This window comes from Quercus suber, unplaced genomic scaffold, assembly GCF_002906115.3.
Source record: "Quercus suber isolate HL8 unplaced genomic scaffold, Cork oak 2.0 scaffold_228, whole genome shotgun sequence".
Lineage (NCBI taxonomy): Eukaryota > Viridiplantae > Streptophyta > Magnoliopsida > Fagales > Fagaceae > Quercus > Quercus suber.
In genome coordinates, this window is record NW_027069686.1 from 363,155 (window position 1) to 435,243 (window position 72,089).

At 34.4% G+C, this 72,089-nt stretch overlaps 3 protein-coding genes and 1 pseudogene across 4 annotated transcripts in view; 1 reads left to right on the forward strand and 3 right to left on the reverse strand.

The window, feature by feature from the left end:
* Positions 1-4,171: 4,171 nt before the first annotated feature.
* Positions 4,172-9,171, reverse strand: LOC112036334 (cysteine-rich receptor-like protein kinase 44). Of its 2 annotated transcripts, none has more exons than XM_024069149.2 (7): positions 8,191-9,171; positions 7,858-8,028; positions 6,781-6,905; positions 5,246-5,456; positions 4,893-5,130; positions 4,655-4,805; positions 4,172-4,558 (listed from the first exon to the last, which is right to left on the reverse strand). In XM_024069149.2, exons 1-7 carry the CDS (start codon positions 8,978-8,980, stop codon positions 4,274-4,276), a joined length of 1,971 nt encoding a protein of 656 aa, XP_023924917.2. In that variant the 5' UTR covers positions 8,981-9,171; the 3' UTR covers positions 4,172-4,273. The 2 variants fall into 2 exon arrangements, with proteins under 2 accessions (XP_023924917.2, XP_023924916.2); XM_024069148.2 differs by having other exon boundaries at positions 6,781-6,902; positions 8,191-9,170.
* Positions 9,172-13,658: 4,487 nt separating this feature from the next.
* LOC112036315 (cysteine-rich receptor-like protein kinase 15) lies at positions 13,659-51,036 on the reverse strand. The gene is given in 9 exon segments (XM_065780235.1): positions 13,659-13,724; positions 15,624-15,896; positions 15,993-16,143; positions 16,226-16,336; positions 45,589-45,721; positions 45,839-46,049; positions 48,229-48,302; positions 49,749-49,919; positions 50,038-51,036. Coding segments are annotated over 9 exon segments (2,034 nt in total). The 5' UTR covers positions 50,882-51,036.
* LOC136070356 (cysteine-rich receptor-like protein kinase 10) lies at positions 33,227-34,825 on the reverse strand (annotated as a pseudogene).
* Positions 51,037-70,810: 19,774 nt separating the features above from the next.
* The window catches only part of LOC136070363 (uncharacterized), a 1,777-nt gene continuing 498 nt past the window's right edge, over positions 70,811-72,089 (forward strand). Inside the window, exons 1-2 of the mRNA XM_065780236.1 lie at positions 70,811-70,882; positions 72,051-72,089. The exon at positions 72,051-72,089 is cut by the window's right edge and continues 498 nt beyond it. Coding sequence (XP_065636308.1) covers positions 70,811-70,882; positions 72,051-72,089 — 111 coding nt within the window. The remainder of the gene's footprint in view (positions 70,883-72,050) is intronic.

Below are 72,089 nucleotides of genomic sequence, written 5' to 3' on the forward strand. Positions count from 1 at the left end.
AAAAGATGTTAAAAAAAAAAAAAAAATTTCCAAGACAAAGTACCTGGACAAGCTTGTGAACGTGACGAGCTGCAATCTCGTTAAAAGGGACGCTAGATAAAGCCTTCAGGTCCGCAGTTGTCACTACCTCATGAGCCTTGTCTACAACCATCTTCTCGTCATTCCAAAGGGTAGACGAGCGAGAAACAAGTTTTTCCTTCTCCTTCTCAGATAACCACGGCCTTTTGGAAACAGGGGTACCTCCTATTTCCTCCACGAACGTAGTTGGAGAGGCTGTCCTCGTCGTCTCACCCACGAAGACAATGGGATGGACGGAGGGGGCCCTTCCCGGTGACGCGCACGGTCTTCTTTCCCAAGTTTGACAAGGGCTCATCTTTCTTTGATCTCATCTTCGCAAAAAGATCTTTGTTGAATTTGGTCGTCATTTTTGCCAGAAAGGAATACTTGTTTAAAAAAAAAAAAAATCTCTCCAGCAGGTTTATCACTTACTCTTTTTTCCTTCGATGTTGATGTTCCGCAAGACGAAAGAAGACGGTTCCGGGCCAAGGTTGTAGAAAGCAAGAGTTCGTGGATCTACCAAATCCTCCCAGCTCTCAATCGATTTGGCGTACTCAATTGCCTGCTCTACCCGAGCCCTGTACTTGCTCTTAAGTTTAGGTCGTCTCTTCACTGCAAAAATTGAAAGAATCAAGAGGTTAATGACGATAACAACAAGTGCAGCAGAGCTAAAAACAAAAAATATATATATATACTAACGCACCTAATGTCGGGGTTCCCCACCGACGAAGCAACCTTGGAATGTCACCCCAGTCCTGGCTGGAGGGGGTCTCAAAATCATCCCCGGACACGAAGAAAAATCTCAACTTCCAGTACTTGAAGGACGAAGGCAACCCTCTAACAATCCTAGTCCTCCTCTCCTAGGGTACCAACTCGTAGTATCCATATTCTTTGGATTCTTTCAGACGATATAGGTGGACGAGCTCACCTACTTTGATCATATCCCCGTTAGCAGCCAACCATATTTCCATACAGCTGACCACTATCCTCCATGAATTGGGCATCAGTTGCCCCGAAGCAATCCCAAAACGATCTAGAAGCTCCATCAGGAGAGGGTGGACGGGGAACCTAAGGCCACAAGTAAAGGCGGCCTCATAGAAGCACACCTCATCCGGAAAAAAGTGACAAGCCCTATCTTCGTCCCTGGGCCGACGGACACGAACCCTATCTGGAAATTGAAATCTATCCCTGAATCTATTCACCGTCTCAGCATCTAACCCACAGACCTTCTCAAGGGCATGAAAAGCCCTAACCACCCGGGGACTAGAGACGACAGCATCCCTCTCCATGAGGTCACCATTAGAGGATAACCCCGTCTCGAGATCGCTAGATCTAACTTCGGACATCGTCCTTTTCTGACCTTCGAACCAATCAATTGATTGCCGTATCAAAGGCAACAATTCTGCCAACACTGGTCCTAAACCACTACCCTCGGAAACAAAATTTTCAAAACCAGAAAAATCACCTAAGGAGCCCCTTAAGCGTGCGAAGAGAAAAGAAACCGAGGGGCAAGCAGCTCTAACCTCGGAGTTACTAACCATGAAAAACCCAGAAGAAAAAAAGCGCAGAAAAGAATGGTACAACTAAAAATGAAACGCTGAAAACAAATAGAAGAAGAAAAGGAAGGAAAGGAAGAAAATCAGAAACATCACCACAGCAAAACAACAAAGAAAAAGAAGAAAAACGCAAGAAAAGAAGAATGACATACCTTGAGCAACGGCGGACCAAGCACTGCCAAACAGCACAGCAATTTGGAGAAAAATAGCGGAGGAAGGCCAACAGAGGGGAGATAATGATTGGAAAGTTTCGAAAAATGAAAAGAAAAAAGTAAGAAGAGAAGGAGTTTAAAAACAGCGGCTCGAAAAACGGAAAGACCGGCGAGAAACCCAATAGTCCCACTACTTGGAGCATTAACTCCACCAGTCAACGCGTGCCACGTATACCATGACCTATGGAGCGCCGCCACTTCACACTTAATACGGAACAAAATCCCAGAAGTCATTTACAACCTGTAAACCCTTCATATTCTATGATCGTCATGACATGACGACCAAAGAATCGGGGGGCATCTGACGGGAATGACAAATCCGTCTAACATGGACGATACTATAAAGACGGACGAGTATACCTTCAGGCCTGACGGAGTAATCGTTCACACTAATGACGAAGAGATCCAAGCCATTCAATGCAGTCAATCAAGCCTAGGACGGTTACAAGACCCATTCCGTGGACCGTTGGAGCGCATTGATGCCATATTAAAACAGCGCCAAAACGTTTCGAAGAGGAACATTAAGACCTCCATAACTACTCCAACGGTCACAAGCCATGAAGGCATATATAAAGCTCCTACATCGCCAAGAATGAGGTAGAGACACATCGAAAGACTTATTTTTGCTATATCAATTTATTCTGTTCATTATCGTTTAGCACCATATATTAACTTTGGCATCGGAGCTGTTGTGGCAGGCACCACACCGGTGACCACTTGTCAAGGCCGAGGAATTCGTCCATCTGAGATTCTTGACTGACGAATTTATACTTCATCACAACACATTTACTACCCCTTCCCTCCCCACCCCACCCCCTCTAAAAAAAAAAAAACTAATGATTGAATCCAATTATGGACTGTCCAAGTCATCCTGTAGGCCCACCCATGGGATATGACTGAAAGATATACTAGGCCTAAATGTCCAGCTCTCTTGTTTATTTTGTCCCAAGGACCTTTTTTTCATCAATGCCCTACATATCAAACTTGCTATGAGAAGCCGAGCCCACAAAGAGACGCACATGTACATTAATAAATTGAAGTATAGAACGTCTTAAGATTGTTCTTATTGTCGGGATGGGATTAGGATTACAAGGTTTGAGGGGAAAAAACAAAATGTTTTTTTCTATTTAGGTTGTGTTTGGCAATATGTAAAATGTTTTCTAAGTGTAAAATATTTTCAGTTAAAATATTTTATGAAAAGGAAAATACTTTCAATTGTTTGTTTGTGTTTTAGAAAATTTGCCAGAAAAGTATTTTCAGTATTTGGTATTGCATGTAAAAACCTATTTTCAAAAAACCTAACCACCATAGTCACTACCATAAACCCAACCATCACTAGCCATTACAAACCCAGCCACCATCAACCACCACCTAATCAATTAACCTAAAATATCATAATCCAAATCAAAACCCATTAATCTCAAAATCAATATTAAAACCCATCTACCAAAACCCATAACCCACCACTATTGAAACCATAAACCACCCAAGCCACCGATCCACCACCCCCAATTGGCCACCATTAATTCTTAAACTCACCCCCAACCCCACTACCATTAAAAGTCACGAATCACTCCAACCACTGATACTCTAAAACCCAAGAAAAATTTATTTTACAATATAAAAAATAAAAAAAAAAAAAAAAAAAATTTAGGGTAGTGACAGCATGGGTGGGGGATGGGTTGAGGTGGCGCAATCTAGGTAGTGTGATTATGCTCACCCTTATCTTCATGATTGTCAATTGAGCGTGAGACTAAGAGTGAGTGGATGAGCTCAGATTGGAGCTAAACAAAATCGGGGGAGGAAGAGGGATGGGTCGAGTAAGTGAAAGAGAGAGGACAAAAGTGGAGTAGATGAGAAACTACCTTCACCAACAAAGGGGCTTGCAGGCACAACAGCAAGGCCTTGGGTCGGGGATTGGATCTAAGCTTCACCAGTGGTAGCTCTCTGTGTCCTTCAGCTTGGGCTTGGCGTGAGTGATGAGATGAATTTTTGGAGGAGCGGAAATGGCTTGAAGGTAATATTATCATGTGAAATATTTTACAGGTGTGGGTGGGGTATTTTATGGTCAAATTAATGTAATTTCAATTTGACTTTAATTTCTTAAGCTGTCAAACACCATAATGGTGTAAAACATTTTCCAAATTATAATTACACCTAAAACAAACACAGCTTAACTACAAAAGAAAATTCCCCCCCCCCCTCCAAAAAAAATCTTCTTCTTTTTTTCAATTAAATTTTCATTTGTGCTAATTAAAACCCAGAAGTGAAATTCATTTTTTCACAACACGGTCTTATCTAAAAATTTGGCAAAGCCAATCATTTTCTCAGTTGAATGGACCTTCCTTCCCAATTCATATACTAGTCCTATTTTGTAGAAATTTAAGTTACAATATTAAGTTCACCATCATGCAAGACCCAATGGCAATCTTATATAATTGTACATGTTCATCGTGGTACAATGTTAGAAATGCTAAGCTCATTTACAGAGAATTCATCAATCTGAGTGAATTTATCCACAGAGAATGCAGGGTGTTTTGGTTCAGGAAGGGCTATTGATTCACTTCCCAGCAGAACTACAACAGTCGACATGGTGGGTCTGTCGTTTGGATTTTCCTGCACGCACAAAAGTCCGATATGTATGCACCTTACAATTTCTGATGTCCAACATGATTCCATCAAGAAGTTGTCCACGAACTCTAACACTTTATCTTCACACCACAATCTCCATGCCTATCAATTTAGATTGCAAATGGAGTTATATTTCATATATGCTATCCCATTTTCACTTTGTCTAATTCTAATTCAAGTTGACAAAAGTTAACATACATATGCAAGGAGTGTCTGGGCATGTTCTGTAAGGTAGAAGCCACTGTTCCTTTTCCCACTAATAATCTCAAGCAAGATTACACCAAAGCTAAAGACATCAGACTTCACAGAGAATACTCCTTCCAATGCATATTCTGGAGCCATGTACCCACTTTTTGGATACCAACATTATTATTATTAAAAATAAATAAAAAATAAAAACCCAAGAAGAAGAGAAATAAAAGAAGCAGCAACTTACTATGTTCCTACAACTCTTTTGGTGCTAGCTATATTCTGGTTTTCACAAAAGATCCTCGCCATTCCAAAATCCGATATTTTGGCAACCATGTCATGGTCCAACAACACATTGCTAGGCTTCAAGTCCCTATGAATAATTTTAAGTCGGGAGTCCTCATGAAGATATAGAAGTCCTCTGGCAATCCCACTAATAATATTATTGCAAGTCTTCCAATCAAGTTGTGAGCGTCTTTTTGAATCTAAAAGTCAATATTAACGTTAAGTTATGACATCATGTATAAATTTGAATTAGAAATCTTCAAGAAATCCAAAATACTATGAAGCTTATAAAATAGAATGTAGGAAGAAACAAACCAAAAATAAAAAAATCTAGGCTTTTGTTAGGCATGAACTCATATACAAGCAGCTTTTCCTCTCCCTCTATGCCACATCCCAATAGCCTCACAAGATTTTTGTGTTGAAGTTTTGCAATAAGTAGGACCTCATTTTTGAATTCCTCTAAGCCTTGCAATGACTTCATTGAGAACCTTTTAACGGCTACTTCTTTCCCTTCAAGTAGCACACCCTGAATGACATAATCTCCAAACAAGAAAATTTAGGACCTAGTTGTTAAATGGTATGGATTGCATTAAATTACCATTAGAAGACTTTTGTGTGCACGAACAATAATAATATTAGCTCACTTTGATTTATGGGTTTGGGAACAGCTTATTTGTGGTATGTTATTTGCATAGTTTTTATTGAAAGATATAATTTTTAGTAAATTTTATGTTAAATGTGTGACAAGAAGCTAAAAGTTAAATTATTTCCAAAAAAAAAACCTAAAGGTTAAATTATTTGCCTAAAAGTTGAGATAAAAAGGAAAAATTAATAAACAAATAAGTACAAGCCAAGCGCACTTGGAAGCTTTTTCACTACTCAGTTTGGGAATTCAACATAACAAAGGATCCTAGCCAACTTAAATTGTTTTTAATATGCATATTGTTCCGTCTGCTATATGTATATATTGTTAGGTTTGCTATTTTTGATAATAAAAAAACACAGCTCCTAGCCATTTTTATGAGAGAGAGAGAGAGAGCATTTAAGAGCAAACTGGAAAAAATCTCCTCACCATCGTTGTATTGAGTTCTTGATGTTGCTTTGCTTTTACAATACATTGATTAAGGCAATATCATATAAACAACTTTATCTACTCCGCTTCTATTTTAATAACATTGTAAGCAAGAGTGAGGTTGAAACCACATAGCCAAAATTCAATGAGGTTCACTGAGTAAAGTGTCAAGATCGAGGTTCTTGAAGTGGCAAAGGTTTTGGTTTAGAGGAGATCACTATATTAGAATTCCGAATGTTCTGGGATTACCATGATAAAAAGGCAAGCTGAGTGTTTGCAAAGGTTGCATAGGTCTAGACGAGGGCAAAGTTTTGTAAGTCTCTAACTATGTAATCCTTCTTTTTAGTTTTTACATTGTTTTCAACGGTTTTTCATGCAGTGGTTTTTCCTTTCGAAAGGTTTTCCTGTTATGACCCGAGATAAGCTAGATAAATTTTTATTTGCTTTAGAAGTATTAAAATTTTGGCTTGGTGATTGATATTTATTTGAATAAGGTAGTAGTAGATTAGTATTGATATTTGCTTGTATTTAAATTGATCCATATGTTTTAGGATAGGATTAGTTCCTATATTTTAGAATTTTTTTGAATGCATTAATGAGAATTAATAAGTATAAAATTAACCACAAATGTCTATTTTCTCTCTCAAGTTCAAGAAATTGGTCATCTCGAATTAATTACACTATCTTTTATTTCTCAGTTTATAACATTTCCTTTAATTTTCCATCTCAAATACATGCTCTAGTCACAAATAATAAAGATTATATGGATTCTACGTACCTTGTAAACTTTACCAAATCCACCTTCACCAATTATGTTGTCATCTGAGAATTTGTTTGTGGCAGCTTCAATTGTCTCAAAATCAAATTGCAAGGATTCTACATTCGTTATTTCACTTGCATCTGCTAATCATCAAAAAATAAATAAACATCAGAGATTACACTACGAAGAGCATTGTTTGCAGATATGATTTGGTGAGACTTCGTACATAATCAATATAATCTTCATCATTTCTGATAAACTACCAACCATACTAGAAGTTTTTTTTTTTTAATCAATAATCTTTATTGAAATAGTTGGAGAACCAGCAACAACACAGAACCACAAACGACCCAAACCAGCAACAAATCAGACAAGGTTCCCAAAAAGCAATGCCAATAACAACAAACCAACAAGAACCTCAACTAAGCTCCAGCCACTCAAAGCAACACCACCTACAAACCTGCTGAACCATAACAGAACTACAATACCAAAATGAATAAACCAACTAACAAATTAAAGCACAACCAAGACAAAATACAACCAATATTCAACAACAGATAGCCAGCAAACCAAACAACAAACAACTTCATAAAGCTAGAAGGGAGGCCTAGTCTGCATCCTTAAGCTAAGTAGATGCTCTCTGAAGAACAGAATCTATGAATCCCCATCTACAGCAGAGCATCTGATTAATATCCTTCCTTATTCAAATCTTGACTTACTTTCTGATAAGCTCCACAATCTAATCTTTCGTTTAAATCAATCCTTGAATTATAATTGGATTTCTACAGACTCCAAATGTGATAAACAGCAGCACTAAGCCCCAATTTACTAAGATTTCAAGGATTTTCCTTTCCATTGTTTTACTGCCCACGAACAAGGTCATCCCAATCATGCCTTATGCAATCTTGACAGAACCAACACTTGACCTTCCTCCAAATTCTACTAGAATTTTAACCTACAAATAATAAGGAATTTATTATTTCTAATTTATATAGTTTTTAACGCTCCCTCACGTGTGGCTTAAAACACATTCTTAATGAAAATGAGGAGAGTGTGACATGGATTTATGATGTGAACTTAAAACCACTTGCATACCATGATAACTTAGGAGGCCGTCAGATTTCCAAGAATTCTTTTTGTTTGTAGCATTGGACTTCTTTCTTGCTTTCCTCCTTTGGAAACAGTAAAGCAGAATGACTAGCACCACAGACGCAGCAATTGTAACACCAATAACGATAGCTATTACCATTGAGATTTTGCCTTTTCCTGCAAAAACAATATCATGTACAATGTTAATAGTCAGTTACAAGAAGTGCGGCCTAGATCCTAATAAAGTAAAGATGAGGGTTGAAACTTGAATCACTAATTTTTAGTTTGAATTATAAAATGGATCCTCTCAAATAAACATGATCTTGATAGGATATGTACCTTTTAGTTGTGGGGCATCAGCTTGAGCTTGTACATGGTAAAACGCGTAAACTTCATACCTAATGTTACAACTAGGAGACAGAACTCGCCCCCCTCTCTTTCCATCATAAGATTTACACAACTTAGCTATGGCTCCCTGAAGACACCTATTGCAACCAAAGCTGGATAGGTCAGGGGTACACTCCACAAGGCTGTATAGCGATTGCGATTCGGTAAATTTGGTTTCTTTGGTAGCGAACTTTTTAGCACCGGACAAAGCATTTGCGGCCGCTGGCACCAAGTCACTCAATGCTTTTTCCACTAGCTTAAGTAAGCGAGCTCTCTCTGTTATATCCAAGAAGTTCCACAGAACCTTTCTCGGCTCGTCTTCCATGACGGAGAAGAAGGATCGATTTGAGTAGCGTAACACACATTCATCATACCATATCACACCCACTTTTTCATCTGGGCAGTACAGCTGAACCATCTCTTTGGTTGCGGTTGACACGCAGTCTCGGCACTCATTGGTGGTGAGGTCACCACGGCAGAGGAAGAGGCCGTAAACTGTGTTCTCTGGAGTTTGAGTTTGACCCGCTGTGGTGTTGTAGAAACCGGTTTCAGTGGTGGAATTTCCGGAAAGGAAAGAGAGGAGGTGGCTGAGATTAGACCGGTAGGTGCTATTGGGGGAGAAAGTGGTTTGGTTTGAACAGAAATGGTAGCGGTATTGAGCTGCTTTACTCGTAAGGCATAGGGAGGTGAGTATGGAAAGGAGCACTAGATGCATCGAGACACTGGAAGAAGGGATGCCCATATTTATATGAGCAGTCTTGTCTCGTGCTCTTGCTGCTCAGACTCAGGAGTCTCTGGTGTCATTTCCATGGATAAGGTTTTGTTAATAAAACATTTTATTGCAAGTAAAAACTGGGTAGAAACCAGAAATTCCACAGAAAATTGTTAGTACTCCAAAAAAAGAAAAAAGAAAAAGTAAAAAAAGAGCGTTGTGAACATATGGTTAAAAAACAAAAGAGCAGTGTGTGGGTCAATACCTTTTTTTAATGATCTGGTTCCCAAGGAGAATATCCCTCCCTCCACCACACTCTCACGACCATGGTTTTAAAAACTGGACCGGTCATCAAACCGTTTTTTTTTTAATTTTCTGTTCAACTTCAATTTTTGGCTGGTTTTTTGGTTTTGACCGGTTATTGATCGGTTTTTGGGCTTTTAACCGGACCGGATTGGCTCCTAGTTCCCGATTGAATTGGCCGGTCCGGTCTGGTTTTTAAAATAGTGCTCATGACCTCCCACTGTTCATGTCCCTTTCAAGAGAGAACGTGACCGAAGTGGAATCAAGAAAGAAAGAATAAAAAGAAACGGAAAAGAAAGAAAAGAAGAAAGAGAATTGATGTCACAATGCTTTAAGTAGGTCTTGTTATCTTTGTGTATTTACCAAAATGTATAGTTTTAAAAATTGGATCGGATTGGCCGATCCGACTAATTGACTCTAGAATCAGCCACAATTTGGTTTGAAAAAACCCCAATCGGTCAAAAACTAATTAAAAAATCTGGTTAAATTGGGAATTAGAGGAAAATCCGATTTTGCCCCTAATTCAGTTTTTAAAATTATGCCAAAATGTCATTTAACTCATAACTTGGAATATGAAAACACAGAAAATTTGTTCTTAATTCTCAATTCTCATCACTCTAACTCATTTTTTTGAGTTACGAGTGATGAAAACTAAGAAAAGAAATCAGGCCAAACAAATAAAGTTGATGTGGGGCTCACGAAAAGTGAGTTATGAACGATAAGAATTGAATGATAATTGATGAAAATCACTTAAACCAAACAAGTTCTAACTACTGGCCAATCAATGCTTCTTCCTTTTCTTCCTTCCTTTCTTTCTTTCATTCTTTTTTTGTTTTTTGTTTTTTTTTTGAAGCTCTCATTCAACTTTCTAGTAATTTCCACTTACCATTACTCTACTTTCTAGCCATGAACTACTCAATTCTAAAAGTTTCTTATCTTGGTGCAATTTTTCTCTTAGGGTGTGTTTGGGCGACATCAATTTTAACTTTAAACTTTTAGCTTTTAACTTTTATGTACATTTTTTTTAAACCTCTTTTTTTCCCCCCCCGTATTTTCTCACTTTTTCAAAATGTTTCAAAGTATAAGTATATTTTAGCACACTTTCAGTAAAATGTTTTCAGCAAAAAGTTAGATAAGCTTTCCTAAAAGACATTTATCCTTTAAAAATAACTTATTTAGCTAAAACTGAAATTTTTTACTGAAAGTGTAAAAAAAAAATTAAAAACTGCTAAATAGTACAATGGGACCCATGAATAATACCAAAAAGTGCAATGAGACCTATAAATAGTACCAAAAGAAGTTAAAAACTCAAATAAACTGAAACTTGTATCACATCCCAAACAAGCTCTTAGTCTCACTCGTCATTGACTTCTATCCATTTAGTGATCTCATAGTCACATTCACATTCTCATTCAATTGCTTTCTTTTTTTCTTAATAAAGAGTTTTCTTACTTCAAGTTTAGGGATAATGGCTATAAAGAGTACAAAATTTTTCTTTATTTTATTTTATTTATAGTTCAGTTCAATTTCTATTTATTAATCTTGTGGCTTATGATTTTTTTTTTTTTTTTAAATTTAAGCCAATTGATTATCCATGGATGAATACACTTTTCTGTTATGTTCGTTTCAATTATTTAAAGAATAGATAAATTTGATGCCAAATGTTTTACTCTTATAATGCCACATTGCCACTTTAAGGCCAAGATGTGGAATCCTTTTTTTTTTTACATGTGTATTGCAAACTATAAAATTTTTGTATAATAAAAAGGATTTAGAAAGATAAAATGCTCTTATAGAGCTTTGAGTTTTTACATGAATGAAGATTCAAAATGATAGTTTAGTCTTGGCCTCCCCAAACACAAATTTCTAGTTCCGCCCCTAGTCAACATAAACTTCTTTTTCAACGGTTTAAGATTCATGAATGGTAAACTTACATGTTTTCTTTTTTCTTTTTGATAGATAATATTTGGGAGGGGAATGTGACATTTGAACAAGGGCTACTACAAAATATGGTATTAGCATTTTGCATTCAAAATCACTTGAATCCCAAATTTTCAAATATTATTTTCTAATTTGTGCAATGGACAAAAAAGTAAATGTGATTTTTTTTTTCTTTTGTAAATTTTCTAAATATAAATTTTAATAATTATAGTAGTTATTAATAGTTATTTATTATGATTGTGTTTACATATGGAACTATATATTTTAGCATAACACATTAATTATGATTTTGTTTATATATAGAATTATATATTCTAACATTTAAAGAGAATTAGAATTTTAGTGGAGAGTATAAATATAGAATAGAATTTAAATTTAATTAAAAAATAAATTTAACTAATGAAGTGTAAAAATTTTGAAACCTCAAAAGCTTATGTGACACAATATTATGTGATTAACCAAAACTCAAACGTATTTGATATATATTATGTGGCACATGCATAAAGGAATTCCAAGCATTTAAAGAGAAGTAGACAGATTACACGCCTATTTAGATGAAAAGTTTCATGCTCTAGAAGATAACTAATAGCCCAAAATTTTCTTCAATTGTTCATCTAAATCTTTAGTTTCATCTAGTATTGGAAAAACGATTAGAATGGGCCAAAATTTCACCTAAGGTGGAATAGGAGGGTCACCGTTCTAGTTTGCATAATAGAACAAGATTTTTTGTTTGTTCTAGCTAGAATGGAATGGTATTCAAAACCACGCTAACTCACTTAGTGGTTGGGCTAGCCCGATTTTGAGTTCCCTTGGCAGTGGGTATTCATGTAAGGACTTAAATTAAAATGCTACATGATGTCCTGGTCCAAAATCCAAAATTTTAAATTTTAAGGGTTATAATCAAAATAGCACAAAGTTAGAGGATATAATTTGTAATTTGGTTCTAAAAAGATACAAAATAATTGTTACTCAACATATTTCAAATCACCAAAAACGTGACTATTTTTTTTGCCACTCGTCATTGGCCAACCGACCATTCAATTATTTTAGCTTTTCTCTTTCGGCCGATTGAATTTTCTCGGTAGGGCATGGATGAAATCTTGGCCCTCTTTTGCCCCATTGTAATTCGTAAGTGTGTACCACCATCACACACTCACATCATGACACAATCATATCATGACAAATAGTACATGAGTATTTTACTATCAGTCTATCACATTGACCTTGAATATTTGTCTAAATAACCTTTTCTAGGCTTACAACCTTGATGATTTCAATAGTTATCTGCTTGCCCAATAATATTTTTGATATATATATATTTATGACGTGGCAATCATTTTTCCAAACTCAACACTCTATAGAATAGAAAGCCATGTAATGCGAAGTTCCAATTGCCAGTGTTGTAGCCATAGTTCTCAGAACCAGACCGGACCGGAAGGTCGGACCGTGAAAATCGTGAACCGTGATAAAAATCAGTTTTTTAAGCATAAAGAACCGGACATATGTGGCAATTCCGTGAACCCCTAAAACCGGGGTTGGACCGTACAAACCGGTCAAGAGCTGTGCGGTCCAACCCTTTAACAATTTTTTTTTTTTTTTAAAACAACTTAACACAATTTTATTCTACTTAATTAAATTATCCATCTCTTACAAGGAATAAAAAAAATTATAATTAAAATCCTTCAAAGATATTCAACTTTACTTCAAAAATTAATCATAAATTTTAATGTTTTCATGGTTATTATTTTATCTTATTAACTTTCTTATTTAATTATTAAATATATGCTTGAAAATTATTAAATTTCCCTCACATATATAGATATATTAGTCAATTTTGCTAGTTTTATAAATTTAATACCTATATTTAGACTTTAATTAATTATTAAATTAATTATGACGTCATCACGGTTCGACTCCGGTTTGACCTCGATTCAACCTCAAAAACGTTGAACCTCTTCCTTTTACGGACGGTCCGGGTCTGAAAACCTTGGTTGTAGCTTAGCTATCACTTTTACGAAGATATTAAGAAATTAAATTCTCTAACTCCAACTATTGATTTATCTAGAAACAAATTAAAAAATTGCTAACCACATCTTGCCGCACAAACTCGTGCACATTTCTTGCCCTTCATCTTGTTCAAACTTGAAATTAATGTGTGTCTAGTAAGATGTCATTGCTAAGCTTCAAGTTCCTATGAATGATTTTAAGCCAGGAGACCTCATGGAGATATAGAAGTATTTTGGCTAGGAAGCATGAACATTTTATTTTGGATGCCATATCCATGTTGGATCCAAGATACGTTTGGAACATTTTTGCACATTTGTTTTAGCCTTATCCTTTTTTTTTTTTTTTTTTTTTTTTTTTAATTATTGGACACAGCTAGGACACTATTTAAAAATAAAAATAAAAATATTTTTAATAATTAATTAGTTTGTGTATCTTCGCCATACCATATCTTAATTTTTTAAAAATTGTTATATCGCAGTATCTTACCTGTGTTTGTGTCCTTGCTTCCTAGTTCTCTGGGAATCTCACCAATAATGTCATAGCATGTCTTCCAATCAAGTTGCAAGCTTCTTTCTTAATCTAAAATTAAGTACTAAAGGAATGTTTAGTGCAAGACATGTGTAAAATTCATTAAGTCGTAATTAAAAGCACCTAGTAATTGGTTGTGTCAATTTTCAAAAGCATGGGCTTCTTCTTAAAGCAAAAATACTAAATACACAACAAATTTCATAACTTGTTAAGGAGGTAAACTATGATTAGTATGACACCACCTTCACATGGGATCAACACTAACATTCACAACATGTCATCTTCGCATTAACCCAGCCATGCTATGTACTCACTACTCATTATGAATCTCTTAGAGCAAGTGTCATATGATTTAGGCAAAACTATATTCTTGGTTTTTAAAATTTACCTGGTAGCGCTTTTAGTCTCTTAAGTTTAAAATGAGCGTTATTAGTCCTTAAATAAATGAACGATGTTTGTTTCTCTATTAATTTCTGTTAATTTTTTTACTTATGTGTCTAACGAAACAATGGCATGACAATTTTTTGATGAGGTAAAAAATATTTATTATTAAAAAATGACACATGGATCTAACGGCAACCCATTTCTATTTGGGCCATCCCCTAAAATGCTAGTTGGGGAGAGTGAAAACCGGACCTTGTAGTTGCCAGAGACTTGTAGAAGAGAAACGGCAGCGCCGATGAAGAGGGAGGCGAAGACGGAGACTTTGAAAGGCATAATGTGTTAGTCTTTGGCGTGGCCTCTTTCTATACCATCGCTAGCTATATCCCACCACAGGGCAAAGCAAGACTTTTTTGACTTCTTTCTGTTGTTTTGATTTAAATTCCTGTGTTAATTTGTTCATCCCCTTAAATGGCTTTTTTGTTGTTGTTTTAAATCTATATTTCTTCATTTATATCCATATACCCACTTGCATACGATGGTTACTTTGTAATTTCAATTACCATAGAGTAAATTAGACTTATAATGATGCCAAATTTTCCTTTATATGTAATATGGGATTCTGCAATCTGAGATTTTGAGTTCTATTGAATTAAAATTGAGTAGAACCGTGTTTTTGCTTGTTTTGTTTGATTGATATCCTTTGTGGGTTTGTGTTCAATCGTTGGATTAAAGAGTTAAATCGGCTTTGAAGGTTGGTCGCTTTGCCGTTGTTCCCGTCCTCCAATTTTTTGGCACCCACAGGCTTCGCCTCTCTCTCCAGTTACTAGCATTTTATGTTCTAAGAGTTTGAAAGGGCACACAGACCCAACACCCAAATAGAAATGGGTTCCATGTTAGATCCATGTGTAATTTTCTAATAGTTTAAATTCCATTCACACCCTATGAGATTTGGCGAATACCCACCAAGTTTAAGGCTTTTCAAGATTAACCAATTTAGTCTTTAAAGTAAATTTAGTCCCTAAAGCAATTGAAAAAAAAAAAAAAAAACTAATTGTTTAGGGACTAAGTTGACTTTAAGAATCAAAAAATCTTGGGTTTGGTTGTTATTAGTCCAAACTTTAGGGTATAATATTGCTCATTTTTACCTCATCAGAAAATTACTAACAAAGTTAACAGAGGAAATAATATTGCTCGTTTTTTAAACGTTGGGCTTTGAAGGTTGGTCCCATCCTCCAATTCTTCGGCACCCACAGGGTTCGCCTCTTTCTCTAGCTACTAGCATTTTATGTTCTACGGGTTTGAAAGGCACACAGACCCAACACCCAAATAGAAATGGTTTCCCCGTTAGATCCATGTGTAATTTTTTAATTGTGCAAATTCCATTCACATCCTATGAGATTTGGACTAAAACCTATTCATATTTTGTAGTTATTTAGCCTACAATATTAATTTCACTTTCAAGCAAGACCCATTGGCAATCTTATATAGTTGTATGCGTTCATTGTGGTACAATACTAGAAAAGCTAAGCTCATTTATAGAGAATTCATCAATCTGAACAAATCTATCCAAAGAGAATGCAGGGTGCTTTGGTTGAGGAAGCACTATTGATTCAATTCCCGGCAAAACTACCACAATCGATATGGTGGGTCTGTCTTGTGGATTTTCCTGCACACACAAAAGCCCAATATGTATGCACCTTACAATTTCTGATGTCCAACATGATTCCATCAAGGAGTTGTCCACAAACTCCAACACTTTTCCTTCACACCAGAGTCTCCATGCCTATCAACTTAGATTGCAAATGGAGTTATATTTCATATATGCTATCTCATTTTCACTTTGTCTAATTCTAATTCAAGCAGACAGAAGTTAACATACATATGCAAGGAGTGTTTGGGCATGTTCTGTAAGGTAGAAACCACTGTTCTTTTTCCCACTAACAATCTCAAGCAAGATTACACCAAAGCTGAAGACATCTGACTTCACAGAGAATACTCATTCCATTGCATATTCTGGAGCTATGTACCCGCTTTTTGTATACAAACATTATTATTATTATTATTATTATTAAAACCAAAAAGAAGAGAATGATATAGGAAGAAGTGGCTTACTATGTTCCTATAACTCTTTTGGTGTTAGCTACATTTTGGTTTTCGCTAAAGATCCTTGCCATTCCAAAATCTGATATTTTGGCAACCATATCATGGTCCAACAACACATTGCTAGGCTTCAAGTCCCTGTGAATGATTTTAAGACAGGAGTCCTCATGAAGAAATTGAAGTCCTCTGGCAATCCCACTAATAATCGTATAGCTAGTCTTCCAATCAAGTAACCTTTTTGAATTTGAAATTAAATTCTAATGTTAAGTTATGACATCACGTGTAAATGTCAACTGTATTAATCAATCTACAAGCAATCCAAAATATTATCAAGCTTATGAAACAAAAGGCAGGAAGAAACAAACCAAAAATAAAACTATCAAGGCTTTTGTTGGGCATGAACTCATACACAAGTAACTTTTCCTCTCCCTTTGTGCCCCATCCCAATAACCTCACAAGATTTTTGTGCTAAAGTTTAAGTATGACCTCGTTTTTGAATTCCTCTAAGCCTTGTAATGACTTTGTTGAGAACCTTTTAACTGGTATTTTCTTCCCTTCAAGTAGCACACCCTGAATGAAAATAACCTCCAAATTGACAAATTAAGGACCAAATAAGTCGGTGTGGGACTCGAGTTCCATGTAAAGTACTCGAGTTAATGGAACTTGAGTACTTCACATGGAACTCGAGTACTTTACATGGAACTTGAGTTCCATGAACTCGAGTTCTAGAATTTTTTTTTTTATTTAAATTTTTTAATTTTCTATAACTCGATTGTCCAAAAATCGAGTTTTAAATTAAAACATGATTTTTAGAAAATCGAGTTTCAAATCAGGAGCATTTCCCTAATTAGTTTCAGATATGGGGTATTTTGCTAAAAAGTTTTGGTGAAAGAGGCAATTGTCCATTTTCTCCATGGTTTTTCCATTCAAAAGGTTATTATTCTTTAGTATTTTTTTTTATTCCTCAATATTGTGTGGTTAATTGTTTAAATTGATCATTTTTGCATTGTTAATCACTAAGGGATTTGAATCCCAACTTTAGAAGCTTTTAAAATTCTCTGTGTATGCTTTTTTCGAGTACTAAAAAAAACGCAAGAAATGAATTTCAACTATATATATATATATACCTTGTAAACTTTTCCAAATCGACCTTCACCGATCTTGTTGTCATCTGAGAATTTGTTTTTGGCGGCTTCAATTGTCCCAAAATCAAAATCCAGGGATTCTATAGTTGTTATTTCACTTGTAGCTAGACATCCAAAAATAAATAATTGTAAGAGATTACATTACAAAGAGCAATGTTTGCAAATATGATGATTTCCTGGTTTTTACTGTGTGGTTTCCTGGGTCATCATATCATTGTGTTATTTACTTTTCCGCTGCTTTATATTCTTGATATGATTGTTTGATTGTGATAACCTAGATTTGCATAATTTGACTAAGTTAATAACTTGGTAATTAACTAGGTTAATCTGGTTGGTTTAAGTTCTCTAAAACCGTTCAAGTTAGAACTCTAATTTGTAATATTGGCAAACCATGATCAAAATAATATGTTTAGTCTTGTTTAGGCTTGCTCAAAGTTATATATTTTATGTAAAGTTGGAATCAAGAGGCTGCAAATGCATTGGTGTATTTTGTCCTGGCTCAATCGATCGAAAGTTAGACTCGATTGATCGAAAGTCGGCTAGAATGTTTTTCTACAGAATTTTCCAACTCAGCCCTACCTCATTAAACGTTTTGGGTTTTCTATTTTTTACCCTAGGTATAAAAGGCAAAACCCTAGCCACGTTTTAGAGAGTTGCTCTAGGTGTATTGTTGCTCATACATTGCGGTTTGTGTGAATCTCTTGTGAGATCCTTAAGGAGCTTTCCTTCACGTATACTTAGGGTTTTCTAGGTAGAGATATTTTTCAATACCTTGATGATCAACTCAGTTGTTGCCATTGAAGTTTAAAGAATAACAAGCGTGGGTGCTTGTAACTGGTGGAGAATCCAAGAAAGAAGGAGTTCGTGGATTCGGAGCTTGCACGTGGTCATGTCAGTAAGTTCTACTGGTGGGTAGTATTAGGAAGTCAAGCGGGGAGCTTGTAAGTCCTTTTGTATAAACCTCGATTCTTTCGCATAGTGGATTCAAGTTTATCTTGAGGATAGCTAGATCAAATCATCCCTAGGTTTTTACCGTGTGGCTTCCTGGGTCATCATATCATTGTGTTATTTACTTTTTTGCTGCTTTATATTCTTGATATGATTATTTGATTGTGATAACCTAGATTTGCATAATTTGACTAAGTTAATAATTTGGTAATTAACTAGGTTAATCTGGTTGGTCAATTTATTTACACATAACATGTCTTGTGTACCTTGTTTAGTTTTGATGAGCTTATTTATTACACTTTACTAGTTAAAACTTTGTAGTGCATGTTGTGTGGGAAAGATGTTTATGGTGTTTACCACTTTGTCTTAATCTTGAAGTCACATGTTATTTAACTATCGGACTTGATCCTTTTGAGAAAGGCATAAATAACCATCTCACCACTGTTCACTAGCCAATCATGACTACCTTAGTGCATATCATAAGATTTTGTACTTTTGTAACACATACACAAAAAGAACATAAGGTGTCGCCTCATTTAATGGCTTGATGCTTAAAATTGGTGTGTACTATTAGGCTTGATGTCAACTCACATAATTAAAATTGATGTGTACTATTAGGCTTGATGCCAATTTACATAACTAAAATCTGTGTGTACATTATGAGACAAAATTCAAGAAAATTACATGATTGCAAGCTTATGTTCTAGGAGATGTGGAAGTTATATGATGTAACTCTTTAGGTGATAGTCTCTTTCGAATTCTATGTGATGGATTTTGTAGACTTTGTGATTGATTGCTATTCACATATCACTTCACATGTATCTCAAACTTTTGCTAGTTGCACACACTACACAAGTTACTCTTTGCTAAACACTGTACATGTTATTGTGTGTGTTTTTGGTCTTACCAACCAAGTTTGAAAATACCTTGAGTATTATGCAAAACATTTGTTTGCTGAGAATTTAAAGTGAGAATGGTTGAAATTTTCTTTGAAAAACTAGGATTAAAACTTGGGTTTTTGAAAAAGCATTTCATCTCATACTCATGCATTATGTTCTTCAATTTTAATGTTTTAAGAGTCGTGCCCAAAATGTGTTTATTCTTTTTCAAAAATTTTTTTTTTAAAATTTTTGTGAGCCTTTGCCTGTTTCGATCGACCCATTCTATTTTTCGATCGATCGAAAATGTGCTTAAATTCCTTTTAAAAGTCTCGGGTTGATTCGATCGATCGAATGTAATTTTCGATCAATCGAATATCGCGAATAAGGTTTTTAAAAACACTGTTCTTGACTTTTTTAACTCACCTTTTCAAAAAGTTTTCAAAACTTTCTTTCTCTCTCCGACTCGGCAAGGCCAAAGCTTCAATTTTTTGTTGTTTTCTTTCGGATTTTTTGCAAGGTTTTTGTCTTCAAGGGCCGGTATGTCAATTTTACCCCTTCTTTTTCTTTTATTTTCAAGTTTCATGCATTTTTCATGCATTATTCTTTGGGGATTTCGAACCTATGCATATTTGGGGGGTTTTTGATGATTCAAGCAAATTTTTCTACAATTGATCATTGGTTTTTTGTTGGGACATGATATAAACATGATATTGATGGTTAAATTTGATCAATTTTGTGTTTTACGAAAAATTGAAAATTCTAGGGCTTGAAATTGATCCAAATTGGGGATTTTGTTCAATTGGGTTCAATTGATAAAATTGGCTTGTTGTTTTGATGAAATTGGTCATTCTAATCTAATTTCAACTCTGTGGGATGATCAATTCATCAATTTACTTCAAAGCATTCAAGTGGTTTTTCAAATTTTTAGGGTTTTTGTTAGAAACTCTATGCTTAAGTCAATTTTGTAAAATTGAACTTAATTTGAACTTTGTTTATTGCATTAGTACATGCATAATGACATTGTAATTGTCCATGCATCATATAGAGTTTTGTTCTATATTATTTTTTGTGCTAACTTGTAGTCTGCCCTTGGTTTTGTTTTTGTTGTGTGTGTGTGTGTGAGTGTGTTTTTTTTTTTTTTTTTGGTTCTTTCCTTGTGTCTTTGTCCTTTCCTTAGCATCATGCCTAGGAAGACTAAAGCTCATAGGTCTATTCCCTCACCTTCTCCACCCCCGCCTTCTTTTGACCGTGAGAAGTTTCCGAGTGAGAAAAACTAAGAGATTTTTGAGAAGTTGAACCTTAAGAGAAATATTTAGGCTGAGCGTTTTGTTCTATTAGATGAGCTTGATCCTGTCATTAGGGCAAATTTTGAGCGTCGGGGCTGGTTACCTCTGCTGGATGTTTCTAATCCTCCTCTTCCAGCTACCCTGATTAAAAAGTTCTTTTCGAACATCTCTATCCGCGTCTATGATTCCAACACTTTGGTAAAGAGTTGGATACGAGGTGTAGAGTACACCATTACGCCTACTGTAGTGGCTGATGCTCTAAGGGTACCTGTGGTCCAGCACCCTGTTTATCCTTATGATGTGTCTCTTCCTTTGAGTGATGTCATGTCATACATCACTGGGTCTTCTATCCAGTGGGGTTCTGATCCTAGGATCACCACTGCTGAGCTATCTGAGTTGCATTATCTCTTCTTTAGGATAGCTTGTCACTCTATTTGGCCCATTTCTCATCTTCACACTATTCCTCTCGAGCAGTGTGTGTTTTTGTATGCTCTTATTACTGATGCTCCTATTAGTTTTCCTCATTTATTCCTTCGTTCTTTAAACGATGTTTATAGGAGTTCATCTTCTTCTCATGCTCTTGTCCATCCTATTTTTATTCATAGGATTTTGCTTTATCTTGATCTTGGTGGTTTCCTTTCTTCTGAGCCCGTACATGTTATTGCTAACATATGTGCATCTTTTCTTAGACAGAGGGCTGCTCATCTTTGAGCTGGCTCTAAACACCCTAGGTCTGAGCCTTCCAGTAGTGCACCTCCTCCTTCCTCTTCTACAGGTCCTGCTGGTGAGGATGTTCCTGATTCTATTGGTGATGCTGCTGCTGTTGATGTTCCTCCACCTCCTTCGGATGCTTTGATATTTGTCGTACCTTGGAGACTGTCATGACTATTCAGGCGGCTCATAGTCAGATTTTGGTGGACTTGCTTAACGAGATTCGTGCTCTGCGAGCCGACTTAGCACATCTTCGTTCACCCTTACCACCTCCTTTTGATGATGGCGTGTGATTGTCCTTTGGCATTCCGCTACAAAAAGGGGGAGTAGAGTTTTGACACTGTAGAGGAGTTTTTGTAGTTAGGGAGAGTTTTTTGTTTTACGGAGCTAGTGGAGATATTAGATTGTATCTAGGTGCTTCACTTTGTATATCATTTTTTTGGGGCTATTCATGTCAGAGGGAGTTACATTTTTTATTTATTTACATGATTCTTGTTTCTTGTGTTCATTGCTTATTGATTTATATTTATGAGTTATTCATTGATATATGTCTTTATTTTGTGCTGTGTGAAATATACAAGAATGTCATACCCGTTGATTTACTGTTTTCTGTCACATATGCGTTTATGCGTTTGTTGAGTGTTTTAGGAATATACAGATTGATTTAATTGAGCTGCTGTCTACACTTGCAACTGATGGATAGTAGTTAGGACTGAATTTGTGTTTATGAGCATTATTTTTGTAAAGGGTTTTTACTTGTAAATTTTGAGCTTTTCAATTTGTGTTTTGTCACGGATTGCCAAAGAGGGAGTTTGTTAGGTTCTAAAGACTTAGGATTTGATATATTTAGAACTCTAATGTGTAATATTGGCAAACCATGATCAAAACAATATGTTTAGTCTTGTTTAGGCTTGCTCAAAGTTATATATTTTATGTCAAGTTGAAATCGAGAGGCTGCAGATGCATTGGTGTATTTCGTCCTGGCTCAATCGATCAAAAGTTAGACTCGATCGGTCGAAAGTCGGCCAGAATGTTTTTCTGTAGAATTTTCCGACTCAGCCCTACCTCATTAAATGTTTTGGATTTTCTATTTTTTACCCTAGGTATAAAAGGCAAAACCCTAGCCATATTTTAGAGAGTTGCTCTAGGTGTATTGTTGCTTATACATTGTGGTTTGTGTGAATCTCTTGTGAGATCCTTAAGGAGCTTTCCTTTACATAAACTCTAGGTAGAGATATTTTTTAATACCTTGATGATCAACTCAGTTGCTGCCATTAAAGCTTAAAGAATAACAAGCGTGGGTGCTTGTAACTGGTGGAGAATCTAAGAAAGAAGGAGTCCGTGGATTCGAAGCTTGCACGTGGTCGTGTCAGTAAGTTCTACTAGTGGGTCGCATTAGGAAGTCAAGCGGGGAGCTTATAAGTCCTTTTGTATGAACTTCGATTCTTTCGTATAGTGGATTCAAGTTTACCATGAGGATAGTTAGGTCAAATCCTCCTCAGGTTTTTACTGTGTGGTTTCTTGGGTCATCATATCATTGTGTTATTTACTTTTCCGCTGCTTTATATTCTTGATATGATTGTTTGATAGTGATAACCTAGATTTGTATAATTTGACTAAGTTAATAACTTGGTAATTAACTAGGTTAATCTAGTTGGTTTAAAGGGTCTAAAACCGTTTAGATGAGGTGAGAGTTTTTAGATAATCAATATATTCGTTTTCATTTTCTGACAAATTACCAACTATCCTAGAAGTTTAACCTACAAATAGAGAGGAATTTACTATTTCTAATTAAGGAGAAATCACTTGCATACCATCCTAGTAGTTCTTCACGTGCGGCTTAACACAAAATCACTTGCATACTATGATATGAGTGTTTTGTAAAAATGAGTGTGTAAAATAAAAAAAAAAGTAGGGTTTTAACATAAAATATAATGAAACTTTTACACTTACTGATGCAGTTGCTTTTACATTTAGATTATGAGCATTTGTCCATAAAAAAACAAAAGGTCTAAATATCAACTTCAAAGCACGACTTTTGAGTAATTATTAGATGCTTTTAGAATGTGGTGATTTGATAGTCCTTTTCTTGACGGTAATTTTATATTTTAAAATTATTATAATGAGTGCCCTTATAAAAAAACTAGGGTAACTGTTAATAAATTATGTTTAAAAATTTGACACTATTTTTATGAAAAGTATAAAAAAATTGTCAAAGAAATTAATTTTTTTTTATCATTTTTTCATAAAATATTTCTAAAACTAGTTCATAAACTAATGTCCTTAAGGCATTCGTTAATATTTCACTATATTTATAGTAGATCTTACTCGTAATTAATTTCATGAAAGTTATTTTGAAACCAATTAATACCGATGTATACCATTTCGAAATTATATATGTATATATATAAGTTTGAATTTGGTAAGGATGATGTGCAAAATTAATGTTCTACACCATCTAATAAGAGATTGTTATATCAATTTTTTACTTAAAACTCAATACACTCTACCACACCTAATAAAACCACATTTTATTTTACATAAAACCAAAAATATGGTGTTTATTAAGATATTGTGTGATTAGGTGTACGTATGTTTTATTAATATGATAATGTGGCACGTTCTTATTGGAGAGTGTAAACCAAAGAGTTTTCACCAAATATGATGATGTGGCATATTCTTATTAGAGGGAAAATACTTAGGTACTCTTAAAGTATAGCAAAATAATGCTCAATCCTTTCATATCCATGGTAGACCTCACCATGAATTTAATGAGTGGATCATACCATAAATATGAGAGGATGAAGCATTATTCATCGTACTTCGAGAGTACCTATAAATTACTCTTATAGGAAAGTGTACAAATATGATGATGTACAAAGTCATATTAAGTTAATCCAATTATTATTACCATTATTATAAAAATAATAATATATTGAGATACCTTAGTCTATTTTTGATGTTAGATATTTAAAAAAAAAAAAAAAAAACCCTTGTCAAACTTTCTATTTTTATTTTTCTGAATAAAATATATCCATGTTAAATTATAAAAAAGAAAAAAACCTTGTCAAAATTTTTTATTTATGTTACCAAACTAATGACGTGCTCGGGTGCCAAAGCAAAAGTGGGTACAAAGTATAACAGAAGTGGGATTTCCTTGCTAGTAAAATCTGACATTTGAGATAAACGAAAGTAAAAGGTGTAATAAAATTAGACATGGCAAAACAGGTTAGAATTTGCTGACCTGATCTGAAGTAAAAATTGGTTGACTTGTGACCCGACCTGATTTTTTGCGGGTTAACCCGACTTGACCGGCAACTTGAACCATTTTTTATTTTTTAAATTTCGGTAAAAAATAATAAAATTAAGATAATATTGGTTTAATTGTTTGTTGTAAGTTTTAAGGAAATAATTGAGATCTTTACATAATTGTATACAAATGAATTGAAAGATGAATAGTTGAGGCATTCTATAATAAGCAAAGATTGTTAAATATCAAATAACAAAATACATGCCAAAATAATCTGATTATAATAGAGTTAAAAACGTATATTTAAAATTATAAATATGTATGAGAAACATTCATAAGAGTGAAAAGAGTGAAGTCAAAATATCAATAAAATTAGTATAAATTATGAATGCTTAGGCTTATTTTTTAACAATTCACGTTTAAAATAAACGGTTTTTCAAAATAAAATAAAATATTTCCTGAAGAATGTGTTGCTTAACAATGACATTATATTTATAAAAGAGACCATGTATAAAATAAATAAGTAAATAATCAAACTTTAATGTTTATTTTCAAATTGAAATAGAATGCCAACCATAATCATCCATTATAGATTATAAAATTAGTTTTCAAAATTGTAAATTTCTTATATGTTTTTATTCTTTTTCAAATTAGTTATCCAATAAGGCATTTGTAATTTTGTTTTATGTTTTGGGATGTTAATTAATATTGTGTAGAAATGAAACTTGTGTATTTGTTTTGCTTATCCTTTTATCCTTTGTGCTATTTTTTTTATTAGTAGTGTTGGGATTTGTATAATTTAAAAATTATTGAACAATAATTAATTTGTTTAGCTGAGCTCATTCTTGATATGAGTGGTGAATTCAAAGTAATGTATTTTACATCAAATAATTTGTTGCATGACTTTTTAAATGGCAAATACGTATTATTTTCTATAAAATAAAATAAAAATTTCATGTGAAAAATACGGGTCAACCCAACTCGTGCAGCAACCCAATTGAACTTACTCGAACCCAAACCTGACCCACCTAGTTGCCATGTCTAAATAAAATATAATAAGTGGGGGCCACGCATAGTTGGATTTTTATTTTTCAATGAGGTGTTGCATTAAAAAAAAAGTAAAAAACGAAAAATAAAAAAGTGAAAAAATGAAGGCATTCAGATGCAGCCTAATAAGTAATAAGACATATCTGGTTATTACACCCTCGGGCAGGGAGCCAGTGGCCTCAGTCAGGGAGTCCGTAGTTGGTACCCATTCTGTACCCTCTGTGTGAGAGTTACCTCACATTTTATGAGTACACCTCACCACTAAGTTTACCCACCAACGAAAGCCTGCGAGCAGTGGGACTCGAACCTAGGTATGTTACACGAAGTGTCCGAGCCTTACCCACTCAGCCAAGCTCTCGTTGGCTACGCTTTGTGTATTTTAGTTTTATACCTTTGAAGTGGTTATGATCATTTTTCCCCCCTTTCTATGTGTGGGGCTCACGGCGGTAGTATACTAGTATCACGCCTTGCTCATGTATATTTTACTTACTTTTTAATACAAATTTCTATTTTTTAGCTCAGAATATAAATATAAAACGAAGAAGAAGTCAAGAGGTAAAAGCAAAGCGAGGTGGATAAGACGTAAACCAAGTAGAGTGTGACGGAGATACAACGGAAGGGGATGATGTTTTTTTTTTTTTTTTTTGGGCGAAAATACGCTTTTTGTCCTGAAAATCTGTTTGTTCCTTAACTTCTTTTTAATATATCTTCCTTTTGACAAATTTAAAAAAAAAAAATTAAAATTGTAGACTTTCAATATGGTATCAATTTATTTTATTTTATTTTTGAGAAACTAACATATACACACAGAGAGGAAGTGAGGGAATGAAATCTTAGCACAATTCTTGTAAACTTTCAATATAGCTGCTAGTAGCCGTTTTAATTTTTATACACGTCCTTGCTCCTTTAAAGGAGCTAGTTGCATATAAAAAAGTGAAAAGGTTTAGAAGTTTCGGTTCAGACCTTGCTCCTTTCCAGAGAGGTACCCGTTTGGAAAGAGAGTTTAGGAGTTAGCTTTCGAAAACTATGAATTAAAAAGTGTTGTGTAAATACGTGTTTAAAGTATTCATAATTGAAAAAAAAAAAAAAAGTATAATGTTTCTAACAACATATTTTTAGAAGTGTAAAAACACAATTAAGTGTTTAGTATAATCATTCATCATTCAAAAAAGTGTTTAGTATAAGTATGTGTTTTTAAGAAAAAAATGTGTGTTTATGTGTTTCTTTCGGAAACATGGTCAAGCAAGTCACAAATGGAGAGATTTAAGAATAAGTTAGATTTTGATGGTTTGTTTACTGTCCCTAGTGATGGATGGGGTGGTGGACTAGCTCTTATGTGGAAAGGAAGAGATAGGGTGTGGGTGGATAGTTTTTCAAAATATCATATTGATGCTATAGTAAATGGTGGTTTGGAGAGTGCATGGAGACTGACGGGATTTTATGGAGAACCTGATAATAGTCGTCGGAGTGAGGGGTGGGACATGCTGAGGATGTTGAGCTCAAAACCAAAGCTTCCTTGGTCTTGTGTTGGTGATTTCAATGAGCTTTTGGAGGTATGTGATAAAAGAGGTGGTGCACCTCGTTCCCACTCACAAATGCAGATGTTTAGGGAAGTGTTGGATCATTGTGGCTTTGTTGACCTCGGTTATTCAGGACCAGACTTCACTTGGCACGGGCGGAGAAGAGGAGAGATGATATGGGAGAGGTTAGATCGTGGTGTAGCTAACTATGAATGGGTTTCTCGCTTCCCTACGGCTAGGATTCAGCACCTTCATTGTTACACATCAGACCATAGACCGATTCTATTATCTTTGAATGGGGATAGGGAGAAGCAAAGGTGGAGAAGGAAACCATTTCGGTTTGAATCTATGTGGGTGACCGATCCAAGTTGTAAAGAAGTCATAAGTGAAGCTTGGGCTGAACCAGTGGTGGGAAATCCTATGTTTATCGCTACAACCAAAATGAAGAAGTGTAAGATGAAATTGAAGAAGTGGAGTAGAGAATCTTTTGGGAATATTAAGAATAGGATAAAGGAGATAAGGGAGAGATTGTGGTTGGCTGAAGAGAAATCGGTAAGATGTGGGAATCATTTGGAAGTAGAAACTATCAGAAAAGAGCTGAACCAGTTATTAGAGAAGGAAGAGAAGATGTGGCAACAGAGATCACGGGTGCAATGGCTGGAGAATGGGGATAAGAATACGAAATTTTTTCATGGGGTTGCTACTCAAATGAAGAGGAGGAATTTTATCAGAGGACTGAGGGATGAGGAAGATGTGTGGCAAAATGATGAGCATATTTTTTCGGGTTTGCTGGTTGGTTTCTATGAGAAGTTGTTTGCTTCATCAAATCCTCAGAATATGGAGCGGATATTGAATGGAGTACAAGAAGTGGTGACAGAAAGTATGAGAACCAAGTTAGCACAAGCATACACAGTGGGTGAGGTAGAGAAGGCAATCAAAGATATGGCTCCATTGAAGGCTCCAGGACTAGATGGGATGCCTCCCCTATTCTATCATACATATTGGTCCGATATTGGTATGGATATTTCCCAGGCTGTTCTTTCATGCTTGAATTCTGGTTCATTGCTTAAATCTATAAACCATATTTTCATCACTCTTATTCCCAAAGTTAAAAACCCGGAAAAAGTGTCGAAATTTAGACCTATTAGTCTATGTAATGTTATTTACAAGATTATAAGTAAGGTCATTGCGAACCGTCTTAAGCCTATTCTTAATGATATAATATCTGAGACACAGAGTGCTTTTGTAATTGATAGGCTTATTACTGATAATGTCCTTATTGCATTTGAGTCTTTACACCATATGAAGACTAATTGTACAGGGAGGACAGGGTTCATGGCGCTTAAATTGGACATGAGCAAAGCCTATGACAGGGCGGAATGGAGTTTCCTGGAAAAAATAATGCTGAAGATGGGGTTTCAGGAGTCTTGGGTTGCTATGATTATGGAGTGCATTTCCACTGTGACTTATTCTATCTTGGTTAATGGGGAACCAAAGGGTTTGATCACTCCCACAAGGGTACTAAGGCAGGGTGACCCTCTATCACCTTACCTTTTTCTCTTCTGTGCAGAGGGGTTGAATGCTTTACTAAACCAAGCTAAGGAAAATGGGGATATACATGGTTTCTCTATTTGCAGGAACGGACCAAAACTCACCTATCTATTCTTTGCAGATGATTGTCTGCTTTTCTGTAGATCCACTTTGGAGGAGTGTGAGAAGATCCAATAGATTCTTGCATACTATGAGGAGGCAACAGGCCAAGTGGTAAACAAGGAGAAGACTACTCTCTTTTTTAGCAAGAACACAAGTGAGCAATCCCAAGATGCTATTAAAAATTCCTTACATGTGCCTACTATCCAATATTATGAGAAATATTTGGGATTGCCCTCTTTCATTGGGAGGTCCAAGAAAGCAAGCTTCACTCAAATTAAAGAAAGGATTTGGTCCAGGATGCAAGGGTGGAAGGAGAAACTCCTCTCACAAGCTGGAAAAGAGATTATGATTAAGGCGGTCATCCAATCCATCCCCACTTATTTTATGAATGTGTTTCAATTGCCAACAAGCCTATGCAAAGATATAGAAGCTATGATCCGTAAATTTTGGTGGGGGCAAGGAGAGAATAAAAAGATCCATTAGGTGAATTGGAAGACTATGTGTGCCTCAAAATCGGTGGGAGGAATGGGGTTTCGTGACATCCAAAAGTTCAATAATGCAATGATGGCAAAGCAGGTTTGGCGCCTTTTCCATCGTAGAGATACGTTGTTGTTCAAGGTTTTTAGTGCCAAATATTTTCCACATGGTAATATTCTAGATGCCCCCATCCATTCCAAGTGTTCTTATGCATGGAAGAGCATTTTGCAAGCGCGGGAAGTCATTCATAAAGGAGCTATGTGGCGGGTTGGGGATGGGAGAGAGATTGATATTTGGGACCAGAGATGGATTCCGGACTTAGCATATGGAAAGGTGGTGTCTCCTAGAGTTGATGCAGAGATTAATAAAGTCGGCGATTTATTTCTACCAAACTCTAAAGTATGGGATGTGGATCTTATTGAAACCATGTTCTACCCGTGGGAAGCCTCAATGATTGTCGGAACTATTGTAAGTGAAGTGGAAGATAACGATACTCTTGTCTGGCCCTCAACTCCTAATGGTGAGTACTCTGTACGGACTGCTTACAGATTAATGGAAAATGAAGGGTCTCAGGATGTCCTAAGTACTTCTTCCTCAGATGCTACTGCAATGATATGGTAAGGGCTGTGGAAAATCCAGGCTCCTAGTAAGATCAAGCACTTTATGTGGCGAGCTCTCAGAGAATCACTCCCTACAAGACAAAACTTGCGTAGCAGGAACATCATGGTGCATGAAGCTTGCTCTCTCTGTGAGGATGGGAAGGAAACGGTCATGCATTCTCTATGGTACTGTGAGCAAGCCCAAACGCTGTGGAAGGCAGAGAGGAGCTTCGTGGAATTATATAAGAAACAACACCGGTCTTTTAAGGATTTATTTGAGATGGTGATTAAGGAGAAGTCCACATTTCGAACGGCATGGTTTGCAACCATAGCTTGGAGTTTATGGCAACGACGGAATCGGATCCGTGAACGTCAAACCACATGGCCGCTATTTGAGATTGGAAGGAGAGCAAAAGCAATGGTGGAAGAATTTTTTGATGTTCATAAACCGAAGCTTGTGGTGAATCCCAGACCTGCTTTGGTACGATGGTCCCCACCGACGGAAAACTTGGTTAATGCTAACTTTGATGTAGCCTTGTTCGATCACCTGGGCTTCGCGGGGCTGGGGGTGGTTGTTAGGGGCTGTCAAGGGAACGTTTTGGCAGCCCTCAGCCAAAAGGTGGCGCTGCCTCAATCTGTGGAGATGGCAGAGGCTTTGGCAGCCAAACGGGCAGTACAGTTGGCCATGGAGATGAGCTTCCTGAGGGTTATGGTGGAAGGTGATTGCAAAAGGGTGATTCAAGCTTTACAGGCCTCAGGCAGAAGTCTCACGTTGTATGGGCATGTGCTTGAGGATATTAGAAGAGTAGGCTCCACGTTGCAGATTTGTGACGGAAGCTTGGCCAAACTGATTTTCCACTTTCGTCTATAGTGAAAGCACGGCTGATAATAGCATTTTTGTCTGTGAGTTCTCTGTCAACTATTTAAATTCTTCCCCTTAAAAATCCAATGTAAAAGCCTCATTAACAACTTGATTTGCATATGAGCTTTCAATTGTACATGACAGTTTTGGAACTCGATAGCCTTTTTGGATTTACTTAAAAAAAGAAAAAAAGATAATAACAAATACTAAAAAAAAAAAAGAAAAAGAAAAATTACATTTCTTTTGCCATAATTTGCTAAAGATATCAACTATAAATAGGGGACAATTACTTCCATATAGACCTATCATTGTTATTGGCTACCTCTTATTGGAGGTTTGTGCAATAAGCTTAGTCAAATACGTGGCTAATCCTACAAGGGATTTGACTTGGGACTACTATTCTAGTACACTAGACCTATTACGGTCATGACATGTGCCTATTATTTTGCTACATGTCATCGTTGCAATAGATCTAGTGCGGACTCCACAATAAATCTTCTTGTGGATAACAGCACTGAGTAGTGAGTATTGATCGAATTCGAATTCTGGAGTACTGTCCAAGTAATCCTGTAGACCCATCCATGAGATATGACTGAAAGATATACTAGTTCAAAATGTCGAGTACTCTTGTTTATTTTGTCCAAAGATATACATATCAAATGCTCTATGACAAGCCGAGCCCACAAAGAGACCATCATGGCCATTAAAACTTTGAAGTATAGACCCTTAACTCTTAACTCATTTTTGGAACCGAATATTGTTTTATTCTTATGGTCGGGGTGGGATTAGGATTAAACGGTTTTTTTTTTTTTTGGGGGGGGGGGGTTTTTTTTTTTTTTTTTTAATTACAACTATATTTTGATTTGAGCTAATTGAAACCCACAAGTGAAATTCATTTTTTCACAACATACAATCTTATCTATTAAATTTGTACAACCGATCATTTTCTCAATTAGATGGACCCTCCTTCCTAATATGTATCCTATTCCTATTTTATAGAAATTTAGGCTACAATATTAAGTTCACCATCATGCAAGACCCAATGGCAATCTTTTATTATTATTATTATTTTTAATGGGAAATACTCAAAACTTTTATTCAATACTTAGTAAAGAAGTTACATCATTCGCACATACATGTGCCACTTGATTGGGACACTCTGCTAGCCATACAACCAAGTTCTCAACATTTTGTGCATGTTGAGCTATCAAGTGGGTAGGGACATTTCCTTGCCTTTTAGTATGTAAAAAATCAAACATCCTAAAGCTCTGGACTTTCCGCAGAATGCCCTGGATGATATTTTGAATCGATGATGTTGCCTCTCCAACACCATGAACTGCATTGAAGATAAGCAGTGAATCTCCCTCAAGCACTACAGTCCTGAGCCCCACATCCTCAGCAAATTGAACTCCAATCTCTAGGGCCTTTGTCTCAACTTCTAAAGCACCGAGAGTTAGGTCTAGCTTCCTGCTCAAAGCCGCTATCACTTTACCTTCTCTATCTCGCACAATCACTCCATTACCAGACTGTTTTGATTTCTAGAATAATGCACCATCCACGTTAACCTTGAAATATCTCGGCGGTGGTGGCTTCCAACCTGCTGTGTGCCGGTGATCTGAGCTAGCCTGACTCGGCTTCTCATTGGCTATTTGGAAATCCTCCAATAACTTAAGAGAGCTTCTCACTATTGCAAGACCAGTTCATCTCTTACCTCCATGGCATACCTCATTCCTTCTCTTCCAAATACCCCAGCAAATAGTGACCCACTTCTCCAACAACCCAGGTTGTGCCTCCCATCTATTCCGCAGTCTATTGAATGTATCCACGAAGCTCCATGAATCTTGTTTAATGAAAGGCAAAGTGAGTTTACTAGAGCTCCACACCTCTATTCCTTGGCTATAAAAACAGAGTATGTGCATGATTGTTTCTACAGGCATGCCACAAGCTTCATAGATATTATTGGCCGTGATCTTTCTTCGAAAAAGAGTCTTTAGTGGCCAAAATACCATTGCAGGCCTTCCAAGCAAAATGCTTGATTTTATTTGGCATGATCATACTCCACACCCCATGCCAAACGCCATGCATTTTTGTCGGGTCAGAACAGCTAGCATTGCAATCCTCTGCTTCTATTTCCTAAGCAAGCTTGTATGCATTACTCAATGTAAATCTACCTTTCTTATCTTCAGCCCATACTAGTCTGTCTTTTGCAACTGAGTCACTCATTGGGATGCTTAAGATCACATCCACATCCTGGGGTAAAAAGAGTCCATTCACTAGCTCTATGTCCCATTCCTTTCCCCCTTATTTTAACAAGTCCCTTACCATGTTAACAAGAGTTTCAGGCCTTTCCGGAGTAACCACCCTATTAGTGCTACGGGTAGGGAGCCACTGATCTTGCTAGACCCAAATACTACATTCATCTCCTACCTGCCATCTCAAGTCTCGCTTGACATGGTGTTGAGCTGCCATTATACTCCACCAAGCAAATGAAGCTTTCTTGCCTACCTCAGCGTCCATAAAGTTCCCATTAGGGAAGTATATAGCCTTATAAACCCGAGAAAAGAGGGAAGAAGAATTAATTTGAAGTCTCCAACCCATTTAGCTAATAGAGCAAGATTGAAGGACTTCAAGTCTCTAACCCATCCCTCCCTTATCCTTCGGTAAACACATTTTATCCAAGCTCATCCAAGCCACCTTCTTCTCATTCTTCACTTGCCCCCACCAAAATTGCCTCACCATTCCAGTCATCTCATCACATAGAGCATTGAGGAGCTTGAAACAACTCAATGTGTAAGAAGGGACGGCTTGTGCAACCGCCTTAATCAACACTTCCTTACCCGCATTTGATAGAAGATTTTCCTTCCAACTTGCAATTTTGGATGCTAGTTTTTGTTCCAATTGGGCAAATGTGTTCTTCTTTGACTTCCCAATCAATGAGGGCAATCCTAGATAGGATTCATGAGGTTTGATGACTTGAGCACCAAACATGGACTTAATGGCTTCTTGTATACGTGTGGGAGTATTGCTACTAAAGAAGAGTGTTGTCTAGTTTCTATTTAGTTGTTGTCCTGAAGAGGACTCATAGACTTGCAAAATTCTTTGTACTTCAACCCCTTCCTTCTTTGTTACTTGACAAAATATCAAGCTATTATCAACAAAGAATAAGTGTGAAATTATTGGTCCCCTAGTTGAGGCAGCCAATCCTTTCAAGTCATTCATCTGCGATGCCTTGTGCAGCAATGTCGACAACCCTTCTACACAAAGTAGGAAAAGATAGGGGGAAAGTGGATCCCCTTGCTGAAGATCACGTGTTGGTGTGATCATACCACAAGGTTGGAACCCAATGGCAATCTTATACAATTTGTACGTGTTCATTGTGGTTCAAATGCTAGAAAAGCTAAACTCATTTAAATCACCAATCTGAATCAATTTATCCAAAGAGAATGCAGGGTGTTTTGGTTTAGGAAGTGGTATTAATTTACTTCCCAACAAAACTACCACAGTCTACATAGTGGGTCTATCTTGTGGATTTTCCTTCACTCACAAAAGTCCATTATGTATGCACTTTACAATTTCTGATGTCCAACATGATTCCATCAAGTAGTTGTCCATGAACTCAACACTTTATTTTCACACCACAATCTCCATGCCTATCAATTTAGATTGCAAATGAAGCAATATTTCATATATGCCATCCCATTTTCACTTTGTCTAATTCTAATTCAAGCAGAAGAAAGTTAACTTACATATGTAAAGAGTGTCTGTGTATGTTCTGTAAGATAGATGTCACTATTTCTTTTCCCACTAATAATCTCAAGCAAGATTACATCAAAGCTGAAGACATCAGACTTCACAGAGAATACTCCTTCATTGCATATTCTGGAGCCATATACCTGCTTTTTAGATACCAAAATAGTTATTTATTTATTTTATTTTATTTTTTTTTTATAATTCTTTATTAAAAAAACCAATAAGAAGAGAAATAAAAGAAGAAGTGGCTTACTATGTTCCTACAACTCTCGTGGTGCTATCTATATTTTGGTTTTCACTACAGATCCTTGCCATTCCAAAATCCAATATTTTGGCAACCATGTCATGGTCCAACAACACATTACTAGGCTTCAAGTCCTTGTGAACGATTTTAAGTGTAGAGTCCTCATGAAGATATAGAAGTCCTTTAGCAATCCCACTGATAATGTTATAGCAAGTATCCCAATCAAGTTGTGAGAACATTTTTGAATCTGAAATTCAATATTAATTTTAAGTTATGACATCATCTATAAATGTGAATTCCATAAATCTTCAAGATATCTAAAATAATATCAAGCTTATAACACAAAATGTAGGAAGAAGCAAACCAAAAATAAAACTACCAAGGCCTTTGTTAGGCATGAACTCGTATACAAACAACTTTTCCTCTCCCTTAACAAGTTCAAACTTAAGGACCTTGGTACTTTGATACTCAAGCAACTTGTTAGAACACAAACAAGCTGCTTCCCTTTATTGTGACAGCAAGGCAGGCTTATACATTGTTGCAAATCCAGTGTTTCACAGGAGGAAAAAGCATATCGAGATTGATTGTCACTTCATCCGAGAGAAAATCCAAGATGGGGTTAAAACATTTCATGTTCCCACTAGACACCAAATAGCTGATTTTTTCACTAAGGCTCTTGGACATAAACAATTCTATTATCTTTTGTCCAAGTTGAACTTAGTAAATATATACAGTTCATCTTGAAGGGGAGTGTTAAGTAGTAGTTTGATCTTGTACATTGTATTTTGGTATATAGTTTGTTAAACTACCTGTAGTATAGAGTAGTAGTGAATAAAACGATACACTTCTCATTGTAGACAACAAGTTATGTTGGGTTTTTAGATCCCTATAGCCTAGATTGTTTAACCTAATTAATTAACCAAGTGAATACTTAGATTTATTATTCAAATCTAGGTTAAAGCAATAAAGTCAAATCATGTAAAGCAGCGGAAAATAAAGAATACAATGATATGATCACCAAGGAAAGCCAAACAGGTAAAAAACCTGGAGAGGATTTAACTTAGCTATCCTCAAGGTAAAAAACAAATCCACTATAGTGAATCGAAGTTTATAATAAGACTTAGACCACTAACATCCTATTGCTACCACATGTAGAACTTATTGACGTGACCACGTGCAAAATCCAAATTCACAGACTCCTTCTCTATTAGGCCTTTGCAACACAAGCACCCACACTTGTGATAAAAAACACAAACTCTCCTATTTGTGACTCCAAGAACCACCCTGAAGGTTTAGATCATCAGCACCTTTGATGACTAGAGAAGGCATCAACTTCTACAACACTAGATCTTGAGATTCTTTATGGAATAACATTGGTAGAAGACATAAGAGAGCTTTTTGGGTACAAAACCCTAGATACAAAAGAGGCACACTCTTCTCTCTCTAAAAAGCCTTATGAAAATGTGCTTAGGGTTTTCTTTATATACTAGAAGAAGTAAATCTGAAATTCTAATCCTTAATGGGCTTGAACTGCTGTTTGGGCTTAATTGAAATTTTGTACATACGACTCTCGTTTGATCGAGCCTATCTCTCGATCGATCAAACCAAGCAGATTCTAAATTCTTCTTTCTACAGCAGTGCATAAGACGGCTTGTCATTTATGTAGTAGTTGTAGTTGGTTACTTTGTTTTTCTATTTTAACACTTGTCCTCTTTGTATTGGCTAGATGGATAGTTTGTTATTTTGTTATACTTTCCCGCCACTTAGCTCTCACTCTATAAAGGGTAGAGCTTGATATTTATGAATAATGAATCATTCACAATGTCTCAGTTCCTACTTTTTCTTTTCTTTGTGTGATTCTCGATCCACTATTGTAGGACCTTGAGCTTGTGTGTGATTTCAACACAGAACAACCGAACCATCTCTTTGGTTGCGATTGACATGCAGTATCAGCACTCATTGGTGGTGAGATCACCACGACAGAGGAAGAGCTTTAAATAGTGTTCTTTAGGGTTTGAGTTTGACCCATTGTGGTGTTATAGAAACCAGTTTCATGAGTGGAATTTACAAAAAGGAAAACAAGAAGGTTGTTGAGGTTAGAATGGTAGGTACTATTGGTAGTGAAGCTAGTTTGGTTTGAACAAAAATGGTAGCTGTATTGGGCTGCTTCACTTATAAGGCTTAGGGAGGTGAGTATGGAAAGGACCACTAGGTGCATGGGCACACTAAAAAAAGGGATGCCTATATTTATATGATTGGTCTTGTGTTTTTAATGCTCAGAACTAGGAGTCTAATGTGTCATGAGTCAAGATCCACCCCTATCTGAGAGGGAGAGAAGTATACACAATAATTTTCTAATATTGAGATCCAATGAAGTCTGTGAAGAAAGCCGAGCCACTTACTCTTGCACTTTTTAGAATGATACAGCATTGGAAAATTATAGTCACTCAACGATGTGTAGAACAGCTACAGCCCCACAAAACATTTTATTAATTGTAGGTACAAACTAGGTAGAAATGTGACTGAAAAATGCTAGTACATATAAAAAATTTTACAATTTTTATTGGAAGTTGTGAATGATAGAAAAAAATAGTGAGTCAATACTTTTTTATTTTATGAGTTGGTTCCTAGGTAATTGATCCCCTAACCCACCCACCACCACTGATAGCAAAGTCCCACCTATTGATGTCTTTTTCAAGCCCCAAATTGCTTTCCCAAACACATTAGAGGAGCCGCATCAATTTGTATAATTTCTCTCTCTTATATAATAAGAACTTAATTTTTCTATTTTACACAAACACTTGAAAAACACCAACATCACATTATCTATTCTACAAATTTATTCAATAAAATATTCATTCTTCTACAATTTTTAATTATTTCCTTCAATTTTCTCTCTCTCTCTCTCTCTCTCTCTCTCTCTTCTTTCAATCCTTATTTTCTCACTCTCTTTCTATATGCAGAGACTCATTTCGTAGCCCAACCACAATCTCCTCCCCACCATCCAAGGCACTTTCACAAATGCAAGACCAACGAAGATCACCACACAACAACTCATGAACAACCCAAAATATTCCCAAAAAAATTCATATCAACCATAGACCCAGAAAATCGTAGCAACCCAAAATTTTATAGAAAACTTCATACCCATAAACCTAGAAAATCATATCAACCCAAAAAAATCATACCCATAAACGTACCCCTCCCCACCCCCATGAAGTGACAACCCAAAATCAACCATCCTACCACCAATCAATCCTAAATAGAAAATCAATCAGGCACCATTATGTTGCAATTATCGCAAAATCTAGCCATCAATGAGTCTTAACGAAGCCTCCAAAAGCCATCAAATGTTCAACCTGATCCGAAACAAATATTCCCTAATCCTTCTCGACAACTACCTTACCACCACCAGAAAATACAAGTAATCCCAAGCGCTCTCCTAGACCTTGGTCATTGATGTGGGGGAAGAGAAGCAAGATAGAGCAAAGAGAGAGAGAAAGAGATAGAGTTGGTTTGCTATAAGGAGAGAGAAAAGTAAAATTGAAAACAGAAAATTAATAAAATATTAAATATGCAGCTACAATAACTATGCAAAACTGAAAACAGAAAGCTAATAAAATATTAAACAAATAGCTATAGTAATCGTGTAAATATACATATTTACTGTAGCTAATGTGTATATTAGCGTAACCATGTATATTTACACACTTTTGCACAATTTGATATGGGTAAGTTTTGGACCAAACTGAGTTAATTTTACATCTTTTTCTATTTTACACCCACTGATGTGAGTGCTCTTAGCCACTAGCCAGTCAACCCTTCTTCCTTTCTCTTTTCTATTTATTTTTTTACTAGCTTTTTTTTAGAAGCTTTTGTTCAACTTTCTAGTAATTTCCCCTTCCTGTACTCTACTTTCCAGCCACGAACCACTCAATTCTAAAAGATTCTCAACCAAGTGTAATTTTTCTCAGTCTTATACTCTTCATTGATTCCATCCTTTTCGTGGTCTCATATAGTGGTCTTATAGTCACAACACATTCTTATTTAGGGGTTTAGCTTACCTCTTGTATCTTTTTAACTGGAGGTCTCCTTTTGTTTTAAATACACAATGGCAAATGGTAGTAAATTTTAATCTCTACCTTTAATTTAGTTAGTGGGTAATGTGACAGCTTCTCACTAAAACAAAAAGAGATTCCTGTTAAAAAAATACTGAAAGTAAGCCAAACCCCTTATTTAGCTAGTGGGTAATGTGGCACCTAATTTTTTTTTTCTTAATAAAATGTTTTCTTAATTGAAGTTAAGGGAAAATGACTTTACAACCTTGAGAGTTACAAAATTTTTCTTCCCTTTTCAATTATATTTCAGTTCAATTTTAGTTTATTTATCTCGTGGCTTAATTTTTTTTTTTTTTTTATCTTATTAATTTATAAACCCAACTAATTATCCATTGATGAATACATTTTCTTCTTATGCTTGTACGTTTAATAATTTGATTATTTAAAGAAGAGTTAAATTTGATGCCAAATGATTTACTCTTATAGCATAATGCATCATTGCCACATTAAGGTCAAGATGTTGAATCCTTTTTCTAAAATATTTTTTATACATGTGTCTTGCAAACTAGGAAATTTTTGCATACTCAAAAGGATTTAGAAAGATATGATGCTCTCATTGTGCTTTGAGTTTTTACTTGAATGGAGATTCAAAATGATAGTTTAGTCTTGGCTTCCCCAAAAAAAAAAAATTTATGGTTTTGCCCTTGGTAATCGTAGACTTCTTTTTCCACGAATTGTGATTCATGAATAGTATGTTTTTTATTTTCATTTTGATAGATAAATAGTCAGGAGGGGAATGTAAGATTTGAACAAGGGCTATCACAAAATATGGTATTAGCGTTAAACGTTCAGTAGTCACTTGAATCCCAAATTTACAATACTAGCCTGTAATTTGTGAGATGAACAAAAATGTAACATGATGTGATTTTTTTTTCTTTATTTTTTTTTAATTTCTAAATATAAAATTTAATTGTTAAGGTAGTTATTAATAGTTATATGTTATGGTTGTGTTATATGGAGCTACATAGTTTAGAATAACATATTAATTATGATTCTGTTTATATATAGAACTATTTTATGTGGCACATGGATATAGGAAAACCAACCGTTGAAAGAGAGGTAGACAAACTGCATGCCTTTTGATAATTAATACTCTAGAACATAAGTAATAGGCCCTTTTTTTTTTTTTTTTTTTTTTTTTTTTTTTTTTTCATGATGTGATTTTTTTTTTCTTTATTTTTTTTAATTTCTAAATATAAAATTTAATTGTTAAGGTAGTTATTAATAGTTATATGTTATGGTTGTGTTATATGGAGCTACATATTTTAGAATAACATATTAATTATGATTCTGTTTATATATAGAACTATTTTATGTGGCACATGGATATAGGAAATCCAACCGTTGAAAGAGAGGTAGACAAATTGCATGCCCTTCGATAATTAATACTCTAGAACATAAGTAATAGGACTTTTTTATTTTTTTTTATTTTTTTATTTTTTTATTGTTCGCCCCAATCTAATTTTGACCAATATTGGTTGAAACTGATTTAAACGTCTAGAATTGGCTGTAATTTTACCCGTGGTAGAATTGGGGGGTCCATTGGAATGGAACGATATTCAAAACCATGCCAACTGCCTTAGTGGTTGGGCGAACCCTGATCTTGAGTTTCCTTGGTAATGGGTATTCATGGAAGGGCCCAATTCAAAATGTTGTATATGATGTCAAGGTCCAAAATTCAAAATTTTAAGTTTGAAGGAACAAAATCAAAATGACCCAAAGTTAAAGGATACATTTGCAATTTGATTTTAGAAAGGCAGAAAATAATTGTTGCTCAATATATTTCAAATCAATTATCTATCAAAATATTTCCAAAAATATAAAAATTTATCTATCAAAATAGAACTAGACATTATTTTAAAATTTTAAAATCATTTATGATTGATTATGTACTAAATTTTATAATTTCTCTTTCAATGTATGAAATCTATGAGTCCTTATCATCCTTTTGGAAACATTCAGAAAAAAATATGATTATGAATAAAACATATATTTACTTTGGACCCACTATCACCCCCATCAAATTTTTGAAGGGAAAAAAAAAATTAAACTAATAAAAGAAGGAAGCACAGACATGCATATAGAAGAGAAAGAAACTAACTTTGAACAAAAAGAGCAATATTTTTTCATAGGATCCTAGCCTCTTTTTTCTCAATTTGTCCTTAGTTATTTACTTATTTGTAAATTTTTATAATTAAAAAATCAACTTTTAGTAGCAAAAAACACCAAAAACGTAGATTTAAATAAAAAAAAAATATTAATGAAAGGCCACATGACATGGACCAACTAACCATTCAATTATGAGAAATGCTACGTTTACAGCATTTTCTCAATACTTTCACATAATGTTTTGATCTATGATTTCAATTTTTCCGTATTTCAGCAGTAATAAGTATATTGTTCCACAGAACTAAGGTCAAGGAGTTTAAGTTGTAGGTTCAAATTAAACCAATAATAACTTATCACTTATAATTTATTATGAAAATATTGTAGATATAGAACTTTTCTTCAAATATTTTGGTATCCTTTGCCTATCGTAATTTGTAAGTGTGTCCCACTATAACACACTCACATCACAACAAATAGTATGAACATTACCATCACATTTACCTTGAATATTTGTCTGAATAACCTTGTTTAGGCTAACAATTTATTCATAAATAAATAAAAAATTGCTAGCCGCATCTTGCTGCACAAACTCGTGCACAATCCTTGCCTTCACCATGTTCAAACTTGAAATTAATGTGTATCTAGTCTAGGTAAGATGCCCCCCTCCCTATCTTCTAGAAATTTTTGTACATTATAAATTTTTGAAGGGAAAAAAAAAAAAAATTAAACTAATAAAAGAAGGAAGCACAGACATGCATATAGAAGAGAAAGAAACTAACTTCGAACAAAAAGAGCAATATTTTTTCATAGGATCCTAGCCTCTTTTTTCTCAATTTGCCCTTAGTTTTTTACTTATTTGTAAATTTTTATAATTAAAAAATCAACTTTTAGTAGCAAAAAACACCAAAAACGTTGATTTAAATAAAAAAAAATATATTAATGAAAGGCCACATGACATGGACCAACTAACCATTCAATTATGAGAAATGCACGTTTACAGCATTTTCTCAATAATTTCACATAATGTTTTGATCTACGATTTCAATTTTTTCGTGTTTCAGCAGTAATAAGTATATTGTTCCACAGAACTAAGGTCAAGGAGTTTAAGTTGTAGGTTCAAATTAAACCAATAATAACTTACCACTTATAATTTATTATGAAAATGTTGCAGATATAGAACTTTTCTTCAAATATTTTGGTATCCTTTGCCTATCGTAATTTGTGTGTCCCACTATAACACACTCACATCACAACAAATAGTATGAACATTACCATCACATTTACCTTGAATATTTGTCTGAATAACCTTGTTTAGGCTAACAATTTATCCATAAATAAATAAAAAATTGCTAGCCGCATCTTGCTGCACAAACTCGTGCACAATCCTTGCCTTCACCATGTTCAAACTTGAAATTAATGTGTATCTAGTCTAGGTAAGATGCCCCCCTCCCTATCTTCTAGAAATTTTTGTACATTAAGCAGAATGACATCCAGTTCCCATCTTTGTCAATCTTCACCATGGTGAAATAATAGAAATAGTAGGTTCATTTTTACAGAAGGAGCTGTTGAAGACTGACCACTTGGAACCACTTTACCAACAGAGAGTACAGGTTGTCTTGGTGGTGGAAGTTCCATTGATTCACTTCCTAGAAGAACCACCACAGTGGACGTGGTAGGCCTGTCTGCAGGATCATTGTACGCGCACAAAAGTCCGATTTGAATGAGTCTTTGGACTTCCGATTGCTGGCTTGATTCCGTCAATAAATTAAGGGTCCACAGTTTCCAAATAATTTTCTTCATTCCATTGTCTCCATGCCTGTTTATTTGTTTAAACAGTAATGTTTTATAGAAATTTTTGTTTCCCAATTGAGATTATATGTAGGAAAATTGTCAATTCAAGAGGATAAAGAAATGTCCATATGCAAGGAGTGTTGGGCGTGCTGTGCAAGGTAGAAGCCATTATTGTTTTCCATACTAATAATTTCAAGCAAGATGACACCAAAGCTAAAAACAACTAATTTTATAGAGAGTAGTCCCTCCATTGCGTACATTGGAACCATGTATCCACTGTTTTGTGTGCCGAAATTATTGTTATTATTATAATCTATAAGAAAACAGCTTGAGAATACACACACACACACACACACACACACACACACAAAAAAGATCTTGCACAAATCTTATATTTTGTTAACCATGTCATGGTTCAACAACACATTGCTAGGTTTCAGGTCCTGTGAATGACTTTAATCCAAGAGACCTCATGAAGATATAGAAGTCCTTTGGCTAGGAAGACGAACACTTCATTTGGAGTGTCATATTCATATCGGACACAAAACAAGTTTGGGACACTTTTGGAGATGTGTTCCAGCTGTGTCCTTTCTTTTTTCTTTTCTTTTTTAAAATTATTGGATATGGCCAAGACACTTATCTTTTATTTCTTTTTGGTTTCAATCTTGAATAATTACATACTTATCTTTTATTTATTTTTTTGGATCTTATTCGTTGGTTTGTATTCTAGTTTCTAAAATAAAAATAAAATATATTTAATAATTAATTAATTTGGACATCCTCGCTGTGTTGTGTTCTAATTTTTCAAAATTTTTTGTGTCGTAGTATCCTTCCTATCCCTTTGGAAATTGCACCAATAATGCCATAGCATGTCTTCCAATCAGGTTACAAGCTTCTTTTTTAATCTAAAATTAAGTACTAGAGGAATGTTTAGTGCAAGAAATCATGTGTAAAATTAATTAAGTCGTAATTAAAAGCACCCACTAATTGGTCATGCAAACTTTCAAAAGTATGGGTTTTTTTTCTCAAAGCAATAATGCTAAATACATAACAAATTTCATGATTTTTCTCATAACTTGTTAAGGTGGCAAACTGTGATTAGTGCAATATCATTTTCACATGGGATCAACATTGCCATTCACAACATGTCATATTTGCATTAACCCAAGCACGCTATATACTCACTACTTGTTATGAATCTCTTAGACAAGTAGCATATAAATTTATTTTTTTTATGCATATATATGTATATAAATATATATTTATGTAAATGTGTTAATTAATTGGGTAAATACTAAATGCATTGATTTTCATATATTAATCGTCCATATATGGTGCACCAGTTATTTATATCAAATGAATTTATATGGCTATTTTCATAAATTTTATATAAAAATAACAATTGATTTGTAATATGACATTCTTTTTGAATTCATGTTTAGTTTCAAAAAAAAAAAAAAATCATGTTTAGTTGATTTGGCACAAAACCTACTACTTGTTATGAATCTCTTAGACAAGTAGCATATAAATTTATTTTTTTTATGCATATATATGTATATAAATATATATTTATGTAAATGTGTTAATTAATTGGGTAAATACTAAATGCATTGATTTTCATATATTAATCGTCCATATATGGTGCACCAGTTATTTATATCAAATGAATTTATATGGCTATTTTCATAAATTTTATATAAAAATAACAATTGATTTGTAATATGACATTCTTTTTGAATTCATGTTTAGTTTCAAAAAAAAAAAAAAAATCATGTTTAGTTGATTTGGCACAAAACCATCAAAAGGTAAAATCAAATTTAGTAACACGTGATATAAAAAATATTAAAAATAGTTGTATGCTCAAATTAGTAATAAAAAATATACGTAATCAAACATATAAAAGATAAAAGCAAATTTAATTATATGCAATAAAAAATATAAAAGATAATTGTACGTGTAAATATGTGATTCCAAAAAGGGATTTGACGGAAGAAAACAGCACTCATGATTTTTTAATTTTTCTTTTAAAAAAATTTAGTAAGTAGGCAATACAAAAATTGAAGAGAGTGATAGGTGCCCATTGGGCTGGAAGCAAATCGACTACCTTCATTGGAGGTCAGTTTGATAAGCTTAGTCATTACAATGTGGCTAATCCTATGAGGGACTTGTCTTGGGCTTATTGCCCTAGTGCACTCCGGAACAATTGTGATCATGACACATGCCCATTTTTTTGCTATTTGTCATTATCTCAACTGGTCTAGTGCAGACCCCCACCACAAATATTATTCTGGGTAATAGCACTGATGGCCTATTTGGGAATAGTTTATCTACTTTTTGCTGAAAAGTTTTTGATGAAAATGTGTTAAAGTATACTTGTACTTTGAAATTTTTTGAAAAACTAAGAAAAATTAGAAAAAGAATTTTTTTTAAAAAAAAAAAGTTGTACATAAAAGCTAAAAGCTAAAACTTGAAACTGATATCAAACTCACCCTGAGTATTGTTTGAATCCATAGTCTGGGCTGTCCATGTCATCCCGTAGGCCCACTCATGAGATATGACTGAAAGATATACTGGGCCTAAATGTCCAGGTTTCTTGTTTATTTTGTGCAAATTTAGGTCCCTTTGTTCATCAGCGGCCTAGGTATCAAATGCACTGTGAGAGGCCCTACGTATCAAATGCACTGTGAGAAGCCGAGCCCACAAAGAGACCAACAGGACATTAACTCATTTTTGGCACCGAAGATTGTCCTTATGGTCGGGGTGAAAATGGCCGAGTGGGATTAGGATTACAAGGTATGAGGGGGAAAAGAAAGGGTCATTTTGCTTTTTAGCTATACAAATGAAAACTCACCATCTCCCACCACCCAACCCACACCCCCCCCCAAAAACAAAATAATAATAATAATAAAAATAAAAATAAAAATAATAAATCACATTTTTAATTACAATTTAATATTTTGGCAACCATGTCATGATCCAACAACACATTACTAGGCTTTAAGTCCCTGTGAATGATTTTAAGTCGAGAGTCCTCATGAAGATATAGAAGTCCTTTGGCAATCCCACTAATAATGTTATAGAAAGTCTTCCAATCAAGTTGCGAGCGCCTTCTTGGATCTGAAATTCAATTTTAATTTTAAGTTATGACATCATGTATAAATGTGAATTTTAGAAATATTCAAGAAATCTAAAATACTAGCAAGCTTATAACGTAGAATGTAGGAAGAAACAAACCAAAAATAAAAATATCAAGGCTTTTGTTAGGCATGAACTCATATACAAGCAACTTTTCCTCTCTCTCTATGCCACATCCCAATAACCTCACAAGATTTTTGTGTTGAAGTTTTGCAATAAGTATGACCTCATTTTTGAATTCCTCTAAGCCTTGCAATGACTTCATTGAGAACCTTTTAACTGCTACTTCCTTCCCTTCCTGTAGCACACCCTGAATGAAATAACGTCCAAACAGACAAATTCAGGACCAAATTGTTAACTGGATTTGAAGCCTTTTTGCATGTGCAATAAAAATAATATTAGCCCACTTTGATTCATGTGTTTGGGAACAGTTTATTTGTAGTAACTTATTTACATAATCTTTATCAAAAGATATAATCTTTGGCAAATTTTATGTTACATGTATGACAAAAAGCTAATAGCTAACTTAAATAAGAAAAAACTGAAGTTTAGATTATTTGCCAAAAAACTAAGACAAAAAGGAAAAAAAAAAAAAAAAACAAATAAGGAAATGCCAAATTCTTTCGGAAGCTCTTTCACCACTTGGTTTTGGAGTTCAGCATAACAAATTTAAAGGATCCTAGCAAACCTAAAGTCTACTATTTTAAATCAATATATACATATAAAAACAGAAACCTCATGTAATAGTGCATGAGATCCTTCTATGAGGACATTTTAATTTTGCATTTAGCATTTTTTAACCTTTTTTCATTAAGTTATTTTACTGTTAACCTAAAATTCATATTAACTTATTTTTATTGTTATCTGATTATCTCATTAATCTCTCATTAATTTCCTGAACTTATACCACACGTTTTTCTCTTCTTCATGTGTTTTAGCATACCCATGTTTTAGTATTAAAAACAAAAGCAAAAAAATAAAATAAAATAAAAATTAAGAACTAACAGTAATAACTAACCAGATAAGGCACTAGAGAGAGATAGAAAGACAAAAAATGTTATAAATTGTTAAATGAAATATTGTTTCACTAAAAAGATAAAAATAATGGGTTAATCCCACATTGAAAAATGAATGTGAGTTATAGAAATTTAAAGCCTATATTGTGTATTTAAGAGTTAGACCTTTTTAGATATACCTGAATATACACCATTGTTAGTTTCTTTAAAACATTCTCCCCTCTCCCCTTATGTGTGTGTGTGTTAAAATACTTAGTATTCTAAAAAAAAAAAATTGTTTCACTATTACCAAAATAAAAGACCTAAGATAGACAAAGCATTTGTAAGAGAGAGAAAAAGGAATCTATAGGGCTGCCACCTCCATCATATTGGCCTTCCCCCACTATCAAATTGCCAAATCTCTATGGTTGTTTATTTATTTATTTTTAAATTAGGGGTTTAAATATGATTTTGGTTTGAGTAATTTGGTTTACTTTTTGTTTTAGATATATAAGTAAAGAGAATATTTGGTGCGCAATGTAAAGCCATATTCTACCATGATTTTAAATCATTTATTAGACACATACATATGCATTTGCTCATACCATGTTTTAATGTTGCATTATCAATGCGGAAGACAGTGAGCGAGTTGGACATACTTTCATTTCATGGTATATAATTTGTGAACATAACACAAATTAGTTGATTTTCATGGTAATCTTACATTTATTTTTAGTTTCATGATTTTTATATTTTTTTTAAAAAAATTAATCTTACCTTGGGAAGGCTATAAATGTACAATAAAACTACTAAATTAATTTTTAATATTTCAAATGTATATTTTTTTATTTTAATTTAGTTTACTTTTTATTCATAATACACACACACACATATATATATATATATAACATTCTTCAAAATTATTTTATATAAAATATTACAAAAATATCCATGCATCGTACACGCAACTTATTAATTAATAAAATACACAACCCCTAGCCATTTATATGAGAGAGAAAGAGAGGGCAGTTAAGAGCGAACTGGAAACTTTTCCTCACCATCGTTGTATTCAGTTCTGATCTTGCATTGACTTTAAATTTCATTGATTAAGGCAAGATCAAAGAACCAACTTTTTCTACTCCACTTACATTTCAATCCCATTGTAAGCAAGGGTGAGGTTGAAACCACGGAGCCAAAATTCAGTGAGGTTCACTGACTAAATCGTCAAGAGGTTCTTGAAGTGGTTACGGTTTTGGTTTAGAGAAGATCAGTACATAAGAATTCCAAATATTGTGGGATTACAATGATAGGAAGGCAAGCTGAGTGTTTGCAAAGGTTGCACAAGCCTAGGCGAGACAAAGGTTTTGTAAGTCACTAACTATATAATCCTTCTTTTAATAGTGGCTTTTCCATTCAAAATGTTTTCCTTTAGTTTTCCATCTCATATTCATCCTCTATGTCAGAAATGGTAAAGATTATATTTATTCTACGTACCTTGTAAACTTTACCAAATCCACCTTCACCAATCATGTTGTCATCTGAGAATTTGTTTGTGGCCGCTTCAATCGTCCAAAATCAAATTGCAAGGATTCAAGAGTTGTTACTTCACTTGCAGCTAAACATCCAAAAATAAATAAACGTAAGAGATTACACTACAAAGAGCATTGTTTGCAAATATGATGAGGTGAGAGTTTGTTCATAATCAACTTAATCTTTATCAATTTTGATAAATTATTAACCATCGTAGATGTTTTTTATTTTTGATAATCCGGAACCTTTATTGAAACAGTTGAACCAGCAAAAACACAGAACCACAGACAACCCAAACTAGCAACAAATTAGACTAGGTTCCTTAAAGCAAGACTAATAACAACAAACCAACAACAATAAGAACCTCAACTCAAAGCAACAACACCGTGTAACCTGCAGAACCATAACAGAACTACAACACCAAAATGAAAAAAAAAAAAAAAAAAAAAAATCAGCAAAAAAATTGAAGCACAATCAAAACAAAATACAACCAATACACTCAACAACAGATAGCCAGAAAACCAAACAACAAACAACTTCATCAATCTAGAATGGAGGCCTAGGTAGCATCCTTAATCTAAATCGAGGCTCTCTAAAGAACAAAATTAGTGAATCCCCATCTACAGCGGATCTAGGGAACATGCTACCCCCTTCAATTCGAATCTTGACTTGCTTTCTGATGAGCCCCACAATCTAATCTTCTGTTTAATCAATCTTTGAAAAATGGTTGCATTTCTACGACTCCAAATGTGGTAAACAGCAATACTAAGCCCCAGTTTACTACATGCACATTTCAAGGGTTTTCTTTTACATTGTTTTTCTACCCAGTCAACAATATGATTCCTATCATCCCTCATCATCCCTTATGGAATTTTGGCTGCCCCAATGCTTAACACTCTTCCAAATTCTACTAGAAGTCTAACCTAAAAATAGCAGGGAATTTATTATTTCTAATTTATTTATCTTTAACAATATATCTTGTTAGAGATATGTTAGCAGAATGCAATAGGCCTAAAACTAATCCTTCTACTCTAGGATTTAGCCTATTATATATACACAAATTATGGTTCATTGCAATACAAAATTTGTACTACACTTTAATATATTATTGACATGTATTTATTTAGGGTTTCCTCCATGGATGTAAACTGTTAAGTTAAACCACGTAATTCTCTTGTGTTATATATTTTATGCTTCTGCTTCTGCATCTATTTTAGCATATTCAACATGGTATATTAATGCTAATATTGATATTGTCTTTTAAAGTTCCATCCGTGGATGTAGGCCATTACGCTAAACCATATAACTCTCTTGTGTTATATATTTTATGCTTCCACTTTCACATCTATACTAGCATATTCAATAAAATGTATCAATGCTAATATTTAACACATCTTCAATGAAATGATTCCCTCACCGGACTTTTGAAAATAAGGAGAGTGACATATGAATATATGATGTGAACTTTGAAACCACTTGCATACCATGATAATTTAGGACGCCGTCAGATATCCCAGAATTCACTTCGTTTATAGAATTGGACTTCTTACTTGCTTTCCTCCTTCGGAAGCAGTAGAGAAGAATGACTAGCACCACAGCGGCAGCAATTGTAACAGCAATAACGATAGCTATTGCGGTTGAGATTTTGCCTTTCCCTGCAAAAACAATATATGTTTTATTGACAACAGTTGATGACCAGTTACAAGAATGCGGCCTAGTAAAGTAATTAAGTTTCATCAGTACAGATGAGGGTGAAACTTAGAGGATATGTACCTTTTGGTGGTGCGGTAACAGCTTGAGCTTGCATATGGTAAAACGAGAAAACTTCATACCTAACGTTACAACTAGGATACAAAACTCTTCCCCCTCTCTTTCCACCAAAAGAATTGGACAAGTTTGTTATGGCTCCCCAAAGACACCTTCTACAATCAAAGCTGGATAGGTCAGGGGTGTACTGTACAAGGTTGTATAGTGTTTCCGATTCCGTAAATTTGGTTTCCTTGGTAGCAAACTTTTTAGCACCGGACGAAGCATTTGCGGCCACTGGCACCAAGTCACCCAATGTTAGCTGAAGGAAGCTATCTGGCTCTTTTATATCCAACAAGTTCCACAGAGTCTTACTCGGCTCGTCTTCCATGATGGAGAAGAATGATCGATTTGAGTAGCGTAACATGCATTCATCATACCATATCACGGCCTCTTTTTCTTCTGGACAGTACAGCTGAACAATCTCTTTGGTTGCTGTTGACACGCAGTCTTGGCACTCATTGGTGCTGAGGTCACCGCGGCAAAGGAAGAGGCCGTAAGCTGTGTTCTCTGGGGTTTGAATTTGACCCACGGTGGTGTTGTAGAAATCGGTTTCACGAGTGGAATTTGCGTTAAGGAAAGAGAGGAGGTTGTTGAGGTTAGACTGGTAGGTGCTATTGGGGGAGAAAGTGGTTTGGTCTGAACAGAAATGGTAGCGGTATTGGGCTGCTTCACTCGTAAGGCTTAGAGAAATGAGTATGGAAAGGAGCACTAGGTGCATGGAGAAACTGAAAGAAGGGATTCCCATATTTATACTTGTACTGCTCAGACTCAGGAGTCTCAGGTACATATCATGAGTGATCAGGACCATGGAGAAGGTTTTGTTAATAAAAGTTTTTTATTCTTAGAAAATTTCTGTCACTAATACCGAGATCCAATGAGGTCTATGAAGAAAACCAAGCCACCTACCAAAGATTTGTAAGACAGCAATGGGCCCATAAAAATTTTACTAAATAATGTATTGTAGGTACAAAGTAGATAGAAATGTGTTTTTTTTAACGAAATTTACTATTTTTGCCCTGAGGAGTGAATGATAGAAAAATAAAAAATAAAAGTAGTGTGTGGGTTAATACCTTTTTTTAAAGAGCTGGCCGCCAAGGAATTGATCCCCTCCATCCACCCAGCACCTACGACGGCTAAGCCCCACCTGTACGTCCATGTCCCTTTCCGAGTACACTCTACTTTCCAGTCATGAACCACTCAATTCTAAAAGATTCTCATCCTGGTGCGATTTTTCTCCCAGTCACATTCACATTCACTTTCTTATTCAATTTTGTTTTCTTACTTGAAGTTAAGGGAATATGGCTTTAAAATAATGAGAGATACAAGATTTTTCTTCCCCTTTTCATTTATATTCTGTTTATTTATATTGTGGCATATGATTTTCGGTTTTTTTTTTTTTTTCTTATTTATAAAGCCAATTGAGTATCCATTGATATATACATTTTCAATGTTTGTATGTTTTATCATTCAATTATTTAAAGAAGAGCTAAATTGGATGCCAAATGTTTTACTCGTATAGCATAATGCCACATTGCCACACTACGGTCAAGATGTTGAATCCTTTTTTCCTTTTTAAAATAGAAAATTTTAGTATACTCAAAAGGAGTTAGAAAGATATGATGCTCTCATAGTGTTTTGAGTTTTTACTTGAATGGAGATTCAAAATGAATGTTTAGTCTTAGCCTCCCCAGACAAAAGAGTATGGTTCTGCCCGTAGTCATTGTGGACTTCTCTCTCCACAATTTGTGATTCATGAATAATAAATTTACATGGTTTTTTAATTTTATTTTTGATAGATAAATAGTGGGAGAGGGGAATGTGAGATTTGGACAAGGGCTATCACAAAATATGGTATTAGTGTTTTGCATTCAACAATCACTTGAATCCCAAATTTATAAATACTATTTTGTAACTAGTGCAATGAACAAAAAAGTAACATATGGTGCATTTGGATATCGCTTATTTTGCTGAAAACTGAAAACACTGTAATAAAATAATTTTTAAATATGTAAATAGTGCCATGGGACCTATTTTTAATATTTTTTTTCTAAATAAAGTGGTTGTGGGTCCTGTGAATAGTGCATAAACAATGCATAATGTCTCCTGAATAATGTAATCTACGTGCATAAAAAGAAAAAAAGAAAAAAAGAAGGAAGCACTAGACGTAGACTCTGGCTTTTCATCCGAATCCAAACGCCACCATAATGTGATTTTTTTTTTCTTTTTTTACTTTTCTAAATATAAAATTTCATTGTTATTATTAATATTTATCTATTACGAATATTGTGTTTGTATATGTAACTATATATTTTAGCATGATATATTAATTATGATTATGTTTATATATAGAACTATTTTATGTGGCACATGGATAGTGGAATTCCAACCATTGAAAGAGAGGGAGACAAATTGCAGGGCTATTAAGATGGAGATTTTCATGCATTGGCTAAATTTTAAGGCTTAATTAATACTTTAGAAGATAATTAATAGCCAAAAAAATTCTTTTATTGCTCGATTGAACTAATTTTGGCCAATATTGGCTTAAACATATTGAAATGTTTGGAATTGGCCGTAATTTTAACCGTTGTATAATTGGAGGTTACTATTTGGTTTGCATATTGGTACCATACATAGTTTTGAAACCTGGACCGTTCATAGAACTATAAAAGGAAGATGTTAAAAGTTTTTGAGGTCAAATTGAGGTTCAACCGAGGTTAAACCATAATGACATCATAATTAATTTAATAACTATTTAAAATATAAATTAATATATTAAATCAGTATAAATATAAAATTGACTAAAATAAACCAAATAAATATAAAGACCATCTTCCAATTGTATTTTTCATATCACAACTTCTATTCTAATGTTCAAAAATCAACGCAATATTATCAATTGTTAAACAAAATAATAATAATAATAATAAGAAAAACTATTTATTTACAATATACTATCAAGGTAAGATTTACATTATAAATTAAATAAATGTTTACAACATTATACACTTTTATACAAATATGTATAATATTGTATTCTCGTTATAAATATATACAATGTTTTAAGCATTTTTTAATCTACAATTACATTGACAGTACGAAAGCAATAAATTAATTAATATACAAAATTATGAATTGGTGGGAATTGATGGGTTTGTAGTACGTTGTTTTGATGTTCAATTCAAATTTAAAAAAAAAAAAAAAAAAGAAGAAAAAGAAGAAGAAGGTGTAAATGTACTTTTAGTCTCTATATTTTTGGGTCATTTCTATTTTGGTGCATACATTTTTATTTTACCGCTTTTAGTCCCTAAACCAATTAACTTATGACATTTAAGTCCTTATTATCACTCAACTAACAAAAAAAGCTGACGTGGTAAACAACACATTAAAATAATAATTAAAAAATCTATTTTGGCTTTAAAAAAATGTCACATCAGCATTTAAATTAAAAAAATTAATTTATTAATTTTAACTGAATTAAAAAATTAAAAACAAAAAATCACATGAATTGAGATCTAAAAGTGCCTTGAATAAGAACAATAAAAACACAAATCCAGATTTAAGAACAAGAACATTTTCCTTTATTTGACATTTTCTCTTTTTTTTTTTCTTTTTTTTTTTCTTAGAAAACAAATACAAGATTAAGCAAGAACACAAACACAAATCCAGTAAGAACACGAACACAAAAACAAACACAAACATGAATGCTAACAAATCCAACAAGAACACAAACATAAATCCAGCAAGAATACAAACACAAACCCATCAATCCATCTTTAGCAAAACCAGCAACAACCCAAAAAACACAAACACAAATCCAAAAAGGTCCACGACACAGTCCCTAGAATTATTGGATGGAAAAACCAGGAGGTCCAGGACATTCTTAGTCAAACTAAAACAATTCTGTAACACAAGAATAAAAGGCAGATCTGATTCTCAGAGCTCATCAATTGGAGCAGATCTTCTTTGGAAATGGACTCGGAAAGTGCAGCAGAGAAAATGACGCCATCGTCGCTGTCGAGCCTCATCTCTCTCACCTTCACTTCCGCCTCCTCCTCCTCCACTCAACAACCTTACTTCTCCGAGCTCCTCTCCTTCAATCTCGATCGTCTCTAAAAGGTTTTGGTTTTCTCTCTCTCTGCTTTTGTTTTGTTGTGTGAGAAAATTTTGATACAAAAACTTGTAGGAGCCAGAGCTTCTTCGAGTTGATCCGGAGCGAATCTGAAGGCAAATGCAAGAGGTGGCTGTTGGAAGCTACTGAGCATTCATTGCTGCATCAGATGCATTGTCTACTATTTAAGAAATGTGGTGGTCGGGTTCTGGGTTTCAATATGAGTTCGGTGATTGAAGAAGTGTGGGTTGTGGCTTCTGGGATTTGATGATTTTTTGGTTTTGAACTTTCTGGGCTTATGGCTTGGGGATTTGATGATTTTGTTGGGGTTGAAAATGAGGGCTTTGAGATTTATGATTTTATTTTTGAGCTGAATTTTTTGGGTTTTTTTGTGTGTTTGTTTCTCAAGAAAATTTTTGGGGATGAACCCAAGGAACATGAACATGTTCTTTAGAAAAAAAATAATGAAAGAAATAATTTTTTTAAAAGAATTTAGAAAAATAAAATGAAAATGTCTTTTTTTTTTTTAATTTGTTTTATGCTGACTTGGCATTTATTAAATAATAAATAATTTTTTATTATTATTTTATTCGCCACGTCAGCATTTACTGTATCAGCAGTGCACTCCGTTTGTCACGTCAGCTTTTTCTGTTAGTTGGGTAATAGTAAGGACTTAAATGTCATGCATTAATTGGTTTAGAAACTAAAAGTGATAAAATAAAAATGTAGGAACAAAAATATATATGACCCAAAATGTAGGGACTAAAAGTGCATTTACGTCTAAAAAAAATGTTTTTAAAAAATTACAAACCAAAATGAAAGGTGGAGATGTAGCTACATGTCCAACTTTTCACATAGGGAAGGGTTGTGCCTATCAATGCCATAGATCGTAGTGGTAGACAACTCATTGAAAAAGAAAAAATCTTGGCTTTTAGGTACTAGTGACTGGTGACAAAAGAAGAAAGGAGAAGGAAAACACAGATGAGGAAGAGTAAGAAAAAGGTTTGTGCTATTTATCTCATTATATGTGGATTTTCTGATTTAGTGTGTTTTGGGACTACAATTTCAAATTTGGGGTTGAGAAGGCATAGAAAATGGCACAAACAACTCAGTTTCATCGGAGATGAACTGAAGTCTTTTTATTTTTTTTTAAGCTTTAGCCTAAACCGTGAGACCCAATCACAGTTCTCAAACCCGGGTGGTTTGACCTCAGTTTGCATGGTCCACTGAATTTTTTGTGTAGAGCGAGTTTTGGGGTTAAAAGAATCATTCAGATGGGCATTCCTCGTTAACCAGGTCGGATTGTATGGTCTGGTCTGGATTTCAAAACCATAATTGGTACACAATTTTTGTTTGTCTTGATCAAAATGGAACATTATTCAAAACCACGCTAACTGCCTTAGTGGTTGGGTGGGCCCTGATTTTGAGTTTTCTTGGTAATGGGTATTCATGGAGGGACTCAAATCAAAATGCTATAAATGATGTCAAGGTCCAAAATCCAAAATTTTTAAATTTTAAGGAACAAAATCAAAATGACCCAAAGTTAAAGGATTTGCAATTTGGTTTTATAAAGGCACAAAATAATGGTTGCTCAATATATTTCAAATCAATTATCTATCAAAATATAAATAGACGTTATTTAAATTTTTATTTTTATTTTTTTTATGATTGATTATGTACTAAAGTTTACAATAATGTATTGAATCTATGAGTCCTTATCAACCTTTTGGAAAAATTCAGAAAAAAATATGATTATGAATAAAACATATACTTACTTTGGATCTACTATCACCCCCATCAAATTTTTGAGGGGAAAAAATACACTAATAAAAGAATGAAGCACACTCATGCGTATAGAAGAGCAGGGAACTAACTTAGAATAAAAAAGAGCAATATTTTTTAAAGGATCCTGGCCTCTTATTTCTCAATTTATCCTTACTTTTTTACTTATTTGTTAAATTTTTAGTTTAAAAAAAAAAATCAACTTTTAGTAGCAAAACACACAAAATGCAGATTTAAAAAAAAAAAAATTAATGAAAGGCCACACGTTGGACCAACCGACCATTTAATTACGAAAAGTGCTATGTTCACAACATTTTCAAAGCAAATTTTAAATGATAGGTTGTTATTGGGTTTTACAGTTGGGCAAAAAAGTAAATGAAGTTCTAGATTCGAATTTGAACCAGAAACTATTTACCACTTAAGATTTGTTGTGAAAATATTGCGGACGTAGCGCTTCTCTTTGGTTGTTTTGATATCCTTTGCCTATCGTAATTTGTAAGAGTGTCCCACTATTACACACTCACATCATGACAAATAGTATGAGCATTATTATCACATTTTCCTTGAATATTTGTCTAAATAACCTTTTGAACAAATTTTCTCTCCAAACTAGTTTGGAGAGAAACCCTACAAACTCATCATATATATTTATATTGAGTGTGAATTTTGAAAATCCAATCGTTAGATTGCATGTTCTTATTACATTCATAATGCTTACAAAATTTCAAGAAAATCAAAGATCAATTGCTATTTCATCAAATAAATGTTATAATTTCAAGTTTTTGTAATCTAAAGTTGTATATAAAAAATAAGTTAATTAATCAAATAGTAAATAATATCCGATTTGAACAAAATTTGATATGTATGTTAAGAACATAAGGAACATGAAAAACGGTTAGATTTTCAAAATTCACACCCAAAAAAGAAATATATGAGAAATTTGAAGAGTTTCTCTCCAAACTAGTTTGAAGAGAAACTTTGTTCTAACCTTTTCTAGACTTACTAGTAAGACGATTTCAACAGATATCTACCTGCCCAATGTTGTTTATGAAACATGTATTTACGATGTGGCAATGATTTTTCTAACTCAACATTCTATAATTAAAATAACAAGCCATGTATTGCGAAGTCAGAATATTCTAGCCACCTACCAAGAGTATTGTAGCTAATTTGTCTCTTTCATGGAGATATTTAGGGTTCAAATTTTCCAAACCAACTAACAATTTATCCAAAAATAAATAAAAAATTGCTGACCACATCTTGCTGCACAAATTCGTGCACATTCATAGCCTTCACCATGTTCAAACTTGAAATTAATGCGTATCTAGTCTAAGTTAGATGTCCCCCTCCCTATCTCCCAAAAATTTTTGTACATTAAGCAGAATGGCTTACAGTTCCCATCTTTTTCAATCTTCACCATGGTGAAATAATAGAAACAGCAAGTTCATTTACCGAAGGAGCTGTTGAAGACAGACCACTTGGAACCACTTTACCAACATAAAGTGCAGGTTGCATGTCTTGGTGGTGGAAGTTCCATTGATTCACTTCCTAGAAGAGCCACCACAGTGAACATGGTAGGTCTGTCGGCAGGATCTTTGTACACGCACAAAAATCCAATTTGAATGAGTCTTTGGACTTCCGATTGCAGGCATGATTCCATCAACAAATTAGGGGTCCACAATTTCCAAATCATTTCCTTCATTCCATAGTCTCCATGCCTGTTAATTTTTTAAATACTAATGTTTAATAGAATTTGTTTTCCCAATTGAAATTATATGCAGGAAAATTGTCAATCAAGAGGATAAAGAAATGAACATATGCAGGGAGTGTACGTAGGGGCATGCTGTGCAAAGTAGATGCCATTTTTACATTTCCTACTAATAATTTCGAGCAAGATCACACCGAAACTAAAAACATCTAATTTTACAGAGAATAGTCCCTTAATTTTGTACATTGGAGCCATGTATCCACTGTTTTGTTTGCCAAAATTATTGTTATTATGATTATTATCTATAAGAAATCAGCTTGAGATATATATATATATATATATGGTTGAATTCAAATTACACCTGATGTAACTCTAAGTAATGTTACCATCCAATAACTTGTTATAAAATTCATATTTTAAAAATCCCACCATTGAATTACATGTTTTATATGTTTTTAACATTCTTGCAAATTTTCATGTCAATTGAATATTATTTACTATTCAATCCATAAACTCATATTTTATGCATTATTTTAAACTACAAAAATTTGAATTTAAACAATTGATGGATGACATGACTATTAATCTTTAATCACCAAGAAAATTTGCAAGCATAAAGAATATATGAAGATAATGTAATCTAACAGTGGATTTATCAAAATTCGCATCAAATTAAAAAAATATTGAGTGGTGTAATATTGCTTAGACCTACACTAGGTGTAACTTAAACCTAACCCATATATATATATATATATATACACCTGGTATAACTCTTATAAGCTTACACATTTTTTATACCGTAGATTTCTAAGAAATCTAACGATTAAAAAAAATCATTAAATGTTATTGTTTTTCACCTTATCACCTAATTAATACTAGCATTCTCTCTTTCTTTCTCTCCCTCTCCTTATTTATTGCTTTCCACTAAATAATGGGCATTGACACTCCAACAAGATTTGAGGCAACCCAAGACTCTTGATTCGTTGTTCATGCAAGATAATATACCCATCTGTTGTGGTGCTGGGTCTTATATTTTGGGGGCATTGGTGAAAGTAGTTGTTTGATATACAGTTGTAGCGAGCAGGGATGTTAGTTTGTAATATTTGTTCACTTGCTCAAGAGCATTATATCATGTTGGAAATAATGGATAATCATGTTATTTTTGTAAACGAATTGAGCTTATTTTTGGGTTTAGCGTGATGTGTTCTGAAGTAGGTTCAGTGTCCGCAGTTTGAATAGGATAGAACAAAACAACTCATTGGCCACGAGGACCACGTAATTGTTTCCATTCTAAAATATTTATGAGCTTTTATCAGGTAGACCAACGAATATTATAAACAAAAAAATTGATCTGTGGATGTTAGCAATATTTCCAGTTGAAACTTGGCCTGTAATTTAATCTTCATAGTGGAAATAAATGATAAGCACATGGAAGTTTTCTATTTTTTTTTTAAATTTTTTTATTTTACCTATAAAAGATTTGTTTGTTGGACTATGCAAAGACTGACATGTATTAGCCCTTAATATGTAGAATGACAAAGGTTCTTTCGTCATCCATACCCAATATTGAGTTGTTACACTGTTGCAAACAATGCTTAATTTTGAGTTTGCTCCATGGACTCATGCCATTTGTCTCACTACCTACGTCCCAAGGTAATACCCAGACACAAATTTTGGGGAAATTCCACTAAAGTTGAACACTTAGCTTTCATGGTGTTAGAATAATGGGTAAATAATTAAATTTATTATTTTCTAATAACTAAAACTTTTGAAATAATTGATGGTATTTTCTCTCTCCCCAATAGGAGTACTTCTCTCTCGGCTGAGTCTGAGCACATCTCTCTCGTTGAGTCCAAGCACCCTTTCCCTAAACGATCATTCTAATCGGTCGATCTAGGGGTTTTTTCTTGGTTGTTCTAATCGATTGTTCTTGGTTTTCAAGGGTTTTGTTCTTTCTTTCCTTGAATTGTGGGATCAAAAGCTTTCCCTCTCGGAGCTTAGGTTCTGTCGATATTTTCCGATTGCATTCGCGCAAGTTTCCATTGGCCGCTGCAGAGTGATCCGATTCCTCTGTCTGTTCATCATCATGCTCTTGGTGGGTTTCCCCTCTTTATCGGAGGTTTATCAGATCCATGGTGGGTCCTCTTGATCAGAGTGGGGTTGGACCATTTGCCGACTGGTTTACTGGTGGTTTATTTTGTCTGCCTCTGTGGAATTTCAAAGCTATAGGAGTTGGTGTTTTGAGGCTACCTGAAGCTTCTGTGGCATGATTTTCGGCTAGTGAAGGTTTTGCCAGACCAGGCGTGTTCTTGCCAGGGATGGATATCCCAAGTAAGAGGTGAATAGTTTCTATATGTTTAGTAATTCCCTATTGCTTATTAGGGTTTTTTTTTTTTTTTTTTTGGATTTTCCCTTTGTTTCTTGGTGTGGGTTGGATGCTCTGGTTGTACCCCTGGTTTTTCTTATCCCTTTTTGGTTTGGCTTTATATGATGTATGGTATAGAAAATTTGTTATAATGGCAGGAGCACTAAGGATTATAGGTTGGAATTGTCGAGGATTGGGGAATCCCCGGTTAGCTAGGGCATTGCATGATCAGGTGCAGTGTTGGAACCCTAAAATTGTCTTCCTTATGGAGACAAAATCAAAGAAGAATCACATTGAAAGAATAAATAATAGAATTGGGTTTGCAAATGGATTGATTGTACCTAGTGTTGGTAGAAGTGGGGGAATTGCTCTTCTCTGGACAAGGGAAATTAGTTTGGAGGTTAAAAGCTACACAAGATTTCACGTTGATGCAATAATCACAGAGGCCAGCAGTGATTATAAATGGAGAATAACTGGTTTCTATGGCCATCCAGAGACACAAAAAGGTACGAATCCTGGCACCTTCTTGTTTTCCTTAATAATCAATTCCAACTACCTTGGTTATGTTTAGATGATTTTAATGAAATACTCTCAATGAATGAGAAATTTGGGGGAGCAAATCGCTCTCAGCTACAAATGGATGGTTTTAGGGGAGTTGTAAATTATTGTGGTTTCCATGATTTGGGTTATGTTGGTCCGGATTATACATGGAGTAATATCCAGGAGGGGGAGAATAGAATTTGCCTTAGATTGGACAGGGCATTGGCTACCCCAGAGTGGTCGGCCAAATTTGAAGGAATGAAAGTGCACCACTTAGTGGACTCAACTTCGAACCAACTTTGAAGCTTATTGGGCTAAAAGAGAGGACTGCAAGAGCATTATTGAGGCCTTCTGGGGTTTGGGTGTGGATTTGAGTACACCGGAAGGCATAGCAAAAAATCTTAGAATTTGTGCTGCTGAACTTTCCAGATGGAATTCAGCGATATATTGGCAGATCCCAAAGAAAATACAGGATAAAAGAAATAGGTTGGAGACCGTTGCCATGTGAGAAAAAGATAAGGATCTGAGCTTGGAGAATAACAGACTAAGGGGAGAGATCAATGATCTTCTTGATGACGAGGAAATGTATTGGGGGCAAAGGGCAAAAGCCCACTGGCTTAAGGAGGGAGACAAAAACACTAAGTTTTTCCATGCGCAAGCATCGAAAAGGAGAAAACAGAATACTATTGTGGGCATTTGGGATGAGCAGGGGTGATGGTGTGATGATGAAGAAAGCATTGCCCAAGTTGCTATTTCTTACTTTGATAACATATATATACAACTCCTCCCACCCAAGCCGACTTAAGGAAGTAACTGATGTTATTCCTTCTATGGTGACAGATGAAATGAATGAGAGCCTAATAAGGGAATTCACTAGAGAAGAAGTGGTTGTGGCTTTAAAACAAATCCACCCTAATAAGGCCCCTGGACTAGATGGCATGTCAGCTGTGTTTTTTTCAAAAATATTGGAGTATTATTGGCAACAACATTACTGATATGGTCCTAAGAGTCCTTAACCACAACATACCCATACCAGAGCTCAACAAAACCAACGTCTCCCTAATCCCGAAAATAAATAACCCCAAAAGAATGATGGACTTTCATCCCATCAGCCTCTGCAATGTTGTCTATAAGCTCATTTCAAAAATTCTTGCCAACCGTCTAAAAACTCTTCTACCCCATATTATATCAGAAAATCAAAGTGCCTTCACCTTTGACAAACTCATCACAGATAATGTGCATGTGCCTTTTGAGTTGATGCACTACTTAGATCACAAAACAGCGGGAAAAGAGGGCTTTATAGCTGTCAAACTTGACATGAGCAAGGCGTTTGATAGGGTTGAATGGGGTTTCATTTCAAAAGTCATTGAAAAAATGGGGTTTTGTAACAGATGGAGAGACTTGGTTCTTATTAATGGGGTAGCTCATGGAAACATCCATCCTTCGAGGGGCCTCCGCCAAGGTGACCCTCTTTCCCCGAGCCTTTTCCTTCTTTGTGCTGAAGGTCTCTTAGCTCTTTTCCACCAGGCTACTAGGAATAAGCCCATCACAGGCATCTCCATTACTAGGGGTTGCCCAAAGGTGACCCACCTTTTCTTTGTCGATGATAGCATACTCTTTTGTAAAGCAGCGTTGGAAGAATGCCACTTGCTAAGATCAACTTTGATGGAATATGAAGAAGCTTCGGGACAGAAAGTAAATACGGAAAAATCCTCTGTCTTCTTTAGTCCTAACACAGCCCAAGAAACTAGAGATGAGATTTTTAATATCCTTGGTCCTGTGCAGAATTTGAGACATACTAAATATCTTGGTCTCCCCTCTCTTATTGGCAGGCCAAAAAAGCAAGTCTTTGCAATCTTAAAGGAGAGAGTTGGTCAAAAACTTGCGGGCTGGAAAGGTAAGCTTCTTTATATGGGTGGGAAAGAAATTCTTATCAAAGTAGTGGCACAAGCTATTCTAACATATACTATGAGTTGCTTTCTACTTCCTCAAGGCCTATGTGATGATATGGAAAGAATGATGAAAAACTTCTGATGGGGCCAAAGGCAACAGGAAACAAAATTGGGTTGGGTTAGCTAGAAGAAGATGTTCAATCCTAAGGCAAGAGGTGGGTTGGGGTTCAAGAATTTGAAAGCTTTTAACTTGGTCATGCTGGTCAAGCAAGCTTAGAGAATCCTCAATAATCTAAGCTCGTTGGTTGCAAGAGTGCTTAAAGCCAGATACTTCCCCGTAGGTAATCTATTAGATGCTAAGCTTGGTTCTTCCCTTTCTTATAGGAGCATTCACAGTAGCTTAGAAGTTATAAAGTAGGGAACCTGGTATTGACTTGGTAATGGGAAGCAAATCCATAAATGGGAGGATAGATGGCTCCCAACGCCTTCCACCTATAAAGTTATCTCTCCCCAGATCCAAAATTTTGATTTTCCTATGGTTTCCTCTCTCATTGATTCGAACACTAGATGGTGGAAAGCAGAAGTTCTTTGAGCCACTTTTCTTCCATTTGAGGTGGATACCATTCTAAGGATTCCTCTAAGTTATAATTTGCCGGAAGATAAGCTTATATGGATTGGAAATAAAAAAGGTGAATTTTCGGTGAAAAGTGCTTATCATGTTGCCCATAGCATGGTTGATGCTTATGAAGAGGGTGAAAGCTCTTCTGGGGATCCTTATAGATAGCTTTGGCAGAATTTATGGCATCTAAACCTCCTAGAAAAAATTAAAATTTTTGCTTGGAGGGCTTGTGTCAATGGTTTGCCCACCTATGATAATATAAGCAAAGAGGGATCAATTGTAGTACTGCTTGCCTTGTTTGTGGTTTGGAACTTGAGGATATAAATCATGCTCTCCTCCATTGTGAGGCGGCCTCCCTAGTATGGAGCTTATGGTCAGACTATCCCAGACCTCCTCAAGGTTGCCATTGGTCATTCTTAGACATGGCCTTGCATTTAAACCATTCTAATGCCTTACAAGCCTTGGACTTGTTTTTTGTACTATCATGGGCCATTTGGTCTAACAGGAAACAAATTAGTGCATAATGATTCTCCACTTTCCCTACCTCAAGTTTGGACTTTGGCAAACAGTTCCTTGGAGGTCTTCAAAAATGCTGCTGCTTCCTTAGACATCATTCTCCCAAGGCATTCTTAAAACAAATGGGAGGCTCCTCCTCAATGTGTTTTCAAAGTTAATGTTGATGGGGCTACATCTAACTAAGGAAAAAATTCCAACATTGGAGTGATCATTAGGGATTGCTTTGGTCATGTTGTAGCAGCTCTTAGTAAATACCTTCCAGGCCGGTTTGCTGTTGACCAAGTGGAAGCTTTAGCTATGGAGCAGGGCATTATACTTGCTCGGGAGTTACATTTGCCTCGAGTCATTTTAGAGAGTGATGCCCTCACTGTGATCCAAGCCTTGAATGATAACTCTACCAGAAGTGAGTTAGGCCATATATTACAAGGAATTTAGCTTGTGTGTGATTCCTTTGAGTTTTGCATTTTTAGGCGTGTAAGTAGAGACCTTAATGTTGTTGCACATGAGTTGACTTAGCTGGCTCTGAGTGAGGAATCTACTTGCTTGTGGAATGGAGTTCCTCCCCTTGTTGTTTCTATGCTTGTCCATAGTGACTCTTTGTAACTAGCCTAGGGGCCTATTGTTTTTATGATATATGTCTTCATTTTCACCCAAAAAAAAAAAAAACTTTTGAAATAATTGATAATGTGGTATTGAGTTTAAATCTTGTCCCTACTCTACCAACCTTATTAAAAATTCCGAATGTTGAGTCCTATTTATTAAGAGGGAATATATATCACAATAATTGTTTAACAATTAAAGTCAATATATTCTAATTACTGGTAATTTATAACATACTATTCTCATGGACATGGCAAGAAAAAGTGGTAGCCATATTTCATATCATACCATTTTCATGGTCCATGGAAAGTGGTAGCTACACCAAGACGTTTTAGTGTGCACTGAATATAGCTATATTCAGCGAACACTAACATCCTTGCTCGCTGCAACTGTATATCAAACAACTACTTTCACTAATGTCCCAAAATATAAGACCTAGCACCAGGGATAGAACTAAGTATTGACCAATGGGGCTCTAGCCCTCCCTAACCTCATGAAATTTTCCTTAGTAGTATAAATGAGTTGTAGGGACAGATGCCCTCATCTAATTAACATCTTCAAGGACAGACTACAAAGATGGAGCCACAACAGCAAAACACGTAGCATATCTCATTATTTCTCTCTTTAGAAAGTTAGACTCACTTATACTAGTTAATGTTAGACCCTTAAATTGAGTAGATTAGTAACTTAAGAAAAATCTGACTTACTGTAACTAGATAATAACAGGCTACAAAGGTGGAGCCACAACACCACTACAACACTGTTTAATATCTTGTTTGTGACATAGTGATTATGTGTTGATTTTAAAAAAAAAAAAAATTATTATCTTGTTTTCTTTTATTTAGCAACCATAATTAGCGTTTGTAGTTAAAAATAGGACTCATAATAAAACTGAAGATGATTTTTAGACAAATTACTGCTACATTTTGTAATGATTTTTGGCATTTAAAATAATGACTTTTAATAAATAATTGTGTTGCAAAGTATTTAAAAATAGTTATTTTGTGTCCCTTTTGTTGTTGGCATTTTTGTTTTTTTTTTTTTTTGTTTTTGTTTTTTGTTTTTGTTTTTGTTTTTTTTTAAAGTTAAAAATAGGATTCATAATAAAATTGAAGATGATTTTTAGACAAATTGCTATTACATTTTGTAATGATTTTTGACATTTAAAAGAATGACTTCTCTTTTAATAAATAATTGTGTTGCAAAGTATTTAAAAATAGTTATTTTGGGTCCTTTCTATTGTTGGAATTTTGTTAGTGCTAAATGATTGTTAATTTACATTTTTATGAAAAAAATTGTTTTTACTTAGCCCCCACTAGATTGAACTTCTAGCTCTGTCCCTGCCCAGCACCACAATAGAAGGGTATATTATCTTGCATGAACAACGAATCAAGAGTCTTGGGCTGCCTCAAATCTTGTTGGAGTGTCAATGCCCATTATCTAGTGGAAAGCAATAAATAAGGAGAGAGAGAAAGAAAGAGAGAGAGAATGCTACTATTAATTAGGTGATAAGGTGAAAAACAATAGCATTTAATGATTTTTTTCTTTTTAACCGTTAGATTTCTTAGAAACCTATGATGTAAAAAATGTGTAAGTTTATAAGAGTTACACCAGGTGTAACTTGAACCTATCTCATATATATATATATATATATATCGATTAGTTGGGTAACTACTAAATGCATTGATTTTCATATATTAATCTTCCATAGATGGTGCACCAATTATTTATATCAAATGAATTTATATTGCTATTTTCATAAATTTTATATAAAATTAACAATTGATTTGTAATATGACATTTTTTTTTCCCATGTTTAGTTGGTTTGGCACAAAACCATCAAAAGGTAAAAACAAATTTAGTAACACATGATATAAAAAAATATAAAAAATAGTTGTATGCTCAAATTAGTAATAAAAAATATTCGTAATAAAAAATATAAAAGATAAAAGAAAATTTAATTATATGTAATCAAAAATATAAAAGATTATTTTTTGCTTAAATATGTAATTCCCATATGGGATTTGACTGAAGAAATAGCAGTCTTTTTTTTTTTTTTTTTTTTTTTTTTTTTTTTTTTTTAGTGGTTTGGTCTGAACAGAAATGGTAGCGGTATTGGGCTGCTTCACTCGTAAGGCTTAGAGAAATGAGTATGGAAAGGAGCACTAGGTGCATGGAGAAACTGAAAGAAGGAATTCCCATATTTATACTTGTACTACTCAGACTCAGGAGTCTCAGGTACATATCATGAGTCAGGACCATGGAGAAGGTTTTGTTAATAAAAGTTTTTTATTCTTAGAAAATTTCTGTCACTTATACCGAGATCCAATGAGGTCTATGAAGAAAGCCAAGCCACCTACCAAAGATATGTAAGACAGCAATGGGCCCATAAAAATTTTACTAAATAATGTATTGTAGGTACAGAGTAGATAGAAATGTGTTTTTTTTTAACGAAATTTGCAATTTTTGCCCCGAGGAGTTAATGATAGAAAAATAAAAAATAAAAGTAGTGTGTGGGTTAATACCTTTTTTTAAAGAGCTGGCCGCCAAGGAATTGATCCCCTCCATCCACCCAGCACCTACGACGGCTAAGCCCCACCTGTACGTCCATGTCCCTTTCCGAGTACACTCTACTTTCCAGTCATGAACCACTCAATTCTAAAAGATTCTCATCCTGGTGCGATTTTTCTCCCAGTCACATTCACATTCCCTTTCTTATTCAATTTTGTTTTCTTACTTGAAGTTAAGGGAATATGGCTTTAAAATAATGAGAGATACAAGATTTTTCTTCTCCTTTTCATTTATATTTCTGTTTATTTATATTGTGGCTTATGATTTTCGGTTTTTTTTTTTCCTTATTTATAAAGCCAATTGAGTATCCACTGATATATACATTTTCAATGTTTGTATGTTTTATCATTCAATTATTTAAAGAAGAGCTAAATTGGATGCCAAATGTTTTACTCGTATAGCATAATGCCACATTGCCACACTACGGTCAAGATGTTGAATCTTTTTTTCTTTTTTAAAATAGAAAATTTTAGTATACTCAAAAGGAGTTAGAAAGATATGATGCTCTCATAGTGTTTTGAGTTTTTACTTGAATGGAGATTCAAAATGAATGTTTAGTCTTAGCCTCCCCAGACAAAAGAGTATGGTTCTGCCCCTAGTCATTGTGGACTTCTCTTTCCACAATTTGTGATTCATGAATAATAAATTTACATGTTTTTTTTTTTAATTTTATTTTTGATAGATAAATAGTGGGAGAGGGGAATGTGAGATTTGGACAAGGACTATCACAAAATATGGTATGAGTGTTTTGCATTCAACAATCACTTGAATCCCAAATTTATAAATACTATTTTGTAACTAGTGCAATGAACAAAAAAGTAACGTATGATGCGTTTGGATATCGCTTATTTTGCTAAAAACTAAAAACACTGTAATAAAATAATTTTTAAATATGTAAATAGTGCCATGGGACCCATTTTTAATATATTTTTTTTTCTAAATAAAGTGATTGTGGATCCTGTGAACAGTGCATAAACAATGCATAATGTCTCATGAATAGTGTAATCCACGTGCATAAAAAAAAAAGAAAAAAGAAGAAAAAAAGAAGGAAGCACTAGACGTAGACGCTGGCTTTTCATCCGAATCCAAACACCACTATAATGTGATATTTTTTTCTTTTTTTAATTTTCTAAATATAAAATTTCATTGTTATTATTAATATTTATCTATTACGAATATTGTGTTTGTATATGTAACTATATATTTTAGCATAATATATTAATTATGATTACGTTTATATATAGAACTATTTTATGTGGCACATGGATAGTGGAATTCCAACCATTGAAAGAGAGGGAGACAAATTGCACGGCTATTAAGATGGAGATTTTCATGCATGGAGACTTTTATGCATTGGCTAAATTTTAAGGCTTAATTAATACTTTAGAAGATAATTAATAGCCAAAAAATTTCTTCTATTGCTCGACTGAACTAATTTTGGCTAATATTGGCTTAAACATATTGAAATGTTTGGAATTGGCCGTAATTTTCACCGTTGTATAATTGGAGGTTACTATTTGGTTTGCATATTGGTACCATGCATAGTTTTGAAACCTGGACCGTTCATAGAACTGTAAAAGGAAGATGTTAAAGGTTTTTGAGGTCGAATTGAGGTTCAACCGAGGTTGTACCATGATGACGCCATAATTAATTTAATAACTATTTAAAATATAAATTAATATATTAAATTAGTATAAATATAAAATTGACTAAAATAAACCAAATAAATATAAAGACCATCTTCCAATTGTATTTTTCATATCACAACTTCTATTATAATGTTCAAAAATCAATGCAATATTATCAATTGTTAAACAAAATAATAATAATAATAAGAAGAAGAAAAACTATTTATTTACAATATACTATGAAGTTAAGATTTACATTATAAATTAAATAAATGTTTACAACATTATACACTTTTATACAAATATGTATAATATTGTATACTCGTTATAAATATATACAATGTTTTAAGCATTTTTTAATCTACAATTACATTGACAATACGAAAGCAATAAATTAATTAATATACAAAATTATGAATTGGTGGGAATTGATGGGTTTGTAGTACGTTGTTTTGATGTTCAATTCAAATTAAAAAAAAAAAAAAAGGGTGTAAATGTACTTTTAGTCCCTATATTTTTGGGTCATTTCTATTTTGGTGCATACATTTTCATTTTACTGCTTTTAGTCCCTAAACGAATTAACTCGTGACATTTAAGTCCTTATCATCACTCAACTAACAAAAAAAGCTGACGTGGTTGACAACATATTAAAATAATAATTAAAAAATCTATTTTGGCTTTAAAAAATGTCACATCAGCATCTAAATTAAAAAAATTAATTTATTAATTTTAACTATATAAAAAAAATTAAAAACAAAAAATCACATGAATTGAGATATAAAAGTGCCTTGACTAAGAACAATAAGAACTCAAATCCAAATTTAAGAACAAGAACATTTTCCTTTATTTGACATTTTCTCTCTTTTTTTTTTTTTTTTCTTAGAAAACAAACACAAGATTAAGCAAGAACACAAACACAAATCCAGTAAGAACACGAACATGAACACAAAAACAAACACAAACACGAATGCTAACAAATCCAACAAGAACACAAACATAAATCTAGCAAGAATACAAACACAAACCCATCAATCCATCTTTAGCAAAACCAGCAACAACCCAAAAAACACAAACACAAATCCAAAGAGGTCCATGACACAGTCCCTAGAATTTTGGATGGAAAAACCAGGAGGTCCAGGACATTCTTAGTCGAACTAAAATGTTAGGTTCTAAATGTTTAGAACAATTGGCAAATCGTGAACACAAACTTACCTAGATATAGATCTTAGAGTCTATAGGTTTTATTAGACAATGCTCAGGGTGATTCAAGTCAAGATTCAAGAACATACAAGCTGCAGGAAGAAGACTTCATATTCTGCTTGGTTCGATCGATCGAAGAACAGGCTCAATTGATCGAAAATTGTATCTGCAGAATTTTAAGTCGGCCCAAATAGCAGCTTAAGCCTATTAAAGATTAGGGTTTCAGATCTACTTCTCCCACTATATAAAGGAAACCCTAAGCCACGTTTTTGGGACTTTTGGAGAGAGAGAAGAGAGTGCCTCTTTTGTATCTAGGGTTTTATACCCAAACCTCTCTAAGTCTTTGTTGCTCATATTTGCAGTTTGTGTGAATCTCTTGTGAGACCATTGAGGAGCTTTCCTTCACATAAACTTAGGATTTTCAAGGTAGAGATTATTATCTACATCTTAATGATCAACAAGGTTGCTACCATTGAAGTTTAAAGAATATCAAGCGTGGGTGCTTGTAGCTGATTGAAGAATTCAAGAAAGAAGGAGTTCGTGGATTCGGAGCTTGCATGGGGTCGTGTCAGTAAGTTCTACTGGTAGGTAGCATTAGGAAGTCGAGTGGGGAGCTTGTAAGTCATTTTGTATGAACTTCGATTCTTTCATAGTGGATTCAGGTTTGCCTTGAGGATAAGTGGGTAAAATCCTCCCTAGGTTTTTTGCCGGTTTGGTTTTCCTAGGTGATCATATCTTGTATTATTTATTATTCTGTTGTTTTATATTCTTGATATGATTGTTTGATTGTTTTAATCTACAATTGATTAATTTGACTAAGTAACAACTTGACTAATTAACTAGGCTACTCAATCTGGTTGTGTGTTAAGGGGTCTAAATTTCTAACATAAAATAATTCTGTAACACAAGAATAAAAGGCAGATCTGATTCTCAGAGCTCATCGATCGGAGCAGATCTTCTTTGGAAATGGACTCGAAAAGTGCAGCAGAGGAAACGACGCCATCGTCACTGTCGAGCCTCATCTCTCTCACCTTCACTTCCGCCTCCTCCTCCTCCACTCAACAACCTTACTTCTCTGAGCTCCTCTCCTTCAATCTTGATCGTCTCTAAAAGGTTTTGGTTTTCTCTCTCTCTCTCTCTGCTTTTGTTTTGTTGTGTGAGAAAATTTTGATACAAAAACTTGTAGGAGCTAGAGCTTCTTCGAGTTGATGCGGAGCGAATCCGAAGGCAAATGCAAGAGATGGTTGTTGGAAGCTAATGAGCATTCATTGCTGCATCAGGTGCATTGTCTACTATTTAAGAAATGTGGTGGTCGGGTTTTGGGTTTCAATGTGAGTTTGGTGATTGAAGAAGTGTGGGTTGTGGCTTCTAGGATTTGATGATTTTCTGGTTTTGAACTTTCTGGGCTTATGGCTTGGAGATTTGATGATTTTGTTGGGATTGAAAATGAGGGCTTTGAGATTTATGATTTTATTTTTGAGCTGAATTTTTTGGGGTTTTTATTTTATTTTATTTTTTGTGTGTTTGTTTCTCAAGAAAATTTCTGGGGATGAACCCAAGGAACATGAACATGGTCTTTAGAAAAAAATAATGAAAGAAATAAATTTTTTAATTTAATTATCTTATTTTATTTTAAAAGAATTTAGAAAAATAAAATGAAAATGTCTTTTTTTTTTAATTATTTTATGCTGACTTGGCATTTATTAAATAATAAATAATTTTTTTTATTATTATTTTATTCACCACGTCAGCATTTACTGTGTCAATAGTGCACTCCGTTTGCCATGTCAGCTTTTTCTGTTAGTTAGGTGACAGTAAGGACTTAAATGTCACGCGTTAATTGGATTAAAAACTAAAAGTGATAAAATAAAAATGTAAGGATAAAAATAGATATGACCTAAAATGTATGGACTAAAAGTGTATTTACGTCTAAAAAAAAAGTTTTAAAAAAATTACAAACCAAAATGAAAGGTGGAGATGTAGCCACATGTCCAACTTTTCACATAGGGAAGGGTTGTGCCTATCAATGCCATAGATCGTAGTGGTAGACAACTCATTGAAAAAGAAAAAATCTTGGCTTTTACGTACTAGTGACTGGCGACAAAAGAAGAAAGTAGAAAGAAAACACAGATGAGGAAGATTAAGAAAAAGGTTTGTGCTATTTATCTCATTATACGTGGATTTTCTGATTTAGTGTGTTTTGGGACTACAATTTCAAATTTGGGGTTGAGAAGGCATAGAAAATTGCACAAACAACTCAATTTCACCGGAGATGAGCTGAAGTCTTTTTTTTTTTTTTTTTAAGCTTTAGCCTAAATGAATATTGGTTTAACACCAATTTCCACACTTCAACCAAGCTGACCCCATTTGAAGCTCTGTATGGCATCCCTCCTCCTAGTTTGTTGGATTATATTCTTGGTGCTACCAAGGTGGCTGCTGTGGATGCAGTTATTGCAGAACAGACAGGAGCTCATATCATTGCTTAAA

What these genes read in the sequence shown, in the direction of transcription:
- LOC112036334 (XM_024069149.2), bottom strand. Translation starts at nt 8,980, where the DNA reads ATGGGCATCCCTTCTTCCAGTGTCTCGATGCATCTAGTGCTCCTTTCC. An exon ending in GATTTGGTAAAGTTTACAAG is followed by an intron (nt 5,457 to 6,780) that starts GTACGTAGAATC and finishes TATGTCATTCAG; the next exon opens with GGTGTGCTACTTGAAGGGAA. An exon ending in CCTAGATTTTTTTATTTTTG is followed by an intron (nt 5,131 to 5,245) that starts GTTTGTTTCTTC and finishes ATTGACTTTTAG; the next exon opens with ATTCAAAAAGACGCTCACAA.